Source organism: Mesoplodon bidens (assembly GCF_964165515.1).
Source record: "Mesoplodon bidens genome assembly, chromosome: 5".
NCBI classification, from domain to species: Eukaryota; Metazoa; Chordata; class Mammalia; order Artiodactyla; family Ziphiidae; genus Mesoplodon; species Mesoplodon bidens.
The window spans coordinates 122,328,678-122,400,766 of record NC_138161.1 but is presented as its reverse complement, the minus strand read 5'-3'; the positions used below and the strand labels follow the sequence as shown (position 1 = coordinate 122,400,766).

At 39.9% G+C, this 72,089-nt stretch overlaps 1 protein-coding gene and 1 long non-coding RNA gene across 2 annotated transcripts; one reads left to right on the top strand and one right to left on the bottom strand.

Moving 5' to 3' along the window:
- Positions 1-11,774: 11,774 nt before the first annotated feature.
- LOC308617285 lies at positions 11,775-41,660 on the top strand. Its single transcript, XR_014015854.1, has 3 exons — positions 11,775-11,858; positions 13,672-13,741; positions 41,047-41,660. It is a non-coding gene; the product is annotated as an uncharacterized lncRNA (long non-coding RNA).
- Positions 41,661-53,072: 11,412 nt separating this feature from the next.
- LOC308618077 (non-histone chromosomal protein HMG-14-like) lies at positions 53,073-54,193 on the bottom strand. Its single transcript, XM_081235470.1, has one exon. The coding sequence runs from the start codon at positions 54,078-54,080 to the stop codon at positions 53,781-53,783; it is 300 nt and encodes a 99-aa protein (XP_081091596.1). The 5' UTR covers positions 54,081-54,193; the 3' UTR covers positions 53,073-53,780.
- Between the last annotated feature and the right edge of the window lie 17,896 nt (positions 54,194-72,089).

The following is a 72,089-nucleotide window of genomic DNA, read 5'->3' as shown; positions in this document are numbered from 1 at the left end:
AATATTAAATAGTGAAGTTGTTTAATTAAGATTAGCTTGCAAACATGTTTTAGACCTAGATTAAAATGAATTTCTGGCTTATTTTGATGTTAACCTACACTATTTGGGGCTAACCTAAACCATTTATTTTTTGTCTTTCTTAAATCAAGTTTATAGCATACTCCTTTTTAAAAAAAAAACTTTTAATTCTATATTGGAGTATAGCCAATTAACAATGTTGTGATAGCTTCAAGTGCACAGCAAAGTGACTCAGCCAAACATATCCATGTATCCATTCTCCCCCAAACTCCACTCCCATCCAGGCTGCCACATAATATTGAGCAGAGTTCCCTGTGCTATACAGTAGGTCCTTGGTGGGTAACTGTTTTAAATATAGGAGTGTGTACATGTCAATCCCAAACTCCCTAACTATCCCTCCGCTCCACCCTCCCCCCAACCCTGGTAACCATAAGTTCATTCTACTCCTTTTTTTAAAAAATAACTTTCATTTGGAAATAATTTTAAGTGCACTGAAAAGTTTCAAGAATAAGAATAGTACAAAGAAGAGCTTTCCTTTACCCAGGTTCACCTATTGTTAACATTTTACCCCATTTGCTTTGTTACTTGTGCACCCTTTCTCTCTGTGTGTATGTGTATAATGTGTGTGTGCATGTATGTATAGACACAAGTACATATATTTTGTGATTCATTTGAGAGTCAGTTGCATATGCCATGGCCCCTTTACTGGGAAAAGCCCCAATACACAGTGAGTGTGTATTTCATCTGTATTCCCATCTTGTCTATGGACTCAGTTTTGACCCCTTGTCATTTCTCAGCTGGGCTCCCAGTCCGGAATCCTGTCTAGGAGAGGGTTTTGCATCTTGTTGTCATGTGTCTTTAATCTCCTTTCATCTGGGACATTTTCCTAGCCTTTTTTTGGCCTTTTATGACAAAAGTGTCTCATTTGGGGTTTGCCTAGTGTTTTCTAGTGATTAGATTCAGGTAATGCATTCCTGGCTGGAATATCACGGAAATGACTTTGGATACCATAGGGGTCCTCGCAGGCTCATGGTGTTGATCTGCTCACGTTAGTGGTGTTAATTTTCATCACTCAGTCAAGTGTTGTCCTATGTGTCCACTGTAGAGTTACTATTTTTTTCCTTACAACTAATAAGCAATCTGTGGGAAACACTTTAAGATCATGCAAGTGTTCTGTTCCTCATCAAACTGTCTCCTAGACTGAGCATCTGTTGATGATTCCTGCTTGAACTAATTTTCTCTACGATGGTTGCAAAACGTGCAAGACTCTAGTATTCCACAATTACCAGTTGGCACTTGACATTCTGCTGTAAATAGTATCTCCCCTTTCTCCCGCATTTCTTTATGTATTTATTAACGGTAATAACTTATCGATTCCTTTTTTCTCTCAATAGTTTATAATTTATTACTGTCTTTAAACATTCGGTGCTCAATTATCCCCGATTTGCCCAGTGGAAACCCTTCAAGCTGACTCCCATGTCTTTATGACTTGGCTTCACCATTTTTGTGAGCACTTCCTTATAAGATATTCCAAGTTCACCTTGAATCTATCCTTCCCCAGCCGCAGAACTGGCCATTTTCTCAGGAGCCCTGTTTCCTTTTAGTGAAGAATGGTATTAAAAACGAAGATCTGTGTGCCAGGTGTGTTCATTGCTACTGAGGTATCTTTGTTTCAAGACCCCTCAGCAGACAAAGCTAATAAATTTATGCATGTATGTGCACATATACAAACACATACTTACAGATATACATACACACATGCATGTGTATACATATGGGCATAAGTAGGCATAGACACATGCATAGTTTTAAAATTATGGGTTCACCAGTGTCTTGAAACCCAATCCATCTCCAAAGGATTCTTTCTCACCCTCTGCCATTTTGTAATTTGGATGTTGCTTCTTTCATAGTGAGAATCCTGGGTCCCAACAATGGTGACACGCTTATTCCTTTAGTGCTATAATTTATCCAAGATGCTTTCGGAATTACTTCGCCCATACCATTACAGTGAACAAAAAAAGAGTTGAGTTTTTGTGTGGAGTTTCCCTCCATTCCATTACCTTGCCCAAGACTGAAGGTATATATTTGTAGTCAAATACTCTGCTTATATGTTTCTAAGATTAGGTTTTTCCTTTTTTATTCCCTCGTCACTATGAACATGGTATTTACCTGAAGTATAATTGGATTCATTATGTTGGTATGCTTTCAACTTTATGTTTTAAAATTATTTTCCCTTCCCATCTTCGTTGGTTTAATTTTTGAATATCTAGAAGACTAACATGGTTCCAAAATTCAAAACTATACAGAAAGATATATTCAGAAGCATCACTCTCTCCTGTATCCTTTCCACCCACCTTGCCCCCTCCTACCCTTGTTTTTTTTTTTTTTTTTTTTTTTGTGGTATGCAGGCCTCTCACCGCTGTAGCCTCTCCCGTTGCGGAGCACAGGCTCCAGACGCACAGGCTCAGCGGCCATGGCTCACGGGCCCAGCCGCTCCGCGGCGTGTGGGATCTTCCCGGACCGGGGCACGAACCCGTGTCCCCTGCATCGGCAGGCAGACTCTCAACCACTGCGCCACCAGGGAAGCCCCCTACCCTTGTTTTGTTCTCTTATTCTTCCTGCGTTTCTTTTGGTAAAGGTAACAGATAAACATATGTTATTTTAATTCTCCTTCTTCTTTCCTTAAAGGGAACATTCTTTCTCTCTTTCTCCCTATCTACTTTGTTGCATTTTACTTTTTAAATCTTTTTTTTTTTTTTTTTTTGCTTAACAATATCTCCTGGAGATAAATTTGTATCAGCTGACAGAGATCATTCTCCTTTTCACAGCTTCATAGTACTCAATTGTGATAATAAACCCATCTTCTGTGCTTGGGCATTTATATAGCTTCTGATATTTTGCAACTGCAAATACTGTTGCAATGATTAACCATGTGCAGGTTCTTTTCATATTATTGAAAGTTTAATCTTCAGGGTAGATTCCTACAAGTGGAATTGCCTATGTAGTTTTGTTAACTATTGTCGAAGTTGCCTCTATAAGGGAATTTCCCTTCATTTTGCATTCCCACCAGCAATGTAGGAACATGCCTGTATCCCCAAAGCGTCACCAACCAACAGAATGTGTTGTCAAGGTTTTTAATGTTTACCAGTCTAATAGATGAGAAATGGTATCTCGCCTAGTTTTAATTTGCATTTCCTTTACTGTGAGTAGTAATGTACATCTTTCATATGTATAAGGGCTATTTTTATATCCTAAAAACTTTTGTCTGTTTATGCCTTTATTTTTATTTAGGATTTTTGGCCTTTTCCCTCTCAATTTTAAAGCATTATTTGTGTAGTAGGTTTATTAACTCCTTATCTGGTAATATTTTGCAGTTGTTTTTTCCCAGTTTACCATTTACCTTTTGACTTTATTTTAAATTGGCCATGCAAACATTCTTTATTTTTATAGTCAGATTTATCAAGCTTCTCTTTTACTGCGTCTAGATTTTTAGTCATAGAAGCCTTTCCCTACACTCAGCTTACAGAGGAATTCACTTGTTTTTGTTTAGTATTTGTATATTTTTACTTTTTTATATTAAGATCTCAGATTCATTTGGAGTATATGTTTGTTTTTGGTTTGAGGGTTCGATCCCTGGTCGGGGAACTAAGATCCAGCATGCCGCTGGGCAACTAAACCCGTGCGCGCCACAACTAGAGAGAGAAAACCCCCAGGCCACAACTGGAGAGAAGCCCGAATGCTGCAACAAAGAGACCACATGCAGTAACGAAAGATCCTGCATGCCTCAGCAAAGGTCCCATGTGCCGTAACTAAGACCTGATGCAGCCAAAAAAATAAGGAAAATAAATTAATTAAATAAATAAATATATTTTTAAAACCCCTAACTTTGCCCCAGTGACCTGAGATGTCACTTTGATCATATCCAGATTTCTGCATTTTGTTGGGCATATTTCTGGACTTCCCTGGAGCTCCCTGTGGTATACAATAGGTCCTTGTTGGTTATCTATCTTATATATAACTGTGTGTGTATGTTAATCCCAAGTTCCTAATTTATCCCTCCCCTGCCCCCATGTTTCCCCTTTGGTCACCATAAGTTTGTTTCTGAAATATGTGAGACCTTGTTGATATTTTTATTGGGACCCCATTACACTGATAAATTAACTTTCAACTGGTATATTGATGATGTTGAAATGTCCTAACCAAGAACAAGGGATGTTTTTGTATTTGCTCAAGTCTCCTTTTGGACAGCCGATTCTTTTTTTTTTTTTTTTTTTAACATCTTTATTGAAGTATAATTGCTTTACAATGGTGTGTTAGTTTCTGCTTTATATCAAAGTGAATCAGCTATGTGTATATATATATCCCCATATCTTGTCCCTCTCCCATCTCCCTCCCACCCTCCCATTCCCACCCCTCTAGGTGGTCACAAAGTACCCAGCTGATCTCCCTGTGCTATGTGGCTGCTGCCCACTAGCTATCTATTTCACATTTGGTAGTGTATATATGTCCAGGCCACTCTCTCACTTCGTCTCATTTTACCCTTCCCCTGCCCCGTGTCCTCAAGTCCATTCTCTACATCTGCGTCTTTATTCCTTCCCTGCCCCTAGTTTCTTCAGAACCATTTTTTTTTAGATTCCATATATATGTGTTAGCATATGGTATTTGTTTTTCCCTTTCTGACTTACTTCACTCTGTGTGACAGACTCTAGGCCCATCCACCTCACTACAAATAACTCAATTTTGTTTCTTTTTATGGCTGAGTAATATTCCATTGTGTATATGTGCCACATCTTCTTTATCCATTCATCTGTCGATGGACACTTATGTTGCTTCCATGTCCTGGCTATTGTAAATAGAGCTGCAATGAACATTGTGGTACATGACTCTTTTTGAATTATGGTTTTCTCAAGGTATATGCCCAGTAGCGGGATTGCTGGGTCATATTGTAGTTCTATTTTTAGATTTTTAAGGAACCTCCATACTGTTCTCCATAGTGGCTGTATCAATTTACATTTCCACCAACAGTGCAAGAGGGTTCCCTTTTCTCCACACCCTCTCCAGCATTTGTTGTTTGTAGATTTTCTGATGATGGCCATTCTGACTGGTGTGAGGTGATACCTCATTGTAGTTTTGATTTGCATTTCTCTAATGATTAGTGATGTTGAGCATCATTTCATGTGTTTGTTGGCAATCTGTATGTCTTCTCTGGAGAAATGTCTACTTAGGTCTTCTGCCCATTTTTGGATTGGGTTGTTTATTTTTTTGATATTGAGCTGCTTGTAAATTTTGGAGATTAATCCTTTGTCAGTTGCTTCATTTGCAAATATTTTCTCCCATTCTGAGGGTTGGACAGCCCATTCTTATTCAAAGTGAATAAGGCTGTTAAGTACCCTTTAATTTTTTTCTGGTATACTTCAATTTAAAATATATGAGGGACAGAAGAAGACATATAAATGACGGTGGGAAAGGGAAAATAATACTTCTGAAGAACTTCGAGGTGCCACAATGCTGTGCAAAGTGTTATTTAATTCTCAAAACAATCATGACGTTATTGATTTTGCTTTCTACCCGTTGGGGTTGCGGGGAGTACTCTTTCAAAGATCTTGTCTTGCTTCCCTAAGAAGAGTTAATGAATAGCAAGCGTGAGACTCAGATCCTATTCTGTGTGCCATCAATGCATATTACCTTAAGTTCTCTACCTGTTAAAAACCAGCATTGCATCATGATTATTGCATCAAGGTATACATTGTATACATTGTCTTATTTGATTTTTGAAGTACCTGTGAAATCAGTAAGGCTTGGACTATTATTCCAGTAATTGTGCAGATAAAGAAATTGAGGTTTGAAGGAGGTTAAATGTCTCTAGATTATGGTTGGTAAGTGTCAGAGTTGATTCTAGAGTGTATGACCACTAACCTTGTTCTTTCTAGGATACCACACCCAGCCTAAAAATTCAAAGCAAACCAATGATACCTCTTCCTACCAACCTTAGACATGGAAGATTTACACATAAATTCTTTGAGGTAGAATAGCAATAGCACTCCACATTTGCCCCACGGTGGGTGGAAGCCTTCCTTTGTTCATTGTGGGTTGGTGGGTAGCAGGCACTTCCCCTGTCACTTTTATTTCTGTTTCTATTGTCACTAGCTGTCTTACCAACAAAATATGAGAATTGGACTTGAATTAGTGGATCTCAACCTTTTCTATCCACTGGAATCATCATGAAGCTTCAAAAATACAGATATCTGGGTCGTCCCCCCAGAGATGATTATTTAATTGGTCTAGGGTATTGTTACCAATTGGTTGACTGGACCTGAGCTGGGGTCCTAGCCCAGCCCAAGACCCCTTGTCTTGGCCAGGGAGGTTTTATTTTTTTCTGATTGGATTCACACAGCCAATAACAAAACTGATGCTTAGACTGTAACGGCACAAGCTTTATTCAATGGCCAAGATTTCTTGTTCTGTAGTAGTTAAGAGCACAAACTCTGGAATTAGCTGCTTTTCCCTTACAATAGCTGGATCTTAGGTAAATTACTCAATCTCTTTAATCTGTAATTTCCTTATCTATGAAATAGGCACAGGTATGTGGCACATAACTTCATAAAGCTGATGGGCACAATTCATAGAGTTTTTGTAAAGAAAATATATGATAAATTATTAAAGCACTTAACACATAGGCATGCTCATAGTTAGTGCTCATAAATGTCAGCTATTATGTTCTCTCTGACTATCTGGTTTCTCCTTGAAATGCTGATTTTTGAAGGAAGGGGAGTGTATCCCAAATTAGAGAATAAATCATGAGATTTTATCTGGCCTATAGCATACCTAGAGCCAGGCTGTATTGGCAATGGGAGAGAAATATTTTTTGTTCCCCAGCTCTCTCCTTTCCTTTACCACCCACAGGATCTCGGCTCATTTTTATGCACCCCCATGTGCTTATTGCTTCTTGGCCATTGTTGGGAGGATGAGAGAAAAATATGGACTTTAAAAGTCTGGGATAGCTTTGAAATCACAGATTTTGTGTAACCAAACTCCTCTCCCTCCCTCCCTCCCTCCCTTCCTTTCTTCGTTCACATTAATTAAGAACCAGACTCATTTAGGACTCAGTAAACGTTTGTTGAATTAAGACATTCAACTTTGGGTTTACAGGAACTTAAAAAATTAAAAGATAGGGCTTGCATCTTGAGAAGCTCATCATTTTCAAATTTTGGGATGGGGCCACTCCTTGGATAGAGATTATAATTTCTCACTTAAGTCTGACAGTGATTCTTAGCCTTTGCTGTACATCAGAAATTACCTGGAGGGCTTGTTAAAACACAGATTACTGGGCCCACCTCCAATTTCTGTTTCAGTAGGTCTGGTGGGGGGCCCAAGCATTTGCATTTCTAGCAAGTTCCCAGGTTCCCACTTTCCCCCTCAACTGTCATCAGACAATATGGCACAACACAGGCAGCTTCCGGAAACTGTGTTGCTGGGTGGTGGTGGTGAAGCGTGTTGGGAGCACGTCTGAATGGTTCTTGTGTCTGTGAAGCCCCTGACTGAGCTAAGGGGGAACAGTGGAGATGAGTCAGATCTGTCCCCTTGTTCAGAACTACCATGCTCTTCTGGCTTCAATGGTGCAAAGAGCCATGACTGTATTTTGCATGAGAGCTCACCACAGCTGCATTTAATGGCAATGTCTCTAGCGTGTGACACATCATCATCTTCTTTCAATCTAAAGCAGTTGTTAATACATTTTTTTGGATGGGCCTGTTTCCACAGGTACTTGGAAGAAGACATTCCAGGTACTGTAGGGTAACAACTTACCACTTTTAGCCTCCTTTTGAAAATAAAATGCCCTCAGCAGACGTTAATTTGACAGTGGTGAAATAGGCAAAAACTTTAAGGACCAGTCCTTTATTAGAGGCCAAACCATTTACATGCAGACGACGTTAAGGTCGGTATCTCATGCCCAGACTGCTCTGAGTTCTACAGGTTTCCCTTTGAATTTTCCACATGCGCTTCAAACTCATCATGGTCTGCCCAGAACTCACCCTCTCTCTTCCCAAGCTTCCTGCTCTACCTCTACTTTCTATTTTGGTGACTTACATCACCATCTAACCAGCTTACCAAGCCAGAATCCTCCCACATCCTCCACTTTCTAGGTCATGCAGAATCTTAACACATTTGGTTGCTGTTTCTTTTTTCCATCTCTCAGCTGTTGCCTCTGCCAGGCCTTCACTTGTCTGATGCATCATGGTGACCTCCCATCTGGTCTCCTGCCCCTCGTTTCGTCCCAGGGTAAGTTCATCTCCACAAAGGTGTTAAAGGATTCTTAAAAATCCCATTGGATTTCAGCACTCCTTTCCTCCACATGGCTTTCAGGATGAAATTAAAATTTCTCAGCAGGAACAGGCCCTTCAAGAATTTGCCTTGGTTTGACTCTCTCCCTTGGAGCTCACTGCTTTCCATTTCATGTCATTTATGCTTGTCATAGAGAACCAACTGATGGTCAGTGAAGGCATTCTTGTATTTTGAATCTTAATACAAAAAACTTTTATTTTGAAATAATTTCAAACTTAGAGAAAAATTGCAAAACCAGTACAAAAAAATCCTATATATTCCTCACCAAGATTTCCCATTTGTTAACATTTTTAACATTTGTTTCATCATTCTTCCTATCATCCATCATCTATCTATCTACCTATCATCTACCTATCTATCTATCTTTTTTGTTTTGTTTTTTTTTGTTTGTTTGTTTTTGCTGTACGCGGGCCTCTCACTGTAGCAGCCTCTCCTGTTGCGGAGCACAGGCTCCGGACGCGCAGGCTCAGCGGCCACGGCCCACGGGCCCAGCCGCTCCGCGGCATGTAGGATCTTCCCGGACTGGGGCACGAACCCATGTCCCCTGCATCGGCAGGTGGACTCTCAACCATTGTGCCACCAGGGAAGCCCCTATCTTTTTTTTAATGCTTCAATCAGGATACCATTATTGAATAAAATACTATTGAGTCTGTTTCTCTTATGAATTTCAGTCAATGTATTTGTAAGCCACCACTTATAAATCAACATCTTTCCGGGACAAAATAAATGAAATGATACACAGATACACAGGTTATTCCAAATAATGTATTTGTGGAATTTTCATAAGACAAAAAAAAAAGCAACAACTCAAACCTCCACCCTAAACTATCATTAAGCCCACATAGACATGTATTTCTTGCACTAATATCATTAATAAGAAAGATCAAATGGTTCATAAACCCCCAGGTAGTATGATTAAAAATATTATATACAGGTTATCATAAAAGACTTTATTTAATTGAAGAAAAAAGATCTCTGACTCAGTATCTTTTTTGTTCTATATTTTCAGTTTTAACAATTTATCTTATCTACCTATCTACATAGTGTTATGTGTTTTCTGAACCATGTGAGAGTAAATCATAGACATTATGCCCTTTTTATCAAGTATGTATTTCCTAAGAACAAAGGCATTCACTTACACAAACACAGGGCAGTTATCAAACTCAAAAAATTTAACATCAATAAAATAGTATTACCCGGGCTTCCCTTGTGGTGCAGTGATTAAGAATCCATCTGCCAATGCAGGGGACACGGATTCGAACCTTGGCCCAGGAAGATCCTACATGCCACGGAGTAACAAAGCCTGTGTGCCACAACTACTAAGCCTGTGCTCTAGAGCCCGTGAGCCACAACTACCGAACCCGTGTGCCACAACTACTGAAGCCCGCGTGCCTAGAGCCTGTTCTCTGCAACAAGAGAAGCCACCACAGTGAGAAGCCTGCACACCTCAACAAAGAGTAGCCCCTGCTCACCACAACTAGAGAAAGCGCGCACGCAGCAATGAAGATCCAGCACAGCCAAAAATAAATAAATAAAAATTTTAAAAATTAAAAAAATAGTGTTACCTAATCTACAGCGCTTATTCAAATTTTGCCAATTTTTATAGCACATATTTGTTGTTCTCTGTGATCCCTCCTTGCATGTAATTGCCATTGTGCCTGGATCTCTAATGTGGACGGTCAGTTTTTTATGCCTTCGTGGCTTCTCCTACTCTCTTCTATCTGCCTAGAATATTCTTTCCCTCTACTTCATCCAACTAATTCTGACTTCTTCAGAACTAGCGCTTACAAGCATTTGGCCACACACATTTTAATCAGACTTCCCAATCTGATGTTCCCAAATCGCCTCTCCTGCTGCGCCATGTAAAAACTTTCCTTCTTGCATGAATCATACGGCTTTTCTTATTTGATTTGTAAGCCACTAAAGGGTGAGGATCAGGCTTTGTTTCCCTTTTTATCACCAGTACCCAGCAAAGTATTCAACACAAAGTTTGTGCTCTGTATGTGTATTTTTAATAGTTTAGTAGGTGCTACTCCATGAACGAGTTTTTAACATTTAGGGTCAGTACCCCTGAGAGCCAAAGAGCTTCTCAGATGATACAGGTGTGGGGAAATGGTCTGGTAAGAGTGTGAATTGCTTTCACCAACTGGGAAGGTAATCTGGCAGTATCTAACACAATTAAAAATTTAAAGAACTTTAATGTTCTTCATCTGGTTTTTGGGGGTACATCCTGGGATGAAAGAAGTCCCAGGACAAAAAGACATGAGTTCAAGGAAGTTTATTGAAGTGTCATCTATTGTCATGAAAATAATACTGGAAACAGTTGAAATGTTCATCAGTGGAAGAATAGTTGAATGCACAATGGAATATTCATATCATTAAAAAGAAATGAATATTGTGGCACATCCATATAATAAAATGGAATGAAGGCAGAGCAATTATTCTGAACCAAAGGAGCCAAACGCGAAAAGGGTCAAACTTTCTGCCTTGTTGGTAGGAAATTGTGAAACAGGCAAATGCAGACCGATGGTTGATCGGGATGGGGTTGGATTAAGAAAGGTTTGACTAGGAAGGGGCACAAGGACATGTTCTGTATCTTGGTTGGGAGGTTAGTTCCATGGGTGGTAAATGATCATGTCAAAACGGATTGAACTGTACACTTAAGGCCTATGTCTTAATAATATCATTAATAAGAAGGAAATATGCATAGGCTTGGAGCTAACTGCTCTGTTTTGGGGGCTATATCTTATTGTGAAAAATGTTCCTGTACATAAGGATATGCACACAGGGAAGTTTGTCGTAATAGTATTTACTACAGTAAAACAGCAAAAAGAACACCAAGCTTGAAAACATCCTAAATGTTCATCTCTAGAGAATTAGTTAAAGATATTTTGATAGATGTATCATAGAAGATGATGTAACTACTTAAAAGAATAAAGTCCAGTCTAAGGTATTGATCTGGAGGGATGTGCATGAGATATTTTTTAAGTGACTAAATACAAATTGTCGAACAGAGTGTGTAAATATTATTTTTATAAAAAGTAGGGAAATTGTTTCTTATAATTATAAATGTTTGTATAGCATATGGATAGAGGTGTGAAAGAATCCACACCAAACTTAACACAGAGAATCTAGTGAGTACATATTTCTACCGCTTGTTTTACTGCTATAATTTGAAAAAACACTAAAATGATTCAGTGACAAACATTCAAGCAAGGAAACAAGTAAATAAATCTGAAACAGAACTAGTTGGGAAATTACAGTTATTATTGGACTGAAGACTTAGTTCATATTTGGTTCAATTCCAATGGTCATTCCATCCCAGCTGTCCTTTGCCTTTTTTGTCCTTTGTCTAATTGTCTTTTGTTGACTAACACTGTTGTATGAATAATATGAATAAAGGATATCAAGAGCTGCTGAAAAAAAACCAGATGGAGAACATTACATTGTGGTCCCATGGAAGCAAAGCACATGGATGAATCAGCAGCTTAATACTGGTGAGCCACCAATTTAGCAAATGTGAGAACTTTTGGCAAATATGATTTCTGTTGTGGAAGTGAGTCAGAGATGTTTTCATGTGTCTTGTATTAATTTGACCAAACCTTTTTTTTTCTGAGGGAGGCACAGTTAGCATGTACACAGAATGGACAAAATGAAAACAAATTTGCTTGTGGTCAGGCTTGCCCTTCTGGCTAAACCAGTCCACAGGCCATCACACCCAAGCCTCTCTCTGTTTCTCTGGAGGCAGTGTGCTATAGGAGAAAGAGAATTAAAAAGAAAAGGATAAGAAAAAGCTCAGGCTTTAGGGCTGGAGAGCCAGGGGTTTGAATAATGGCTTCTCCACTTAAGAGCGAAACTATGGGCATGGATATAACTTCTCTGAGCTTCCCTTTCCTCATCAGAGAGGATTGTGAGGTTTGTTGTATTTAAAAAAACAGCACAAAGCCTGGCATGTATTAGGTTCTTGAGCATATTAATGAATTTCCTTTCTAGTCATGATGTCATATTTATCCATGCCCAGCAACATCCTGATATTTTTCTTTTGGCAATTCTGATCTTAGGAGTGAACGTAGCTCAGAACAAAGGGATGTTTGAGTCACATAGACAACTTGCCATATTTCACCTGCATTTGACATCACTACTTCTCAATAGATTTGCAACTTCCCCTCGTGAGGCTGGCTTTCCCCTGCCCTCATTTCCACCTTTTGGTCTTGAGCTGTGCAGTTTTAGCAGGATCGGATCCTTAAGTCTGCATTTGTGATAAAGGATCGGATCCTTAAGTCTGCATTTGTGATAAAGGAGACCGCAGCTTATACTAAAGTGGCTTTCTCTCTGTGTGTTGAGTCTGCCTGACTGATAACAGACCAGAAACAGCAAGTGGCCTTTGAAATTGAAACACTGACTGTAGTGGGGAAAATGAAAGGATCTTACGATTTTTGATCAAAGGATGATATCTTCCAACTTGGAAAAGGGGACTATTCTGCCTGCCAAGGCCTCTGATACTGTGTTACCTACTTACCCCAGGGAAGAAGATTCAATATCATAGCTATTATATTGCTCTATAGTTTTAAAATATATTTATAGAGATACATTTCCTCAGTCATTTTGCTTTCTTTTCCCAGCTCCTATCTTTCAATCTGGCCTCTAGGCAAACTGCCCTGTGATTCTTATCTACATGACATTGAAACAATTCTCTGGGTCCTTCCTTGGTCCTTGGCGAACATTCATTCACTACTAAAGAGATGGCAAACTTTAGATAAAGGAAAGGCATTAACTAGCAAGAAGGATGCCACATTGAACAGTGCATACTGAGTGGAATGATTTCTGGTGTCATTCCACAGGACATGGTTTCATGTTTTCAATAAAACTAGCTGAGGGAGAGGTGTAGGAGTGGAAAGGGCAAAGGCAGTGCCCCAGTGTCCAAGGTCAGTGAGTTTGCCAGGGGTGTCCGGAATGAGGAGAAAGGGGCCATAGGCGGTAGACTGGAGAGGAGATGGCACCTAACTGAGAACTGGGGACAGCATGACTGGAAATTAGGCAAAAGGTGGACAGAAGGGAGACAACCTGGGATGAATTCAAAATTAGGTCCAAAAATTGAACTTAATTAATTCAATTAATTAGAGCAAAGTCTATACTCTATCATAGGCAGACTAAAGCATTTTGCAGAGGAGATGTGAAGTCCTTGTTGATGTCAGATTGTGTCGGTTGCCAGTCAACTGATCATGAATGCTGACTCTGTTTGTACGCAGTGTATACACACACACAAAGGTACACACTCTTATAGGTTTTTGTTGTCTTATTTCCATATAGACCTGGCTTCTGATCGTCAGTTCTATGATTTGTTTCTCAACAACTACTCAAGATAGATCCCATACCACAGGTATTCTAGATTTTTCCCTCTTCTTAAATACTTAGCTCCATCCATATCCTCAATTCTTTGTCACTCCTCCTACCAATGGCTTTTTTGTCCTGCACTGTCCAGGTTGGTGGCTACTAGCCATGTGTGGCTATTGAGCACTTGAAATGTGGCTGGTCCAAATTAACATGTGCTATGAGTTTAAAATACATGGTAAATTTCAAAGACTTGGGAATCCCCTGGCAGTCCAGTGGTTGGGGCTCCATGCTTTCACTGCCGAGGGTGCAGGTTCAACCCCTGGTCAGGGAACTAAGATCCAGCAAACCACTTGGCTTGGCTAAATTAAAAAAAAATCTCAAAGACTTAGTATGCAAAAAGGAATGTGGGGCTTCCCTAGTAGCTCAGTGGTTGAGAACTCGTCTGCCAATGCAGGGGACACGGGTTTGAGCCCTGGTCCAGGAAGATCCCACGTACCGCCAAGCAATTAAGCCCGTGTGCCACAACTACTGAGCCTGCAATCTAGAGCCTGCGAGCCACAACTACTGAGCCCACATGCTGCAACTACTGAAGCCGGCACGCCTAGAGCCCATGCTCTGCAACGAAGAGAAGCCACTGCAATGAGAAGCCCGTGCACCACAACAAAGAGTGGCCCTGGCTGGCCGCAACCAGAGAAAGCCTGTGCACAGCAATAAAGACACAATGCAGCCAAAAATAAATAAATTTATTAAAAAAAAGGAATGTAAAATATCTCAGCAATTGATATAATATTGTTAAAAACATACAGTAACATTGATTATAGTATTGAAATTATAATATCTTGGATAAACTGAGTTTAATTAAAGCAGTTTTACCTATTTTTCTTTTTTATCTTTTAAAGGTTTATTGAAGTATAGTCGATTTACAGTGTTGTGTTAATTTCTACTGTACCACAAAGTGATTCAGTTATACATATACATATGTATATATTCTTTTTCTTATTCGTTTCCATTATGGTTTATCATAGGATATTGAATATAGTTCCCCATGCTATCCAGTAGGACTTTGCTGTTTATCCTTTTTATTTTTTAACTGTGGCAACTAGACAGTTGAAAGTCATATATGTGGCTTGCATTTATGGCTCACATTATAGTTCTACTAAACAGCACTTCTTTAGGACTTCTTACCTCTTCCTTTATGAAAAAAATTGGAACTGTCCAGAGTGAGTTTCCAGATGGCTTCCCCTTGTCTGATGGGGACCTGCCATCAGTCTATCTCTGTCCTTTCGTAGACAGCATTGTGTAGCGGTTAAGAGCACAGTGTGGAACCAGATTGCTCGGCCTCAAACTCTGGCTCTGTCGCTTGTTAACTGTCTGATTTGGGGTGAGTTACTATATCTTTCTGTGCCTCAGTTTCCTCATCTGTTAAGTAGAGTATTAACAGGAAGTACTTCATATGATTAGTATGAAGATAAATTGAGTCAATGTATGAAGCACTTGGGACTGTGTGTGGCTCAAAGAAAATACTGAATTGACATCAGCTACTTTATTCTTCCTCAAAGTTTCAGAGGAAGACAGCCTTTCACCCTCCACCTCATAGAGGATTTGAGTGTCATATTTATGTTCCCTTCTACCATCTTCATTTTCTCTCTCTTTCTCCTCTTCCAGCTTTATTTTTTAATTTAATTTTTATTTTATATTGGAGTATAGTTGATTTACAATATTGTGTTAGTTTCAGGTGTACAGAAAAGTGATTCAGTTATGCATACACATATATCCACTCTTTTTTAGATTCTTTTCCCATATAGGTATTACAGAGTATTGAGTAGAGTCCCCGGTTCTATACAGTAGGTCCTTGTTGGTTATCTTCCAGCTTTAAACAAGCACCACCAATCCTAGCTTAAAAATTCTTTTGTGTCTCCTTGACCTTGAGCTGACTTCTATATTTGCTCACCTTCTTATGCACTTCCTCTTTCAAATATCTTGCAAGGTGTTCTTCCTCAAGATGACATACCACATACATTCTGACCATGTGGTTCAGGACCCGGGTCTGGGGGACAGAAGGGATCAGGCTCATTTCTACAGGGCGGGGAGCAGGGAACCCAAACCCGAGGTCTGGAGCAAAGGTGGTGTCACAGAGAGGGAAACGATCGTCAAATCTGGTGGGGAGTAAGCAGATGGCAGAAAAACTCTTCTAGGGTATGTGACTGGATGTGAGGAAGAGGAACAAGTGTGTTCTGGCAGAGTCTCACCCCTGGGGCCCTGATAGGTAGAGCTAGGCATACTGCTTGAGGGTGGCTTTGCCTCACCTGTAGGTGTGGGGAGAACCAAAACCATGCCAGCTTATCAGTAGAATTACTAAAGCCAAAGTCAGCAGCCATTTCTTCTCTTCCTGGACATTTTGACAGTTAGCTACCATCCTCACTTTAGACTTCTCAGTTATTTCTTCTCTCATCTAGTCATACGGTGGGTGAGGGAGCCCCCAGGCATTCTGGGACCTCAGCAGGTTAGGCCAGTAGACAACCAGGGGAAGACTAACCCGTCAGGCAGAACTGAGTCTGTAGGAATCATCTGGATGCAGAACCTACCTACGTGAGTTGCTTTCACTCGAATAATCAAGGGAAACAATTGGTGTGGGAAGTGGAGACCTGCCTCGGAGAGGCGTTTGAATTTGATGCATGGCTAGGGATAAATCTGTAGACTAGACAACAGATTGAGTCCTGGGTGCAACTAGTAACAGAGACAAAAAATGAAGTGACCAGTGAAGAAGAATGAAAACCAAGAGGGAGCATGTTCTAGAGCCAAGTGAAGAAAGTGTTGTGATGAGGAAAGACTAATCCACTGGGTGCAGGTAAGGTGGGGATTGAGGCTAGATTGCTGTGGACCTTGAGCAGAGCAGTTTTAGTAGACAGGTTAGGGTAAAAGCTTGGCTGGAGCAGGTTAAAGAGAGAATGGAAGGAGAAGAATTGGACAGAGTGTGTATGGATCACCCTGTAAGGAGCCGAGCTGTAAAGAGAAGGAAAGAAATAGAGCAGTGGCTAGAAGGATAAGTAGACTTAAGACATGGTTTAAAAAAATGGGAGTGTCTGGAGTGCTGTGGGAAATCCAGAAGATAGAGAGGATAACATGTTGGAGCGGTGAACTTGAGGAGGTGAGAAGCATATGGCGGCTCACCTTCGCCAGAGCACCAGTAGTTCCTCTACAATAATGGGAGAGAACGCGGAACGTGGAGGCACAGATGCAGGAGGGCAACCAGATATGGTGGTGGGTGCGGGGCTTTAGAAGTTCTCTTCTGAATGTTCCATTTCTCTATGAAATAGGAAGCCAAGTCATCGACTGAGAGGGAGGATGACGGAGAAACGTCAGAGATTTTAAGAGTGACAATAAAGCAGGAAATAGTTGCTTGGGAGGGTGCAAGGTGGAATGGATGGGGGAAATACAATACAATCTATGGGCAGTATGAAGAGCCCATGTATTTCCCGGAAGATGAGTTGCCATGGCTGCCGAGCTGGATGCAAACGGTGTGGTGGTTTCCCCCACTGAGAGCCCAAGTTGAGGGAAGGACAGGAGAGTTGAGGGTGTGTGCAAGTGACTAAGAGGACAGACCAGGCTGGTTAACAAGGGAAGGGATTCCATGAGGTAGATGAGGTCCTGGTGAGGTCAATGTACCACTGAAACTGGACTAAAAGTGAGCTGGAAAGATAGGAAGAGGTGACCAGTGTGGGATGTGGAACCGGGATCACGTTGGAGATGAGTTATTGGCAATCTTGTAAGATCTAGCATAGGACCATGGAAGTGAGTGATCAAGCACAATAAGATCATTGAAGGAACTGAGAGATGAGGGTATTGAAAAGATGACATGTGTATGGAACTCCTGAAGCATCGTAACTGCAGTGCTGTGAAACAGAGCTAAGATCTTCAAGGAGCGGGTGGAGTCCCTTGGAGGGGTGTAGGTGACTATTATAGGGAGGGGAAATGGCTATTACAGTGTGATGAGACCTAAGGCTTGGAGTTCTCAAGAGGAAGCGGGGAGGATGGGCTGGGAGTGGCAGTGAGGACACCCGCTCCGACCTCAGGTCAGTGGCATAAGGGTCGCCCCCTAATCCTCCTGAAGCTAGAGGCTTTGGTGGTGACAACCTGGTTAATCAAACACTGAGAGAGGAGACAGGTTTTAGAATTTTGCTGCTGCTGAATCTCGAATTCTAGAGGGCCTTGTAGACCTGTTGTTAGAACTTAGGGAGTGGGGGAAGACAGCATCAGAAAATGGGGTGCACAGGTCTGTATGGGGACTAGAGTCCAAGGATGAAGGAATAATGGTGTGATAAAATTAACATCGATAGTCACAGTGAAGATAATACTGTAGTTTCAGGCTGTGAATTTAGAGGGGGGATATGGAGGGGGAGGCTTGCCAGGAATACCTAGGGTTCAGAAGCTCCCATCTGACCCTGTTGATGAAAGGAAGGGGCCAGTGGAGGACATTCTTACTCAAGTTTGTGGGGCTAGACCACTCTCTCCTTCAGAGGTGGGAACAGTGCCAGTGAGAATGGATGAGTGAGCAGTGGGACACAGGGATGATTACCTCAAGATGATACCCAGAAGGGCCAGAGAGAGGAGGACTCAGCATCAATCTAGCCTTCCTATAGGACACTGATTCTCAGACTTCAGCCCGCATCAGAATCGCCTGGTGCCCTTGTTAATTCCACGTTGCTAGGCCTTATCTGCAGAATTCTCAATTCAGTGGGTCTGGGCTAGGGTCAAGAATGTGTGTTTCTAACAACTCCGCAGGTGATGTTGATGTTGATGCTTCTGATCCCATTAGAAACTTCCCTGAAGCGTGGCTCAGCCCTAAGGGTGTTCTTAAGAAGGCTGCCCTATGGTAGGGGCAGCTGAAACCTCCAGAAGAGGTGGCTGATGATCTCTTCCCCCAGTCAAGTTCACGGCCCTCAAGGCCAGAGCACCTGAAAGCTATAGCCAGCCTTACTCTAAGGGAGCTGCAGCTCTAGCCCCTTGCCTGGCTAGATCTATTGTTTCCTAGCAGAGGCAGAGAAAATATAGACACCTGCTTACTCATTTAGAGGAGCTGGTATGAGTATGAGAGGGGTTACTCGGTCTGGTTAGGGGAGGGTTACAGCTTGGTGGTCATTTGGATATCTTAGGATTCCCCCTGGGCACACTGCAGAGCAGGCCTATGCCCAGAGGATAGCCCGGGGCATCTCTCTTTGGGTGTAAGGTTGCTAATACTCATCCTCTCTTAGCTGAATTAACTCAGGTGGTGCACAGAAAATAGTGAGCCAGCCTCCCCTGCTGAGAAGGTTCAGAGCAGCTGGACCACACCCAGACCTCCACCCTCCTCTCTTTTGCTGGTCCTCCCCTGCCCCCTGACACAGCTACCTCTAGATTCTTTCCCTGGTTCCTCTACTCGACCCTATATTCCTGCTCTAACTTTCACAGCTTCACACTTTTGTTCTCCCTGGCCCTATTCCTCCGTGCATGCGCTGTTCGGTTCTCCCATCCCAAACACTCAAATTCCCCGTGAACTTCTCAAGCTACTGCTTTCACTCGCCTCTTCCTGTTTCCATTCAGAATTGTCCCATGGGGAAGGCTTGCCATTTTCCTTTTTTTTTTTTTTTTTCAGCAGAGCAAACAATCTGGCTGTTTTGGCTTAAATCTATTTTTTTAATTATTATTTCATTTAAAAAAATTTTTAACATCTTTATTGGAGTATAATTGCTTTACAATGGTGTGTTAGTTTCTGCTGTATAACAAAGTGAATCAGTTATGTGTATACATATATCCCCATATCCCCTCCCTCTTACGTCTCCCTCCCACCCTCCCTATCCCACCCCTCTAGGTGGACACAAAGCACCGAGCTGATCTCCCTGTGCTATGTGGCTACTTCCCACTAGCTATCTATTTTACATTTGGTAGTGTATATGTGTCCATGCCGCTCTCTCACTTCATCCCAGCTTACCCTTCCCCCTCCCCGTGTCCTCAAGTCCATTCTCTACGTCTGCGTCTTTATTCCTGTCCTGCCCCTAGGTTCTTCAGAACCATTTCTTTTCTTTTTTTTTTCAGGAGAGCAAAGAATCTGGCTGTTTTTGCTGAAATCTATTTTTGGGAGACAGGCCTAACTCCTCCAGCAGTGAGGATGCCAAATGATGGCTTAGGATGGCTTTAGCCTCTCTGTAATTTCCCTCAGCCTCCAAAGCCACTCCACTTAAACAATTAAGTACAAAGAGTGAGTTTGCTATGCAATAATGCTGTAAGACAAATTCCATTGCCATTACTTATAACAGGATTGCATCCCTAAGCCCTTCTAGGGAACTGCTATTGACCTATCCCCTCAGGCCCATATGGACATTCCAGTCTCTAGATCTCGGATGGCCGGTGCACGTTGTAGGGACCAAGGCTCTGCAATACAATTGATGAGCTGCTGGAAACATCCCGCTGATTTCTGAGTCTTCTACAGCAAGCATTTCCTAAACTTTCCTGATGATAAGAATGATCTGGATCCCTAATAAAAAACAATCAAGTTTGATGCCTCTCCCATAATTTGGGTTCAGGAAGTCTGCGGGCAGGGCTCAGGAATCTTGCTTCTAACACTTATCCCAAGTGGAATTTTGAGACTATCTTATAGCATTTAGGACAGTGTCTGGCAAAACAACTGTCCTCAATAAATCTTTGCTGAATGGAATTTAATTTGTTCATTTCCATCATGCTAACTTTGCTTTACAAATGACGTGTGCTTTCATATTTTCAATGAACCTTATACCACCGTGACCCTTTCAAGCATGCTAGCCCTGCAAATTGTATCAACATGAGCACTGAGCATTGAGATTTAATGCTCATTTTTTATGGTAGACTTCACCTGTAGGTTTCTATGTTGGCTTTACTCAAAGTCTTTACCATTGACTCTAAGACAACTTTTTGTCTAACCATGCTGGGGAAACTCTGTTTCATTGATATAAATGGAATATTTCATCATTTATTGATAATGAACAGTGTGTTTTTTACCCTAGAAGCATACAATTTATTAAAAGTTGCTTTTATGAAGTTAGATTTAACTTCCTAAATCATTTTATGAAGCTAATTGAACATTAATACCAAAACCTAACAAAGAATCAAAACTCAAACACCATCACTTAATTTCTTTTATAGAAACAAATGCAGAATTATTAAATAAAATTCTAGCAAATAAAATACAGCATCATATTAAAAGAGCCATATATAATTAATCAATAACTTCCAGAAATTCAGAGAGGACCTGATAGGAGAAAGCATATCAATGTAATTAATCACATTAATAGTTGAAAGGAGAAAAAAATCAGATGCTGCAAAGGATCTGATGAAAATCAACATCTATTTTTTTGAAGACTCCTACTAAACTTGGGATAAGAGCTACATTTTTATCAACATCTTGGAATGCCTATTTCAAACACACAGTGTAATGGCTACCACCCAAGGAACCCCTGTCAAAGTCAGAGTCAAAAGAAGGATACTCACTGGCATGTCTCCTATTCAACATTCTTCTGGAATATTCAGCCAATGCCATTAGATTTGAAAAAGAAACAAGAAGCATAGGCCAGATTATTCTTTGATGGTGATTTGATTACTGAACCCAAAGAATCAACAAAAAATTTTAAAAATCAGAAAGAGAATCACAAAAAAATCAATAGTTTTCTATAAATAGATAATAACCAGATAGAAAATGTAATAATTCCAATCACAGTAATAAAACAGATATAAAATGCTTAGTTTAAAACATAATGAGTGTATAAAATTCATGTTAACTTTGTTACAGGAAAAGTTGAGTTGAAATATGAAAAAGTATATTATGGGTTTTGATCAAAAGACTCAATATTAGAATGTTAATTAGCCCTAAATTAATTTACAAATTTGATGTAATCCTCCTGAAATATTATTGGTAACTTTGGGGGAAAATGAATTCATTAGAAAGTTTACATGGAAAAATAAATGGATACAAGTATCCAAGAAATTATTGAGAAAGAATGTTTGTGTGTGTGTGTGTGTGTGTGTGTGTGTGATTGGGAGAGAGAGAGTAGCTAAGTGTGGATATGTAAGTATATTTCAGAGTTGCAATACTTAAAATAACAGGATGCTGATGAAGCATAGAGGGACAGATGATGAGAATAAAATGGAAAGATTCCAACAGACCCAATTCAGGTGGATCGTATAACATAATAGTGACATTTCAAATCTGTGGGGGAAAAATGATTTGCAGATAGTGCCCTGTGAGGTCCTGAAGGCTGTTCCTTTCTCCCCACCTCTGGTTCAATGGACACAGCACCACTTTTTATCTGTAATACACACAGTAGCTTTTCATGTAAGATTTTGTTTGGAGAAAGCATTCCACTGTTTCAAAAAGGAATTTTAAAAATCACAGTTAGGGCTTCCCTGGTGGCGCAGTGGTTGAGAATCTGCCTGCTAATGCAGGGGACACGGGTTCGAGCCCTGGTCTGGGAAGATCCCATATGCCGTGGAACAACTAGGCCCGTGAGCCACAACTACTGAGCCTGCGTGTCTGGAGCCTGTGCTCCGCAACAAGAGAGGCCGCGATAGTGAGAGGCCCGCGCACCACGATGAAGAGTGGCCCCCGCTTACCACAACTAGAGAAAGCCCTCACACAGAAACGAAGACCCAACACAGCAAAAATAAATAAATTAATTAATAAACTCCTACCCCCAACATCTAAAAAAAAAAAACTATAAAAAAAATCACAGTTATATAAGATACTTGGTCAAGTGTTAGTTATATGGGAAGGATTAAATTTAAAACTTATATTGCCAGCATAAATTCCTGGTGGATTATGGACTAAATGTAAAAAATTAAACTCACTAAAGAACGAAAGAAGATAACGCAAGTAAGTATTTATAGGATCTTGGGGGTGGGAAAAGCCATTCTAAGCATATAAACAAAGTAAAAGATTAGAAAATGTTCATAGGTTTAACTATTTAAAAATGAAAAAAAATCTGTAAGTCAAAAAGTATCAGAAAGATAATTAAAACTCAAGTTATAAACTGGATAAGAACACTTATATTACTTTAAAAGGATTAATAATCTAGATAGAATATCCTTATGTAAGGAAAAATTGAACAGCCCACTAAAAAAAATGGACAGGTTATTTGCAAAACAAGAGATTCATAAGACTGATAACTATGAAGAAATAGCATGACTGGTAGTTGGAAAAATGAATACCAATGGGTACTATTTTTGTTTTATCAATTTAGCAATTATTAGAAGTAATAAAACCAGTGTTATCAGTGACATTTATATTATGTTAAAGGAAATAAACTCTCATTTATGTTAAAGGAGGAAGGGCAAGTATAAGCTGGTGCAAATATTTTGGAAAGCAATCTGGCAACATGTAGCAAAAGTTTTAAATTTGTATATCCTTTAATATAGCAATGTTACTTTCAAGACTATAACTTAAGGAAATAGTCGTGGTTGTGCACATAGATATATGTGAAAGGAAATCTATTGAAGTATTGTGCACAATAAGGAAAAATTGGAAACAAACTATACAGCCAATAGTAGAGGATTAGTAAAACATATCATAATATATTCTTATAATGAAATACTGCATAATCAGTAAAAATAGTGCTGTAAAAAACTATTTAATCACATGCAAAATATACAACCTGTGTTTAGGGAAAAAGCAGTTTATAAAAGTATACTAAGATTTCCCAATTTTAAAAATACTTACATGTGACTTGAAAAAAGATTGAAAGAATGTCTACTCAGATGTTAATTTTGTCTAATTTTGAATGTTGAGGTTTGGGGTGTTTCTTTTTATTCTTTTTGGGATTTTCTATGTTTTCCAGAATTTCTACCAGAAACATTTGCTATAGTGTTAATCATAAAACAATTTTTGGAAATTACTTAGATTTGTCAGATTTTAGCATCTAATTAATCCCATAGTGATTTTGGATTGAAATTCCATCTCTGGTCTTATTGCTTTACTTTGTTGTGCTCTATTTTTACTATCTACATTTTCTTTCCTTTTTAAATTTTTATTTATTTATTTATTTATTTATTTATGGCTGCGTTGGGTTTTTGTTGCTGTGCACGGGCTTTCTCTAGTTGTGGTGAGCCGGGGCTGCTCTTGGCTGTGGTGCGTGGGCTTCTCATTGTGGTGGCTTCTCTTGTTGTGGAGCAAGGGCTCTAGGCTTGTGGGCTTCAGTAGTTGTGGCATGCGGGCTCAGTAGTTGTGGCTCGAGGGCTCTAGAGCGCAGGCTCAGTAGTTGTGGCACACGGGTTTCGTTGCTCCGTGGCATGTGGGATCTTCCCAGACCAGGGATCGAACCCATGTCCCCTGCATTTGCCGGAGGATTCTTAACTACTGCACCACCAGGAAAGTCCTACATTTTCTTCATAGAGGGAAGATGGCATTTTAATTTGTTGAGACAAATGTGGAGCAAATCATTTACATCTGTGTTTACAACTTTGCATTTTGCATGTTTTTGTGAAAACAAACAAAGTATTCCATTCTTTTTATTAGCTCCATAATTAGTTTCTGGATTATTCTGCCATGATAGCAGAAAACTTAAAAAGGTAATTAAGAAATTCTCAAGCACAGCAGAAGTTTTTACTGGAAAAGAGAACCTTCAATATGAAACTCAATGATCAAGAGAAACAGGGCCTTGAAGGCTATTTCTAAACCTTGACATATGAGAGGAGAGGGACTAATACACTGCATCACTCCAAATCTCTGATTTGTATAGTAAAAAAATCTGTACAGTAAAAAAAAAAAAATCATCTTCTTATCATTACCTTATTGTTTAGTGTAGCTATTGCACTGGAGATTTCCATATTATTTGTCCTTCAGATACTTGAGTTTGTCTCATGTTATCTTGTGAAGTCTACCTGTTGCACCATCTCAGGGAATCCAAAAGGCAGCACAATTGAATAATCCTGTACAATTTGGAGGGTTAATTTGATCAAAGGCAGGACTAGAGTTAGGAACCCGTCCTCACTAGTGGCTACATACAGTTGAAAGGTTGTGTAGCTTATGTTCGCTCAAATTCCCATATTCCCAAGTTTCTCTACTTTAACCTTGTCTAGCCAATAGGAATGTGCTTCTTCCTTGGTTCCTAACAGAAACTTATTGGGACTTAATCTTGCCCTAAATCTCATTGACAAATCTATTTTTGCTGAGTGGTGGACCTCCATACTCCCTGCTGTTAGCTGGAATCTGTTTCCAAACAAGATGGACCACAGAGTTTCATAAGACTGTCATCTGTTGACATTCCTGAGCCACTGAGATGTGAAAGTGTTAAGTAGGCTCCTTGGGTATCCACACCAACTGCATCAAATTCACGCTCTTTGGACGAAGTGAGAGAGCGGCATGGACATATATACACTAGCTACCAAACGTAAAATAGAAAGCTAGTGGGAAGCAGCCGCATAGCACAGGGAGATCAGCTTGGTGCTTTGTGACCCCCTAGAGGAGTGGGATAGGGAGGGTGGGAGGGAGGGAGACGCAAGAGGGAGGGGGATACGGGGATATATGTATATGTATAGCTGATTCACTTTGTTATAAAGCAGAAACTAACACAACATTGTAAAGCAGTTATACTCCAATAAAGTTGTTAAAAAAAATTCACACTCTTCTTAAGCAATCCTCAGTGTGGACTGCTGACCATCAGCTTCAGTGCCCAAGCCAGGCTGGGCCGTTCCCCTGCTCTGGTTCTGTCTGACTCCGGGAGCAACTTCCTCGTTCCCCAGTCCTCACTCCCCCATAACTGCCCCCCACCCCACTCCCATCAGCCTTTATCTAGAGCTGATTCTGCATGAATTATGGCCCCATTTTCCCTCCAGGATATGGAAGTGTGGTTTAAAAAGGAGCAATTGGTAAAGCTTTAGAGAGAAATGTCTATCTTGCTCTTTAAAATAAATTATGTAATATTTTGCTATGAGTAATAGAGATTAAATAAATCTGAGTAGCCTTTATCTTATTTGGAAAGGGGGGTGGTCAGACTGACCTCATAGTGTCTGGGATAAAGTCTTACTATTTTAGCTCCTTTGGAGGGCATAGGGGGAAATAGGTCATTTAGAGACAACTTTATTTCATAAAATAAAGAGTATGATAGTTAAATAATTGTTTTAGATAAACTCTACACACTTCCATGGACAAATAAATAGATAATGTCAGAGACATATTTATTGCAAAAATCTATCCTCATATTTTATTTAGTCAGAGGCATTTATAACCCCTGGAAAAATCTGCTAGCTTGAAACATTCATAAAATAACAAACAAATACCCTTGGGCAAAGAGTCTACCCACATAAATTGATTTCTAAAATAAAGATTCAATTTAGATTTAAAAGTCTTGCATGCACCCAGAGCTATCTATTCCATCTGTAATTTCCTTGTGGGGTTCTGGTGCCTGATTCTGTTGTCATCAGCTTTTTATTAGTTGCTTTCACATGGAAGAAGCAAAGCTTCCAATTAGCACAATTTTTTAATAAACGTGTTGGAAATCATTGCCACCATATATCATGTCTCTTACATTGGTCTAGTCTTCTCTTTACCAACATATTTGCTTTTACTGTTTGGGATCACCTAGTTAGCTTTAGCTTATGATACTCCTGAGATTAAAATTTTAAGATGGGAAAATCAATTTTTCCTATTCATTGGGAAATATAATTATAGCCTCAGATCTTGGTTAGATTAAAAATTTAAAATACCCAGGTATTATCAGACATTATTTTCAGCTTGGTAGTTAACCTTCCATACCGCTGAGGGTGCAGGTGATGCTGGGAGCATGCTCAGAAGAGCCGCATATCAGCTGCTCTCTCCTCTGTTGGCCTGTCCTTTCGTGAGAGCCACTGAGATTGAAATGCACATCCACCTTTGGGGGCAGCAGCGAGCTCATATGGGGCCACATTCCTTCCTTACCCCTCTGAGTTCAGGGAAATAATAATGACGTCCTCTTGAGCATCTATGCCATTTTTTTCCCTTTGACATCAGTCCTGGTGCAGATGAACTAGATGCTTTTCTTAGAGTCATGCATTTCCAGTTTATTAACATAACCTGGAAGGACAGCTGTCCTTTTGTCTGCCTGGCTGAGTCTAAGCCCTGCACAAACTTTTGGCCCCACCTGGCCTTTTTGCTGACTTCCACAGGAAATAGAATCATGCCAGGCCTATCCTGGGGTTTGGAATTTTGTGGAAGATAGGCAGGGTTTCTGGCAGAAGGCATATTACAAGGTATTTCATTTGTGAAGTTCTCATCACACTTTTCTCCTCCGGACTCTATCTTCTGTCAGCCTCATTGCCAAGAGGGGTCCTTGCTGTCCTTCACCCATCTCAGCTACTCCTTTACCTGACTCTATTCATGTATTTATCACTCAGCAGACAGTGAAAATGAACTCGAAGTCAGGATGTGTCCTTTGGATTCGTCTGTCCAGGTCTGGAAGAGTAACCAGTGCATTACAGTGAGCTCTCAATAAATATCTGAGGGACAAATAAATGAACAAAATGTACCCTTAATTGTGAAGATTTATTCTTTTCACTTTGCAAGGGAGAAGAGAGTTTCTTCTTTGGTTTTCTTTCCTTTTTTCCCCTATTATTACCAGTGTTTATGGTAGTAAGGTGAAATGGAAAAGTAAAGCCATTAAATCTTTTTGAGGAAGAGAATTTGTTCATTCCTTCAGCTGATAATTTTTTTTTACATCTTTATTGGAGTATAATTGCTTTACAATGGTGTCTTAGTTTCTGCTGTATAACAAAGTGAATCAGTTATACATATACATATATCTCCATATCTCCTCCCTCTTGCATCTCCCTCCCTCCCACCCTCCCTATCCCACCCCTCTAGGTGGTCACAAAGCACTGAGCTGATCTCCCTGTGCTATGTGGCTGCTTCCCACTAGCTATCTATTTTACGTTTGGTAGTGTATATATGTCCATGCCACTCTCTTGCTTTGTCACCAGCTGATAATTTTTGAGAGCCTACTATGTGTTGGCAACAACTCTCTCCTTGACCAAACTTTAATTAGTCTCTTCCAACCCTCTCCTTGACTAGGCCTCAACCTTGGTCCCCATTCTGTCTGTGGTCTGCTCGACCAAATCTTAGCAAAGACTCCTGCCAAGTCAACCCCCATACCCTTGATAGCTGACCACCCTGGCCTGCCTTCAGTAAGAATCCTATTAAGTCAGTTTAGCAAGATCCCCCAACCTTGATGTCTCCTCTTGGTAATTTTTCATCTTCTATCCCCGACCTTCTACATGCTCACTGGCTGTAAATCCCCAGCAGTCTTTGCTATATTTGGATTTGAGCTCCGTCTCTCTCTATTGCAAGACCCATATTGCAGTAGTCTCGAAAAACAAGTCTTCCTTACTGTTCTAACAAATGTCAGAATAAGGTTTTCTTTAACAGTGTCAGGCACAAAACAGATAAGTTACTAGTTTTCATGGAGCTTAAATTCTAGTTGTTATAGAGAAAAAGTATGCAAAAAACTCCAAACGCAGAAAAACAGCATAAAAACAAACAAACAATTTAAAAAATAACAAATATGTTAAGACTTCCCCTTATGTGGATCGAGGGCTTCCTTAGGCTGGGTGATCACAGAGGAACAATCCAAGGAGAAAACCTTTCAGCTGAGAGCTGGAAGACAAAACCATCACGCCGGATGGGCGAAAGGGCACTGCAAGGCATAGGGCAAGGCTGGTGCAACCAGCTGGAGGCTGCACCAAGGGGAAGGAGTCCTAGGGACATGGTGGAACACAGTGGGTGAGGAGGCCACTTCTTGGCCTCACCCTAGCACAAGGGTGAGGCCAAGAAGTGAAGCCAGGTTGTGATGGGCTTTGTAGGCTAGGTAAAGAGTTTGGAGTTTGTTTCATGTAACATTGTGACCTTGGGCTTGGAATATTTGAATGTCATCTGATTTTTTCACGTGCTATTGCTGTCATTGGTGGGTCTGAGAAATTGTCAAACAACACCCTATTCTTTACTGAAGCTTCTCTCTCTCTGGATTTATTATTTTGCATAAGATGACTGAAAAGTAGGGAATTATTCCTTGGGGATATCACTCTTTTCTTTGTTTCCTTTAATGCTTTGAGGTAAAGTAAAAAAAAAAAAAACTCCTAGAAACTAGCAATTATGCAGTTTGTGCTTGGTTGCTTTTAATTATTTCTTATACCATCAGCTCCTCTCTGGGACCCCTTACCTCCTGGAGGGTCTTTCATAATATAAAAGATAGTCTGCTTAATTGTTTTCTCTTTGCTTGGCTAGTCCTCACTGATATGAGGAAATGTTGAATGTTTTAAGCCACCCTCACTAAACTTCCCAACCTGGTCATTCAAAAACTGTAGTCTATAAGTCCATTTTCTCACACTCTTAATTCTTTCTAATTATTGTTCTAAAAGATTGTCTGCTTACTGCATTCTTTTTCAAAGAACATATTTAAGTTTGTGATGCCATCATCATTTGATACTTCATATTAATTCCCCCAAAATTTCAGAACCCTTATGATAGGCTTTTCACTTGAAGGGCTTACTATTGTACTACGTTTTTGTAAAATATCATGATTCTAATAGCCATATTCTCTCTGAGTCATAGGATGGTTATGTGTTTGTTTAAAAGGAACAGCCAAACAGCTCTCCAAAGCAGGACCATATTTTCCTTCCATCAGCAAAATCTGAAAGTTCTAGTGACACCACACCCTATTTCTAGGACAGGTTATAGAGCTGTCTGGGCAGCAAGCTTTCGGAAAGATTATTTCTACATTATGCCAGTGTGTTGACGCATAAGACTCTAAGTGGTCCTAAATTCTTCTTTTTAAAAATCATTCTTCAAGTCCACTCTTTTAAATAATACAGTTACAATAACCTGAGAAGGAACTTGTGTCTAATCATGTATGATGTGTTGGAAGAGGAGCAAAGAATTGTACTTTCTCTGTGGCCCAGCAATGTCTTGATGACTCCTTCTAGGGTAGAAGGGAAGAATCAAATTCATGTTCGGTTTTACTGTGATTTTTTCCCTCTGGCATTCATGCATAGGAATGAGGCTGGAAGAAGGTTAGAAGTAATACTATTTAGAATTACAATCAGTGCCAAGCTTTAGTCATCATTGTATTTAGGGCTGAAAGTACTCTGGAAGGTTGATTTAAATCACCTGATTTTACAGATGAGGAAAGCAAAACCCAGAGCAGAAAGTAACTTGTCAAGGTCATTCATTTCCTTAGTTAACCCAGCCAAGGGTAAAACTCAAATCCTGACTCATCTGCTCAGTGCTAGTTTTGATTCTGCTTAAGAAGATCCATTATCAGTTCTCTGAATAAGCCTGGTTGTTTTCTTCATAGTTCTTTGTGAAAAAAAGTGTTTTTGTTTAGAGGTACAGGTGGTGAAAGATATAAATTGTTCAAATAGATTCTTTAAAACTGTTGTAAAATAAAAAGACACTTGTAAAAGTGTTTCATAAAGTAATTGGGTCTGAAAGGTTTTGAATTTTTTTCCTTCTTCAAACTGTATGATGTCTTTATGCAGTTGCCATGGGAGAGCATGTTAGTTGCCAAAAATCTAAAACAGATCTTGGGTGTTAAGCAGGTAAGATTAAGTCAGAGCATTCAATTCTTGTTGAACAAAATATAACATCCATGTGAAGCACCATCTATGTGCTGGAATACTGCTATTTCCATTCTTTCCATGCAGCTGGGAAATTTAGACACGTTTATTGGTCTATTCAGATGAAAGAGTCGTTTGCCAATGTCCACATTTTTTGCAGCCCTAAAAGTGGTTCTTCCAAGAAGACTTAAAAAATCAATCCTTCAGGCTAGAACTTGTCAAGCAATGTTTACTTTCATATCAAGAAAGCCATTTGTGGTCTCTGAATAAACAAATACCATTTGATTTTATCACACTGTTGAGTGTGTGGTTCAATGCACTATAACCACAGAATTAGGAAGAGGATTGCAAGTGATTTTTTTCAACAGCTCATAGGCTTTGAAATAAAACCAATAAATACCTTAATGCTGCAAATAGTTTTCAAATCTTATCTAAAACAGTTCTAGAAATTAAGCCATGAACTATTATCCTACATAGAATGAACTCTTGTGTAATCTTCCTTTTATTAATTATCCATTCATCTTCAACTCCATTCAGTGTCTGGATCTTTGGCCTTTTCAAAACACGTAGTGAGGGAAACTAGCTTTCCCTGTGGGAATCTCCCATAGTTCCATCAGGGCAGGGTGCCTTTGCTCCCAAGGGGTGATGTGTTAGCCTTCACCATGGTATGTATATTCCTCTTCAATGCAAATCATAGACATTTTCCCCATGCTTAACAAACCAATAACTTAAACTGAATTTTACCTTGCATAAGTAACTATGAATAAGTACATTAGTAAGTAAACCTATTGAGACCATCACAAATTTGGTTCAGGTTTTCTCCAGGTCACTCTAGATCAGGGGTGAGGAAACCTTTTCTGGAAAGGACCAGATAGTAAATATTTCTGGCTCTGCTGGCCATATGGTCTCTGTCACAAGTACTCATCTCTGTTGTGCAAAAGCAGCCACAGACAATATGTAAACAAATGGGTATGGCTGCGTTCCAGCGAAACTCTATTTACAGAAACAGGTGGCACCCCGACAGGCTGTAGCTGGCTGACCCTGATCCAGCTGCCCAAGATTGTGCTGTAAACAGAAGCAGATTATAGACGAAGGACACAAGTCTCAAAAGTCCTTATGGCTTTTATTTTGGTACTTTTCTGCCTTTGTCCATAGAGTCAAGGTATTTCTATTTCATATTCTTATATAGGGATAGTGTTGTAAAAGTCCCTTCCATGTTTGTTTTAGGAAAGCATGGAACTTTAGAGGCAATCCTCTTCTGTCAGTGCTGTGTTCTTTAGAGCCTAGCATACTGCTTAGGATTAATAATGCTAAATAATAATCGTTTTTCATTTCACTGCCGTACCCTTTCCTTTACGGAGTCTCATTTGTCACCCTCAGAGGTGTTAAACCATGTAGTTTTTACAGTGTTCTATTACACATTGTCAGCAGCACCTTGCTGATTAAATCGCGCGCGAGAGAGACAGAGACAGACAGAGAGAGAGAGAGACAGAGACAGACAGAGAGAGAGACAGAGAGAGAGAGAGAGCGAAGTGTTAACTGCCAGGCTGTAAGTATTCCTGACAGATTGTTCCTACACAGGTTTGCTTTCTCTTGTATAAAGATTAAAAAATCTTGCCACAGCTGGTAAAAAACGAAGCACACATAGAACCACCGAGCATACACAACTCACAAAAGGCACTTCCCTAAAAGTCAGAATCCCGATGAGGGGGATAGATTATCCAAGGTAAGATATGACTTGGTAGTGATGATCACCTATTTCATAGCACTGGGAGAGGGATGGGAAATCCTTCTGTGGGTGTTTGTGTGGAGGGGAGTGTCTTCTAATATGCTTAAAGCTTTCTTTTATGAGTAACTCAAGAATTTCACGTTTATAACCTCATCTAGATAGATACGAGCTAGTAGTCCTATTTTTTGCATTTGCTCTGAAGATGAGCTTTTTTCTTTTTTTTTTGAATTTTCTTTTTTAAAAAATTTTTTTATTGAACTATAGTTGATAATTTATTGAACTAACTGCAATGTTGTGTTAGTTTCAGGTGTACAGCAAAGTGAATCAGTTATACATATACACATATCCATTCTTTTTCAGAATCTTTTCCCATATGGGTCATTACAGAGTATTGAGTCCAGTTCTCTGTGCTATACAGTAGGTCCTTGTTGATTATCTATTTTATATATAGTAGTGTGTGTATGTTAATCCCGGTATCCCGATTTATCACTTCCCCTCCCCTTTCCCCTTTGGTAACCATAAGTTTGTTTTCTAGGTCTGTGAGTCTGTTTCTGTTTTGTAAGTAAGTTCATTTGTATAATTTTTTATTAGATTCCACATATAAGTGATGTCATATGATATTTGTCTTTCTCTGTCTGACTTCACTTAGGAAGATCTTTTTTCACCACAAACCTAATTTTTCTTTTCCACTGTTCTTAGTGTGATGGTTATCGAATTATCTCTTTGCTGTCCTTCCAGATTCTTTGATTAAACTGGACTTGTGCCCAAAGCAGCAGGAGATGCTGTCCCATAAAGCCAGAACATTTTATAAGTACTGGCAGGGAAGGTTTATTACTTCATTCCCCAGACAGCACACAGAGCTGCTGGGGAGGTCCGGGGAGGAGAGCCACTGGAACTGCTCTTCTGGGAGAAGTGCTGATGGTCGTGGTGCTGAGTCAGTCCCAGGCGGAGGTGCCTCTATGGCTTCATGCCTTGGGTGGTGATGAGCAGCATGGGCAGTGGGCATCTTGGTGCAGTGAGTCAGGAAGAAGTTACTAGTTAAGAGATACACCCGTCCATCAGGCAAGACTGGGGCCCATCAGGGAGTCTCTGTGATTTGAATTCAGATAGGTGATTTTGATAGTCTTAATCCAAAATAATAGTGTGGCTGGTAAAGTGGCTTAATTTTTTTTTTATTGAAGTATAGTTGATTTACAATACTGTGTTACTTTCAAGTGTACAGCAAAGTGATATACAATATATATATTCTTTTTTTGATTCTTTTCCATTGTAGGTTATTATAAGATATTGAATATAGTTCCCTGTGCTATACAGTAGGACCTTGTTTATCTATTTTATATATAGTAATGTGTATCTGTTAATCCCAAACTCCTAATTTATCCCTCCCCCCACTTTCCCCTTTGGTAACCATGAGTTTGTTTTCCATGTCTGTAAAGATATTAAAATATAAGTAAATACCAGAAAAAAAAACACATTTGTGTCTGTTTTGCCACCCAGAATCAGCATGATGAAGAGTTTGTTATATTTGCTTCAAGTCCTTTTATGAATGAAAGAGCTAGCACTACAGATCACATGGAAGGTTTCTGCTTCTTATCTCTCATTCCTTTCCCTTGCTCACCCCAGAGGTAACCACGACATTTAAGTTAGTGGGTGTATCAGTCAGGGGCCACACTCGAGGTGGGTGAGGTGTGGAGCATGCAGTGAAAAGACGCTTACACAGGTGTGGGCAGAATGTAGGAAATCACCGTGGATATTAGGGTGCTGACACCCTAGACCTAAGGGGAAAAGGGGGAGCAGGTCTTGGACTCTGGAGGAAAGAGCTGTGCAGGGCAGCAGCCTTGAAAGGAACTGTGCCCTTTGGTTGAAGGATGTACCTGCCTGAGACAGTGCTCTGGATGAAGGAGTGAATGGACACCCCAGTTTCACCTTCCTCCTGCCCTCAAACTGCTTGTCTGCACACCCAGCCGGGAACCAGAGGCACCTTGTGGTCCATACAGACCAGCCTCCCAGGGCAAAGAGGCTATTGGGAAATGGATCAGAGAGGGTGAATGCAGCAAAGACACAGCACAGGGTGGATCCTGAACTATTACCTCTACTTGTCCCTATACAGAAAGGTATAATAAACAGTGTATTGCAGGAGCCCTTTTTCTCTGTAAAGGGCCAGACAGTAAACATTTTCGATTTTGTGGTCCACGTATAGTCTATGTCCTATATTCTTCTTTTTTAATTTTTACAAAGCTGTAAAAATATAAAAAAACCATCCTTAACTTGTGGGCTGTATAAAAACAGATCACGGGCTTGACTGAGTCCATGCGCTGTGGTTTGCTGACCCCTAGCATATATTATACGTTTTGTGTGTTTTAAAAAATTTTTGTGTGATTTATATGACACCCTATTTCTTTTCTAATGCTGTGTAACAAATGATCACAAACTTAATGGCTTACAAGAACACCCAATTTACTATCACATAGTTCTGTAGGTCAATTCCAGGTAGGCTCACAAATGATTACTTAGGTAGGAGCAATCGATAACTTGGTTAGTTTTTTCCACTGTCTTGGTTTTAATGGTGGAAATCTAGTAGAGAGATTTTTGTCCATGGGACTTGCCAAAGGTCCCAGATTATAGCCATTGGGCAACAGTTTACTGAATCCAGACACAAGGCTGAATTTAGCCATTGTCAAGAGTGAATGTGTTGCCAGACAGAGAAAACAAACTTCTGGTTACCGAAGGGGAAAGCGGTGGGGGAGGGATAAATTAGGAGGTTGGGATTAACAGATACACACTACTAAATATAAAACAGGTAACCAACAAAGACCTAATTTATAGCTCAGGGAACTATACTCAATGTCTTGTAATAATCTATAAGGGAAAAGATTCTGAAAAAGAAACTATCTATCTACCTATCTATCTAGATATATGTAACTGTGATATATATATATACATACATATATGTATAACTGAATCACTTTGCTGTACACCTGAAACTAACACAACATTGTAAACCATCTATACTTCAATAAAAAAAGAATATAATGAAACTAAAAAAAAAAGATAGTGTACTTAAGCCAAAAAAAAAAAAAAGAGTGAATGTGTTGCATTGATATGAGAAAGGATATCTTCTATTCAAACTAACTGACTTGGAACTGGTGCAGTGTGACCCTTGTGCTGGGTGACTTACTGCCAGTGATAGAAAGGTGTTTTGTCATCCTCTGAATATGCCTGAAGCAGATGATAACAGAGAAGCGGGAGGTGGGATGTCTTCTATTGGCTCTTAGGCTGACAGGGTACCTAGAAGTCAGTGAGGAAACACTGAGTGAAGCTCGATTAAACAGAGGAGGCATTTTTATCTCACATGGTAGGAAGTTCTAGTAGGATAAGTGAATTCAACAGCTTGACCCTGTTGTCAAGGACCAGGGCCTCTCTATCTCTTCATCCTGCCCTCCTCAGCGTTGGTTTTTCCTCAAGTTTGAGCAGAATGGCTGGAGGAGTTCCAGACATCATGTTCAGACAGAGAAATTTCAGGCATAAGGGACTGCCTTTCTTCTAGAAGAGAAGAAACTTTCTCCAGAACGCCCCTCCCTCAGTAGAATTCTTTTCATATCTCACTGGTCAGAATTGAGCTCTATGCCAGTTTCTGAACCAACCACTGCCAAAGGGAGTGATATCACCATCAGACCATAAAGTTTATTTCTAGAACTGGGGTCAGTTTTCCCCAAGGCACACAGCTGCTTGCGGAAAGACTCGGTATCTGAACAAAACCAGAGCCTTGTAGGAAAAAAAGCAGGGGGTGGGCGGAATGAAGGCTAGAGACCAAGAACAGTCACCTCTGTATCCTGACAGTTCACTCCTTTCCTAATATATGTAAAAATGTGCCCATAGCCCACTCTAAATATAAGTTTTGTACAATTATGTAAAAGCTGAGGTGCAATCATCTAGGTGATATAACTTTACGCTTTGAAGGTATTTAATTAAGCAGTTTCCACTTCAATTTTGCAGGCTTCTTTTCATATTTTAGAGTCAATAAATCTTTCATCAGGTCTCAAACATTTTAGAGGCCCTTGCAGAGCTGGTAGACTGTGGACTGCATGACTGTGGGACCACTTTATAGCTGGAAGTTGGGTAAAGAAGCCAGGACTTGTGTCATTCATAGGTGAAATACATGCTCACCTATCCATTTCAAGTACATGGAGCAGGGCTATTTTCTTGTCCAGGGAACCAAATCTTTTATTGCACAATTCACGATAAGCTCAAAATACAAAATTCTGAAGGTAACACTTCAAGTCTTATTAAAATCACACTGACAGCTTTTAAAAGTGGGAAGATGAGAACAAGAGCCATGGACACCACAGAAGGAGGTAAAGAGAGCCCGGGACACTAAGCTGGTTGTCCTGCAGTGGTAGGTCTTACACCTAATCCACTGCACTCACTAAATCCATACATATTTGCTGAGCACTGCTGTGTAGCAGCATACCTGAAGGGACTTGGCGAGGGATTTTAAAAACGTGTAATATAAGGTTACTTTTTCTAGGAGTCTGCCATCTTGGAAAGAAGGATTGGAGGTGGGGTTGAATTTATATTCATGGATTTAAAATATGATTTGGACTATTTAATGTCCAAAGTAAATGATAACTTTCTGATACAGGCCTATACCAAACTGTTTTTGTTTGCTGTTCTTAGAACCTTCAACTTTGCACAATAGTTAGCTTTTTTTCAGTTGTAATTTTTTTTGAAGCACAATTGATTTACAATGTTGTGTTAATTCTGCTATACAGCAAAGTGATTCAGTTTCATATATATATATATATACATTAAAAAATATTTTTTCCATTGTTGTTTATCATAGGATATTGAATACAGTTCCCTGTGCTATACAGTAGGACCTTGTTGTGTATCCATCCTGTATATAATAGCTTGCATCTGCTAATCCCAGACTCCCACTCCAGCCCTCCCCCACCCCCTCCCCCTTGGCAACCACCAGTCTCTTCTCTATGTCTGTGAGTCTGTTTCTGCTTTGTAGGTAGGTTCATTTGTGTTATATTTCAGATTGCATATATAAATGATATCATATGGTATTTATCTTTCTCTTTCTGACTTACTTCACTTAATATGATAATATCTAGTTGCATCCATGTTGCTGCAAATGGCATATATTCTTTTTTATGGCTTAGTAGTTTTACACTATATATATGTACCATATCTTCTTTATCCATTCATCTGTCCATGGACATTTAGATTGTTTCCGTGTCTTGGCTATTGCACAGTAGTTAACTTTTAGGTACACCTATAACTTCCTTACTGACATGTAAGCCCTTGGAGGGCAAGGATTATGCCTTTCATATCTTTCAGTGCTTAGAATAGTACCCTGTACAGAAATGTCATGAAGCCTATGTTAAGTGCATATAAACTTATATGGTACCTGGCTCCAAAACCAACCAACCAACCAAACACACAAACAAACCCAAACAAAACAACCCAAAAGAACTTAACACTTTTTATTGCTCCCTAACAGCAGACTTCTTAGGCAACTGAATGGACATTAAAGAACACTGGCTTTTTTTTTTTTTAAAATAACTTTCTAGCTGTTATAGTTTGAACATGTGGGTTTTTCTCTCCCAGAGTAGAGCCTTCGAGATCCGTAAGGTGAAATCTGCTGTTGCCTGTAAAGGAGGATGTGTTGTGGAATGAATTTAAGTGGATCTTCCATCTCTCCTCCCCAAGCTGTGCACGTGTCGGGTGCTTCCTCCATGTTCTTTTCTCTGGGCTTTGTATGTAAAAATCGTTACAGCAGTTAGCTCCTGCTGAGCTAGAATCAACATGAGCAGATTTTTACATATTTATTTAAAAGTGGGCTGTAATGTATTTTGGAGTCAGTATTGATTTCACTTGTCTTTGTGATGACATCTCTGACTGGTGCTGTTGTTGTGTTGCAATTGCACAGTAAAGTAATAGGTTCTGAGACGCTGTCAGTGCCGACTCTTTTCAGGTTGCAATTGCTTGGTAATAAGTCGATTGTATCTCTGCCTGATGTTTTAATACTCCTGTCTTCCAGATTGCTCTTACTGGAGAGGTGCTTACCCCAGTGTGTTGCTACACCTTAATAAAAACAAACAAAGCAGGAAAGTGTGTGGTTGCACACATTTCTTTGTGTGACACTTGTCTGGGCTGACACGGTGGCTCGGGCTGACTTTTGCAGGCCCTCTATGTTCCAGTTCTCTCTTGCTGCGTAACAAACCAGCCAGCATTTTAGTAACATAAAACCACAGCCATTTTATTATGTGTGTGGATTTTTAAAGGTGTTTCAGGGACTTACATAGGGCAGAGCAAAAATTGCTTGTCTCTACTCCATGAAGTCTGGGGCTTCTGCTACGAAGACTCAAATGACTGGGGGTGACATTAATAGCTGGGTGCTGAAATTATCCAGAGGCTTCTTCCATCACATGTCTAGCTCATGGGCTAAGATGGCCTGAAAACCAGGTTCTGCTGGGTCTGTCTCCTGGAGTGTGTGCCATGTGGCCTCTTCATGTGGCTTGGGCTTCCTCATAGCCTGGTGGTCTAGAGTACTTGCACTTCTTACTCTCCAGGGCTCCATGAATAAATGCTCCAGGGAACAAGATGGACGCTGCATGACTTTCTCTGACTTAGCCTCAGAAGTCACACGTGTTACTTCTGCTGCATTGTCGTGGTTACAAGTGAGCCACTAAAGCTAGCCCAGATTCAGTGGGAGGGAAGTTAGACTCTTATCTCTTGATGGGAGGAGTATCAAAGAACTTGTTGCCATCTTTAAAATCTTTACTATGAACGCTTTATCTAATTGTCAAATCTGGTTTCCATCATTTTGAATTAAAAAAAGAAGGATTTATTGGTTAAGGGAATTCCCTGGCAGTCCAGTGGTGAGGACTCAGCACTCTCACAGCCAAGGGCCTGGGTTTGATCCCTGGTCAGGGAACTAAAATCCCACAAGCCTCGTGGTGTGGCAAGAAAAAAAAAAAAGGCACGTTCATTAGCACCTATTAAAACATGGTGAGACATGATAAGGAGCAAAGTAAAAGAGAAAGAAAAACTTTTCTTACAAAGAAGTTTGCAATTTAATCAGAAAGGTTGTAGGCAAATATACAAAAACCTGAGTAACATATTTACACAGTAAAGTATCAAGGAGTGTAAATCAATATGCCCTAGAACTCTGCCATAATAGTTGTGGGATTTTTATAATATGCAAATATTTTAGATCTCATCTAAGTGAATATATCTAAGATAACTACTCATAGCAGCAAATATCACCTAAGCAACCCTTACGAAACACATAGACTCAAAAAAGTCTATGAAAGGAGGGAGTCAGAAGAATATAGAAGGTTAGAAGGGGAGGAACTTTAGAGATTATTTATTCTAACTTTTTCAATATGTGGCTGAAGAACTGAAGGCCCCAAATTTATAATCACAGGGAGTTCAGGAAGGGGAAAGAATACTGCCTTATTCAGCTAGGTCCTCTTAAGCCTGGAAAACATAAGTTCTACGGGTTTCAGTTAAATCTTAAATATGTCAGTCTGATTTTATCAATCAGCTTAAGCTGTTATGCCCTAGTAACAAATCACCCCCAAATTCAGTGACCAAGGCTTATTTCTTGCTGATGCTACAGGTCCAAGCTAGGTCAGGTGTGGCTTCCCTTGGTGATGCTTGTCATTCTGGGACCAGGCTCACAGAGCAGCCTCTATGTGAGACATTGCTGGTTGACAGATGGGTAAAGAGATCATGAGGAAGTAAATACTGGCTCTTAAAACATCTGCTTGGAAGTCATAGACTTAGTCTAACCTCAAAGGAGCAGAAAGTAGGATTTCTCTCCAGGGAAGGGCTTGCCTGCAGGGAGGGACAGTAAGTAGTTTGAAGAAGAATGCAGTTCATCACAGTGATTCTGGTAACAGCACTTAGTGAACAGTAGAGCTCCAGTGAAAGCAAGTGGCTCTTGATCTACCCAAAGCCAATCAGTCAATCAATGATGGAAATGAAGCTACAACTCAGATTGCTCAAAACCCAGCTCAGTGCTCTCTTCTCTGGAATGATTCACTGACAGCTTTCCTTCCATTTTTTCTGCTCAACATTCATTTTAGAATTGTCAATCAACATCGTCCCTGCGCCACATATAGGGACTATTTTCCTAAGGGTGAAGCTGATTCCTCTTCTCCTGCTTTTTCTCCTTCCTCTTGTGCTTTTCAGCAATAGTTGTTCTAAACAGTCACTGCAGCTTTTGTTTTGATTGATAATTTTATACGACATGCCAGAAAGCCATGCCAAATGTGTCTTTAAAAAAATTTTTTTTTTAATTTTTATTTTATATTATAGTTGATTTCCAATGTTGTATGAGTTTCAGGGGTACAGCAAGTGGTTCAGTAATACATATACATATATCTCTATTCATTTAGAAATTCTTTTCCCATTTAGGTTATTACAGAATATTGAGCAGAGTTCCCTGTGCTCTACAGTAGGGCCTTGTTGGTTATCTATTTTATATATAGTAGTGTGTACATGTCAATCTCAAACTCCCAATAAATCACCCATTTCAACCTTATGTGTTTTTTTTTGTTTTGTTTTGTTTTTTGCGGTACACGGGCCTCTCGTTGTCGTGGCCTCTCCCATTGCGGAGCGCAGGTTCCGGACGCGCAGGCTCAGCGGCCATGGCTCACGGGCCCATCCGCTCCTCAGCATGTGGGATCTTCCCGGACCGGGGCACGAACCCGTGTCCCCTGCATCAGCAGGCGGACTCTCAACCACTGCGCCATCGGGGAAGCCCGTCCAACCTTATGTGTTTTATTCGTGAAGATGAGACTTCCACTGCAAACTTTTTTTTCTTCCTGACAGAACTTGTCCCTTCAAGCCATGTAAATTCCATTACTAACTATATAAGTCTCCCATAATTTCCTTATTCATCTCTAAATTATGCTTAGAGGAGGCACGGTAGATAATATACACTTTTCAATGTTTTATGGAAGAGTTACATGCAGAGTACTTGTAGGCTGTTATGCTCAAGCTCTTCTTTGTCAATATAGGCATCCAAGCTCGAGGAGGAGAGGTGTGGCCAAGATGACAGAGTATGAAGAACTTGTCTCTCACAGGCACCAACATTACAACTATTTACAGAGAAACTATTGATGAGAAAAACCGGAAAACTTGCAGCCTTGTATTTGGAATATAAAATATATAACAAATGAACAAACATAACAAAAATGAAACAGACTTGTAGTTACAGAAAACAAACAGGTCGTTGTAGGAGGGCAGGGGGGTTGAGGGATGAGAGGTGAGAGAGATTAAGAGCAACACACTTCCAGTTACAGAATAAATGAGTCACAAGGGTGAACTGAACAGCATGGGGAATGTAGTCAGTAATATTGTAATAACTTTGTGTGGTGACAGAAGCTAACTAGGCTTGCGGTGATCACTTGGAATGTTTAGAAACATCAAATCACTATGCTGTGCACCTGTAACTAACATAGTATGGTAGGTCAATACTTCAAGTAAAAAAAAATAAAGGTAATTCAGAAAACAGAGCATTTGCAGTTTACTTAAAATCATCACCTGTCTTTAGACTAAGGATAATATTCAACTCTGCTAGTTTTTAATGCTAAATATATTTTCGTATTAGTGCTGGCCTAAAGAATCATGATTCTACCCTCTCAAAACAAAACACAAAAAACTATAAAAAATAAAACTTAAAGAAAATCACTTAGTGTCGGGGCTGATCTGCAGAATCAATCAGATTGTTTGGCAGACTAAAAGAGCCTTAGTGTTTTGATCCTCAGAGGTTTTTATTTTTTATTTTTGGAACCTTTGATGTAGTGTCACCAGCTGCTTCCGGATTTAACGTACTTTCACCAGGGAGCTTTGGAAGCCAGCCTCTCCTCCCCTCTTGCTTTAGTTTATGCAGATCGGAGGGGTAGAATTAACCTGCTCTTTCAGAGAGAGGGTATGTTTAGTTCTGTTTTTCAGTTATAGATGGTTGGACAAGTTGGAATATAGCTGGTATGCCACTAACCTGGTGGTGACCTTCAAGTAGGAATTTTTGTATATTTTACTAAACAAACATAAATCCCGTGAACCTTAGCATGGCCAAAAGCCAAACTGAGAAAACCTTTGAGATCGACATTAAAAAACCATTGCAACATTCACTTCATCTTGGTCAATGAATTATAAAAGTGAGGAGTTTTAACTTCAGTAACCAGCTCTCCCCCCACCCACTGACACATTCAAAAGTCAAGTTCATGCTAAGATGCCATAATTTTCACAAGGTAAGAAGCAAGGGACAGGGCTTCCCTGGTGGCGCAGTGGTTAAGAATCCACCTGCCAATGCAGGGGACACGGGTTCGAGCCCTGGTCCAGGAAGATGCCACATGCTGCGGAGCAACTAAGCCTGTGCACTACAACTATGGAGCCTGCGCTCTAGAGCCCACGAGCCACAACTACCGAACCCACGTGCCACAGCTACTGAAGCCTGGGCGCCTAGAGCCCATGCTCTGCAACAAGAGAAGCCACCGCGATGAGAAGCCTGCACACCATAAGGAAGAGTAGCCCCCGCTCACTGCAACTGGAGAAAGCCTGTGTGCAGCAACAAAGAACCAACGCAGCCAAAAATAAATGAATGAATGAATGAATGAATAAATAAATAGATAAATAAGCAAGGGACAAAGTAATAGGCTATTTCTTGGTTAAAACATAATAACATGGTCCATCTTGACCCATTCCATCATTAACTCATATCTCAGTTCAGATTTCAAAATGCTTTCTCAAATGATCATGCATTTGACATGAGGGAATAAAATCTGAAGTGAGAGCCTAAGCTTTTAGAGCAGGCAAAATCCATTGCAGCTGCAAGTTGACATCCAATAATATTCACAGGAGTTGTGAGCTGGCTAATTAACAATGCACTGCAGTAATCCACACCCAAGTGTGTATTCACCCAGAGGAATCGTATGCAGGAGGCTCAGAAACCATTACTGCAACCATTTCCCACTACCCTTGTAGGAAAAAGAAGACCAACATGTGCCACAGTTCTGGGAAACCATCCGGAGTACGTATTTATTTATTTATTTGTTTGTTTATTTATTTATTTTTTAACATCTTTATTGGAGTATAATTGCTTTACAATGGTGTGTTAGTTTCTGCATTATAACAAAGTGAATCAGTTATACATATACATATGTTCCCATATCTCTTCCCTCTTGCATCTCCCTCCCTCCCACCCTCCCTAGCCCACCCCTCTAGGTGGTCACAAACCACCGAGCTGATCTCCCTGTGCTATGTGGTTGCTTCCCACTAGCTATCTATTTTACGTTTGGTAGTGTATATATGTCCATGCCACTCTCTCACTTTGTCACAGCTTACCCTTCCCCCTCCCCATATCCTCAAGTCCATTCTCTAGTAGGTCTGCATCTTTATTCCTGTCTTACCCCTAGGTTCTTCATGACATTTTTTTTCTTAGATTCCATATATATGTGTTAGCATACGGTATTTGTCTTTCTCTTTCTGACTTACTTCACTCTGTATGATAGACTCTAGGTCCATCCACCTCACTACAAATAACTCAATTTCGTTTCTTTTTATGGCTGAGTAATATTCCATTATATATATGTGCCACATCTTCTTTATCCATTCATCCTATGATGGACACTTATGTTGCTTCCATCTCCTGGATATTGTAAATAGAGCTGCAATGAACATTGTTGTACATGACTCTTTTTGAATTATGGTTTTCTCAGGGTATATGCCCAGTAGTGGGATTGCTGGGTCATATGGTAGTTCTGTTTGTAGTTTTTTAAGGAACCTCCATACTGTTCTCCATAGTGGCTGTACCAATTCACATTCCCACCAGCAGTGCAAGAGTATTCCCTTTTCTCCACACCCTCTTCAGCATTTATTGTTTCTAAATTTTTTGATGATGGCCATTCTGAACTGGTGTGAGATGATATCTCATTGTAGTTTTGATTTGCATTTCTCTAATGATTAATGATATTGAGCATTCTTTCATGTGTTTGTTGGCAATCTGTATATCTTCTTTGGAGAAATGTCTATTTAAGTCTTCTGCCCATTTTTGGATTGGGTTCTTTGTTTTTTTGATATTGAGCTGCATGAGCTGCTTGTAGATTTTGGAGATTAATCCTTTGTCAGTTGCTTCATTTGCAAATATTTTCTCCCATTCTGAGGGTTGTCTTTTGGTCTTGTTTATGGTTTCCTTTGCTGTGCAAAAGCTTTGAAGTTTCATTAGGTCCCATTTGTTTATTTTTGTTTTTATTTCCATTTCTCTAGGAGGTGGGTCAAAAGGATCTTGCTGTGATTTATGTCATAGAGTGTTCTGCCTATGTTTTCCTCTAAGAGTTTTATAGTGTCTGGCCTTACATTTAGGTCTTTAATCCATTTTGAGTTTATTTTTGTGTATGGTGTTAGGGAGTGTTCTAATTTCATTCTTTTACATGTAGCTGTCCAGTTTTCCCAGCACCACTTATTGAAGAGGCTGTCCTTTCTCCACTGTACATTCCTGCCTCTTTTGTCAAAGATAAGGTGACCATATGTGCGTGGGTTTGTCTCTGGGCTTTCTATCCTGTTCCATACGTATTTATTTAAAAATTCTCAGAGAAAAATATAAAGGAACTTTTTGAATATTATAGCAAACGTTAATCTGATTACAAACTAGTGGGCATCTTTAGAATATCACTGGCATGTGTGAGAATTAATTTTAGATTTTATCTGAGAGCTCTAGAGTTATTTAGCTTCTGTTTTATATTATCTAGGAGGAAAAGAATGGAAATGGTAGCAATTTCAGTTCTTCCTTTTGTGCCTGTGAACCTGTGCTCTCCAGGCATGGAGACCACTGTCTTTCTGTTTCTTATATTCTTCACTCAGTTTACAGTCAGCTTTAATGTATAAGCCTGAGCTTATACTCAGATGATGGGGAATTAGGAGACAACCTCAAATTCTGCACTTCTGGATTGATTTTACATAGCACCCATCAAGAGAGGGCTTTACCTCTACCTGTATATAAAATTATATGTATACATTATATATATGTATATATATATATATATATATATATATATATATATATTTATTTATTTATTCAAGACATTTATTAAAAACTGGGCATTTTGAGTGCCCAAAGTAAAACCTCAGGAGCTTCCCCAAATTCTGAAACCATGGGATGGACTAGGAGATATTTTTTGAATGTGCTACTTCTCCAGATGTACCATAGCATATAGCAGTGGGGTTTCCTAGCAGTGAAATGGGACAAAATCCTGAGAAGCAGAATTTAAAGGAAAGGAAAAAGGAAAGAGGTGAGAGTGTGTGAACAGTTAGCTTTGGCTGTGTAACAAACAAACACACAATTTTCAGTGACTCAGTGATTGGCCAGGGCTGCTCTGCTGAGCTCAGATGCGCTGGTCTGGGCTTGGCCCCATTCAGGTCTGACCCAGGTGACTCTCAATCTTCTGGAGCCAGTGGGCTGCCCAGAACTTGTTCTTTTCACAGTGATGGCAGAAACTCAAGGCCTAACCCAACTGCACCAGCCTGCTAACATCCCACTGGTCGAAGCAAGTCTCACTCACTCATGGCACTGTGCAAAGCCAAGGAGGTGGGTATATAGTTCTCCCATAAGTAGGGAGAAAGGAGTGAATATTTGCTGAAAAATAATCTAATCTTCCACGAATGATCTGCATGAAATCTTGAATGTATTGCTCTTTTATCTTGTGGTAAGAGGCTGGCTTGACACCTTAATTGTTTGGATGAGGCCAGAGAGATAGGGAAAGACTTGTAGGTCATGTTAATAATAATAATATAACAATAATAGCAGTGATGTATAACATTTATAAAGTCAGGATGCTGTAGGCCAAGCTAACAATAAGTAGTAACAATAGAAGCAGCATATGTACTTACTATGCCTTAGACATTGTTGTAAACACTTTACAAAAATTAACACATTTAATCCTCACAGCAACCCTAGGAAGTAGATGTTATTGTTATCTCAATTTTTAGATGAGGAAAATGGGGCACATAGAAATGAGGTGGCTTGCCTAGGGTTAGTGAACTCCAGGAGGTGGTGAGTAGAGATTTAAATCCAGGGGGTCTGTCTCCAAAGTCTGGGTTCATAACCTTTCCCCTCCTTCTGTGATTTTATGAGCTGTGGGCTGACACAATCTAATTTACATTTTGAAAGGTTCTCGACTTTTTTCGGCAGTAAGAATGGAGGAGAGCATGGAAGAGATGCTACCTGTTAGAATGGTGTTTCTCAAAGTGTGGTCCTCTGCTGCTCCTCTGACTGTTCCCCATACATGACAAAGTCAATATAGAAATGGACAGGAAACATTTAGAAACTCTTAGAGCAAATTCAACATTGTTTCAAGACCAAAGGGCATGATCATTTTCCTAGCTTTTATTGAATGTTACAAAAGTATGGGTTCATAATGGATTGCACATTCAACACAAAACAGAACAAAACAGAAATAAAAATGAAAAAAACTTCTCCTTCATCGCTGTTTGGAAAACAAGGGAAGAGGATGAATGCCTTAATCCAGGCTTGTGTTCAGTGATCATGCCTTCAACCAGGATGGTGCTTGTGGAGATAAAGAGAAGTAGATGAACAGGGTAAAAATGTGAAGGGTGGGTCAGTTCTAATTATCGATATCTAGCAGAGATTAAGAGGGAGGTCAGATTTAGTCAGGGCCTTGTGCTGTGCGCAGCAGCGGTTTTAAGGAAAAATCATAAAGGAATACAATTCTGTTTGAAACCCAGGAAATAGGAACTTAGAGGGAACTTTTGGTGATTTTCAGGGCAGGTGCAGTGTTTGTTTACCGTTTTAAGATGATCAACTCGGTTTGCCTGGGACTTTCCCAGTTTGAGCACTGGGACCACATCCTAAAAGTCCCCTCAAGTCCCAGGCAAACCAGGATGGTTGGTCAACCTCAATTTTATATCATACATTTTATTTTATATTATACTAGTTATACTCATGATTATGCATGTTTTTTCCCACTTTGCCATGAGCCCATCTGGTGAGGCTCTCCATTCTTGGAATAATGGTATGAGGGAGGGTGACATAGATGCTCAGACAAAATGGAAGATTTGAGTAAGTTCTTATTGGAAGAGGTTTCAAAAGTGAAGAACAAATAACAAACAGGAATAAAAGGAAATGCTAATTATTCAGATAACTCCTAGAATTTTTTTCTGCAACCTGGAAGTTTTCACAAATTCTTGAGTTTGCTGATTTTAATTTTCCATAGGGTAGAGGAAGCAACAAAGGAAATGAATATATCCGGGTCACTAGGGAGAATTTGTTGGGGGTATGGGAGTGCCAGACACTTAAAGAGGATGTCACAGTGTCATCTTAGAGTGAGTGCAAGTAAAGAGACAGAACGTGATGACCGGGACCCATGATCTCCCATCAGCTTTTTAGAGAATCAATTGTGATGATTCCACAACCATAAGAGGCAAAAGGAAATCCAGGTCAAGGAAGACAGTAGATTTTTAAAAAAATGAAATGCGTAATTGGTAAACCAATCATGCTTTAGAGGGGAAATGGGGCAGGCACCTGCTGATGCAGATGTGAGTTTCACTTAGGAAACTCATTCTGAGTCCTTCTTAATGGTGGCAGGAAGAGTATTTGAAACTTCCACCCCACCAGTGAGTGGTGTCTTGTGGACTGTGCACTAATTAGCTAATGTGCTTCAGTCCCAGGTGCCATCTTAATTGTCCATTCTGCCATACAGATCCAGTCTTCATGAGAGGCCACTCTCTTGGCTTTTGAATGTGACATTTCTACTTTCTCTTGCACCATATCCTCATTCTTGTCTTAGGGGACTGCCTTCTTTTGGGCCACCAGATGTGTTTCCTAAATGCCATAAGCATATTGAGGGTCTGCTTGAAAGGATCACACTGAAGCATGATCTCATCACCTTTTCTCAAGGGCCAAGAGTGAACCTGGGACTAAGACCACACCTCTACCTAGCCTTATAACCCCATCATTTGGGAGTTTCACTCCTTGAGACTTTGCCCCACCTTGGTCATGTACTCCCATCACTGGGGGTGAAGACCGTGCTCCATCTGGGTTTGAGTATTCACCTGCTAAACAAAATCTCTGGGCTTAGAAACTCTTGAATACTGACACCAGTTCTAATCAATACCCTTTGGATATTCAATATTGGATTACTAGTTACACCCCTTCAAGAGCCAGCCCTACTACTGGACCAGGTCTCCTGCTACAGAACTGGTTTCTTCTCTTTCCCACTGTACGTGAGTTTGAAGGATACTTCATGACCTACCTCACTCTGGTAATGACAGCTGGACCTTACAAAATGCAAAGGACAATGATCAGCTATGTAGCTACCAAACAAAGGAGGAAGAGGACAGCTTCTAGGGCATATTGTACAATATTAACAGAAAACAGAGAAAGCAGGACTTTTTAGTTCCATGTATACTTCTGGCTTCCTTATTAAGAATGATTGTTAAATGTAGTTAAGAGAGAACTGATGCCTAGGACAGATGGTGAGTAATAAGAGGGCACCTAGGTATTTAAAAAGAAATTGTCATCGGTTCAAGTAAATTATGCCAGGATACCGACAGAATTTTCATATGGGACTATTTAATCAGTTTTTTCTTTTTATTAACATAAATATTTATTATACGAGTAATACATTAATGTAACATCATATACTAATGTATTGTATATTGTATGACATCAAACTTCATCTGTCAGCTGTCTTTTTCAGACGAAAAATAACTTAAAACTCATTTCTTTTTCATATATATATAAAATACGTATGAGACATATGATTATGTGTATATGAAATACATATGTATATATAACCATTCTTTTAAATTGCTGCATGCTATTATAATATTATGAGTATATCACAATGTATTCATCCCCTTAACTATTTAGATGGTTTCTGATGTTCTGATGTAAGCAAATGATGAGTGAATAATTCCTTCTGCACATATGTGATGATCTCCCTGAGGTAGGTTAGGTACCAGCAGTGTAACTCTTGAGTACGTGGGACTATTTAATCATTTTTTTCTTTTTTCCTTTTCTTAGAGCAAATGGAAAAAAAATTTTCTTTTCTTTTCTTTTTAATTTTTATTTTATATTGGAGAATAGTTGATTAATCATGTTGTGTTAGTTTCAGGTGTACAGCAAAGTGATTCAGTTATACATATACATATATCCATTCTTTTTCAAATTATTTTCCTATTTAGGTTATTACAGAGTATTGAGCAGCATTCCCTGTGTTATACAGTAGGTCCTTGTCAGTTATCTATTTTAAAAATAACGCTGTGTTCATTTCAATCCCATACTCCCAATCTATCATTAATCTTGATGGATAATCTTTGAAGACTCTGAGAGAGATAGGACATAGTCAATCATACCATTCTCCAAAAAGGGAAAATACAGATTTAAAAAGCTAAAGATGTAAACTTAAATCCTTTCTAACAACAACAAAAAATTTTGTTCATTTGGCTAACAGTCTTCTATATTATCTTGACTTTTTCATGGCTTACCAATTGCCCAATTTTAATCATCTTCTGTGGGTTTTCCTCCTTTCCCCAAACTTTTTAATGCTGCAGTGCCCACGACTCCACCTTTTGATCTATTTTCATCCTTTTTGAGCTCATTGCATCCCATGGCTTTAAAAACTATCTATATGTGAACAACTTTCAATATATCTCTAGCCTGGATCTCTTCTCCAAACTCCAGACTTGTATTTCCAATCTGTCCAAAACGGAACTTCTGATCTTCCACCCCTCCCCACCTTCTTCCTCCACCTCCTACTTTTCTTGTCACAGTTGATGTCTCAGGCCAAAAACCTTGGCATGACTCCTCTTTTTCATAACCACATGCAGTCCATCAGCAAAGACTGTTGCCCTTCAAAATAAATGCAGAATCTGACTACTTCTCACTACCACCATTTCTTACTGCTTCTACCCTGGTCCAAGTCACCATCTCTTACTTAGATTGCCACAATAACGACCTAACAGATCTTACTTCTCCCCTTTAGACACAGCAGCCAAAGTTATTCTCTTAAAAAATAAATCAGATTATATCACACTTCTGTTCAAATAGAAATGCAACAGCTTTTCCTTTCTTCCAAAGTATGAATCAAAGTCCTTATGTTGACTCACATTATAGCTCTGATCTCATCTCCTAGTCTTTTCCTCAAATCATTCACTCTGCTGCAGCCACCTCGATTTTCTTGTTCCTTGAACATGCCATTTGCCTGTTGTTTTAGTGTTTTTTCACTGGTTGTTTCCTCTGCACAAATGCCCCTTTCCTAGAAATTTGCATGGCTCATTCCCTACCTCTTCCAAGTCTCTGCTCAGATGTCACGTTCTTAACGAGGACCTAGTCAATCTATTTAAAATTTTACTCCTCACTTCAATGCCCTTTATCCAATTCTACTTTTTCTCTTTTTCATAGGATTTATCATCTTCTATTATAATGCAAAATATATGGGTATATTATATTTAATAAATATATTTTCTCCTTCTGCTATAAAAGTTCCACTAGAAGAGGAATCTGTCTATTTTTTTTTAAAAGAAGATGTTGGGGGTAGGAGTTTATTAATTAATTTATTTATTTTTGCTGTGTTGGGTCTTTGTTTCTGTGAGAGGGCTTTCTCTAGTTGTGGCGAGTGGGGGCCACTTTTCATCGCGGTGCGTAGGCCTCTCACTGTCGCGGCCTCTCCCATTGCACAGCACAGGCTCCGGACGCGCAGGCTCAGCGACTATGGCTCACGGGCCCAGCTGCTCCACGGCATGTGGGATCTTCCCAGACTGGGGCACGAACCTGTGTCCCCTGCATCGGCAGGCGGACTCTCAACCACTGCGCCAACAGGGAAGCCCTCCTGCTGCTTCTTATCCATTGAATAGTTTTATCCTCACCTCTGGAGACTTAGAAGTTGATAAAGTTATCAGAAGGCATGTGTGGAGAGATGGATAATATACAAGGTTGCAGAATTAGGGACTCAAGATCATGTCAGTGGGCTCCAATAGTGGACCAAAACAAATAAGATAAAACCTAACAAGGATTATTTAAAGTCTAGCATTTGGGGGTCAAAAATCAATTGTACAAGTGCAGAATGAGGGTAATCAGGCTTGACAGCAAATTATGTGAAAAAGACTTAAGGGTTTTAGTTGATTATAAGCGAACAGTGTTTTCCTCATAAAAACAAACCCCAAAAGTATCAGGTGCAATCTTGGGTCATGTTTGTATAAATAATAGTCCTAGATGTATGGTAATGGAACATAATAGTCTCAGGATACTCTGCACCATGAAGAGGATAGGGAAAGTATTTTGGTGTTGTCTTAAGCATTTTATTTAATTGAGACCGTCACATTTTAAGAGGAGCATTGACAACTAGGCAAAATGTTGAGGATACCAGAAACTTTCATTCTTTCAATTCATTCAAATTCATTCTTTCAAACTACGTTTATTAAATACTGGCAGTGTTCCTGGCACTGTCCTGGGTGCTAGGGATATATTACTGAACAAGCACACCCAAATCCATGCTATCTAGAGTTATTAAAGTTAGTAAAGTTATAACTTACTTTTAAAAAGATTTTATATATATATAATATATATATATATAATATATATTTACTGTATCATAAAACTGAAACATTTTATGATGGTTGCTTATCATACAAATTTTGAGAAGTACAGGAAATTGAAAAGAAGTGGCAAAAGATCGTTCATAATTCCACTATTCATTGGTACTCACATTTTTTTCACACTGCTTTTACTCTATGCAGTTCTTCAGGAGCCCAGAAAAAGTGGGGAGGTGAGCATGAGTGGTTTGTGTGGGCCAGATCTGGAAAGAGGTTTATCACTTTCATCCATAGTAGACTGGTCAGAACTGGCACACAGTGCTGTAAAGGATGCTGGGAAATGGAGTCTAGCTTTGTTCCAGAATTTTTTTAAAAAAAGGTATTTTCTGTATGTATAGCTGGTTCACTTTGTTATAAAACAGAAACTAACACACCATTGTGAAGCAATTATACTCCAAAAAAAAAAAAGACAGAGGAGCATTGATTGTGAATAAAGAACATGCTATGTTGAAAAGAAAAAAAATACAATGTAAAGAAAGCTTAGTATTACTTCTTATTTGACAATGATTTCCATATAATTTAATAAAGCAAATAAGCCTAATTTAAAAAAAAAAGGTATTTTCTACTATAATCACGACCATTTGTTGAGTCCTTGGCATTGTAGTCGGCTTTGTTTTGGTCATGATTCAGTGTAGCTGCTATTGAAACATCATTCTTTATTTAAAATTATTTTTTGGATCAGAACTAGTTAGGTTACGTCTCTCTCTTTTTATAGTTGCCATTTTCTCGTTACAGCTTTTATGCTGAGTTTTGTTTGGGCTATTTTTTCACTCCTGGGTTAGCTGAGTACTTCACTTCCACATTTCCTTCACATTATCCCAACTTGGGTTGTTTTCAGAAACTGTATTTCACTAGGTGCAGCCTAGTGGAAGGCGGCGCCGCTGTCTGGACCCTTGAGATTGCTTTGACCTTGGAGGAGGAAGAGAGGAATCTGCCCTTCTCTCTAGCCCAAATGTCTTCCTTTTCAATCTCACCCGTTGTTTCTCGGAGTCTTCAATTGTGCTGTACTAATGTCTTCTTCTGTCACACACAATTGCAACTGGTCACTTTCAAAGAGCAACGGCTTTATCCTCTTCTACGGCTCTGTTTTCATTGTGATCTTTCCATGTGCTGATCTTTTAGTTTTTCCAGACAGTCTTGTTTAACTGGATCCCTTCATGCTTTATAAAGGGGATGACAGGATCTCTCTACTGAAACTTTAAACTTTGGGGATTTCCCAAAGCTTGCAAAATATCATTTAATGAAGGCTAACTGCAACACCCCAACTCAAAGAGAACGTTAAAAAAAAAATCCTTTCAGTGATAGATATAAGAGATCTTTCTTTTTTTTCATAATTGAGATTTTATTGGTTGTTTTGAGGATCAGTACACAGACATTTCAATTTGTACACAATTCTCAACATACGTACCAAAAACCTAAAAAAATCATGTAGTTGTGATTCTTTTCTCAACAGTTATTCCAGTGACTTTCCAGCTTAAAATTTGGGGGCAAATTTTCCTTCACAGGATATCAAGTACCAATATCTTCAAATATTGATATGCTGTTACATCGTAAGTCCCACTAATTCACAATTTAATATCATATACACTACATACTCAAATTGTCAATCGTTCACAGCACATTAACAGTTACTAGAAGAACTGGACTACCACGACCAAAGATGTTACAGAGTGCACAAAATTCTGCCCAGGAGAGCCAAGATCAAGGGGTGAGTGGTTTGCTTTAGGAAACAATTCTACCAAAAACAACGTGGGAAGAGAAGTAATTTAAAGTGTTTAAGACATTAAATGCACAGCTGACTCCAAACTGCCATTAAGTATGCTTTGTATTACAGGATATAAAAGCTACCCTCCATCTGTGGAATGTTAAGCTGACACCCAAGACAATCAAAGCCTCCCATATTCAATATCCCACTATTTTCTGGTTGTACCAAAAAATAAACAACCAGCAAATGATTTCACCTCTTAAAAAAAAGCATTTACACTTAAAAAATGGGATGAGGTGGGATTCCTTCCTTTTTAAAAATGTTTCTAGAGCTACTGAAAAACTTGCATTTACAAAATAGTTGATAAAAATATTCCTCTGGATTGTACAAGAAGGGAGACAGGGACCACTGATAGGACCAGGTGTGTGATATTAATCAGACGGCTTCTTTCTCTCCTGCTTCATCAGAAGCTGTGCTCTCCTCATTTTTAGTTTCTCCATTTTCTGCAGGTAAGTCTTCTTTAGTCTCTTGGTTAGCCACTTCAGCCTGTTTTCCCTTTGCTCCCCTTTTCCCTTTTGTTTGCACTTTTTTGTCGGAAGATTTATCCTTTCCTGCCGCCTTTTTTGGCTTCGTTTCCACTTTGGCAGGAGCCGGTTTAGCTGACAACCTCGCCGATCTCCTCTTGGGCTCCTCCTTCGCCGCCCCCTCGGCGGAGCTGACCTTCCTCTTGGGCATCGTGGCGGCGGGGCGGGCGCGTGCCGGGTGCCTGCAGGCCGCGGCGCGCCGAGAGCCTTCACGAAGCTGGGCTGCCTGGCCGCTACCGCTCCTCCCGCCGCCCGAGCTGCTGGGACCCCATAAGAGATCTTTCTTGTTTCCAAAATATTTTTGCAGCTTAATAACCTAACAGGTTGTTTTTACCAAAGGAGTGACAATTGGGTATTTGGCCAATTTGGGTATTGGGTATTCTATATGAAAATTTTGAGTATAATCTCTATGATATATCTGCATTTGTGTTCATTTTAATCCATATACTAGAGACAGTTGCTGGATTACACCCACCAGAAGTGGCTAGCCAGCATTGAATCAAGAGCCCACCCTCCAGAGATAGCTACTCTGAGTATTTTACCTATGTTGATTTCTGATCAATACCACAGGCTTTGTTAATGAATACATGGTTAGAAACTGACTTTCCTTGGTGAAATTAGTGGTCAAGATATAGGGATTGTCTAGAAGACAGTCCCCATCCTTGCGTGAAGAGGGCAAGGCTGAAATTCAGCTAGGACACATTTTTTATGCCTATACTAGTTGTTTATAGTCAGCATCCTTTCTGATTGGGTAATCTGTGCTATTTTTGATATTGAATATGTGAGCATTGTATCTTAAACAAGGTATAAGAATGAGAGAGCCCAGCAATCTGTACCCTTAAGGATGGCAACAGAGTCATTTCATTTAGTTATAGGATTATATAGTGCTCAACCAAAACAGCTGAATGCGGCGGCCCTGAAAAATGCTCCGGATGTGATTTCTGAGCGGTCCTATTTCCGGCTACTAGTTGGAAAGAGTTTTGGTTGTCTAACTTTGAGAATTAGAGGAGTTCTGGTGTTCGAATTTTGGCATATTGGCTTGGGAAAGACTTTCCTGCAAGGTGCTCTCACACCTTCTAAAAGACAGAGGGCTGGGATTTCATCAAGTTTAAAGAACAGAATAAACGATTGTCTTGGGACTGCCTGCTAATTAAATGGCAGGGTTCTGTCAGACATTTGCCTTCTTTGTTACCTTGTAGGGAGATTTTAGGATGACCTGGAACTGTCTCCTCTCTCTGATTAGGGGCTCTCCACCTGCAGTCTATGGACCCTGAGAAAACCATAATTCAAAAAGAGACATGTACCACAATGTTCATTGCAGCACTTTTATTTATTTATTGTTTTTTTTTTTTTTTTTTTTTTTGCGGTACACGTGCCTCTCACTGTTGGGGCCTCTCCCGTTGCGGAGCACAGGCTCCGGACACGCAGGCTCAGCGGCCATGGCTCACGGGCCCAGCGGCTCCGCGGCATGTGGGATCTTCCCGGACCGGGGCACGAACCCGTATCCCCTGCATCGGCAGGCGGACTCTCAACCACTGTGCCACCAGGGAAGCCCTATGGACCTTTTGTATAGGTAGAATTCAAGGAGTCCATGGTCTTAGATATGAAAACGAATTCCATTTTCATCTTCACTAACTCTAACTGAAATATAGAATTTCCACCAGTTATGAGTATATATATATATATATTCTTTTTCAGATTCTTTTCCATTACAGGCTATTACAAAATATTGAGTAGAGTTCCCTGTGCTATACAGTAAGTCCTTGTTGGTTATCTATTTTACATATAGTAGTATGTATATGTTAATCCCAAGCTCCTAATTTATCCCTCCCCCCATCTTCCCCTTTGTAACCATAAATTTGTTTTCTATGTCTGTGAGTCTATTTCTGTTTTGCAAATAAGTTCATTTGTATCATTTTTTTAGTCCACATATAAGTGACATCATGTGGTATTTGTCTTTCTCTGTTTTCATGATAGATTTAAACACCATCATGTAAATGTATTAATTTAGAGATTATTGAGAAGGTGTCACTTTTGGAAAATGTGCTGAGAAGGAGCAAGTGCACCCCTTATCTGTCCCCTTTCTGTCTATTCTACTTCTGGGTTAGACCTTCTGAGAAGTCAATAAAGTCTATGGGCCTATAGAAAATGACTTTCAAAATGTTTTACAGAAGAGTTTTCTATTTTACAGAATAGTTTCTCATTAAAAATATGAATTTATCTTGTACCTTTTTATAGTAGTCATTATTGTCAATACTAGGTAAGAAGTTAGGTATTTGGGGATAATAACAAAAGCAGAAAGAAAATTTCTTTCCTTTGTTTTAAAACTATATATAGATTAATGGCTTTCAAAATTTTTTGACTGTGACCTACAGAGATGCATTTTACATCCTGACCCAATGTATACACACACACACACACACACACACAATTGAAACAAAAGCTTCAGGAATCAATATTTAACTTTACTACATTTCTATACTATTCCATTCCATTTTTTAATTTAAGAAAATGCTAGCCTTAACTGACTGAATTGATTTTGTTTGTTTGTTTGTTTGTTTTAACATCTTTATTGGAGTATAATTGCTTTACAGTGGTGTGTTAATTTCTGCTTTATAACAAGGTGAGTCAGCTATACATATACATATATCACCATATCTCTTCCCTCTTGCGGCTCCCTTTACAACTCACTAATATGTCAGAATCTGAAGTTTGGTAAAAAAATATTGGCCTAGGTCAGGTTGGTTTTTTTGATTTACAAACACAGTTCAGAAATGACACACTACATTTTCTCTTCCTCTCTCCATAGCACTTATTTATGAAACAAGTTGAGTGACGGGGTCAGCTGGAGGACCAAACATTAAGAACTTCCTAAGTGCTAATAACATTATGTTTGTTTTGTTATCTCTTCTACTCCTCTAACCAATCCCCATGAGTACAAAGATCTCAGCTTCATAAAGGCTGAAATGTTCTCTCTTTTTTCTTTTTCATTTCTGTATCCCCAGCACTTAAAAGAATGACTGGTATACATCAGGCACTCAATAACTACTTGTTACATTGATCTTATTATCTCAAGAAATTCTGAAGCTCAGAGGGATTTATGACTCACTCAATGTCTCAGGGACTGAAGGAGGTGCATCCGGGCTTAAAAATATCTTCCCAGTTCCCAAGTCATGGTGTGTGTGGTGAGACAGGCTGGGACCTGGGACCTGAGACCCTTTGCTGCAGGGCTTGCCCCTGGACAAATGTCTCCTCGGGCAACAAAATACAGAGAAACTATAAGGGACTAAAAATAGCTGCGTGCATGCACAGTTGGGGCAAATTATGGACAACCAGATACAAAAAGACCAAAAAAGCCCAATTGCCACTTCTGAAGAGCTGGGAGCAGAAGAAGGGTACTACACATGCCCCCTGCACTCAACACCACCTAAGGGGTGGGCAAACCACCCCTCCAGTCCAACCCCTGAACCTATCCCTACCCTCACCCCATAGAAGAAAACAGCTCATCCCACCTTGGTGAGTGAGTGAGGGAACCTGTTACTTGTTCTCACTCCCTGCTACTGCAGCAGGGGCCCCAATAAAGCCTTGCCTGGATTTCCTGTATGGCTTCTGATCAGTTTCTATTGATTAAGGAAGCCAAGAACCCTGGCCAGTAACAGTGGGTTAACACACTCTTTTCAAATAAGATCTGCTCCTGAATGCTTGGGCTATGGTTTTATATTCTTGATTATTCTTTCATGCTGAGGGAGTCAAAACTGAGATCATATGAATATTTTGGTCACAAATCATACATTTTGACTAAAAACTTTTCCCCATCACCACCCATAACAAATGCAACTAGCCACTTGGCAGACTGGCTTCTGCTGTTATCATGCCGCTGACTTTGCTGGAACTGGGGACCCACTGGGTAAACACAATCTGACTCATCCAAGGGGTAAGTCTGAAGACGGGGCACACCCTTGTGGCTCTTTGACAAGTTCTAACCCGATGGCACGAAGTACCTGGGATAAGGTCACTGTTTATGCTTTAAGAAGGCAGAGACCTTCTTTACATCTAGATCACAGCTTTCCAAATAAAATCATTCTGGCCAAGAGAAACACTGCATCTTCTTTCTGCTATTTCTCAAAAATCTTTGGCAATAGGCTTTCTCAGATAAAGGTGGCACAGCTGCAGTCTGGAGTAGAGTGACTGTCCTGCTGCCTAGCGATGGGTGCTTCCCCACACCGGCAACCGGGGGACCAACACGACCAAGACATTCAACAACTAATCATGGGTTTCCAGGAAGGAGACAAAGCAGCTTAGCAACTCCCCAAACAGAATTGCGTCTAGCCACATGAAAAGAATTTGATTAATGGCTTCGGAGAGTTTGGTGGTAACCATTGACACCCAAGCGTAGAATACATGTATCGAGATGTGAGGTTGGCAAGTTGTCTCAGACTGAGCCTGGGGTTGAGCCTCAGAGAAGGACACTCAGGGTATAGTGCCTGGAGTCTTACGCCTTTATTCTTTTTATTTTATTTTTTTGCATGCAAGCCATTTATTGGGGTGAGCTCTTAAAATCAATACCTATTGAGGGAATGAGGAGACAGGCTTGGGCAGGGAGGGCAGTTGAACTGCAATGCGGTCAGTCACAACAAGGACCTCAGTTAATCCTGTGGGGAACTCCAGCTGGGATGAACCTTCAGAGATATCTTGAATTGGGTTGAGGATGGTGGGTCTTTTCATTGTGACAGCAACAGATTTTTGTTTTTTTATTTTTATTTTTTATTTTTTTTTGCGGTACGCGGGCCTCTCACTGCTGTGGCCTCTCCCACTGTGGAGCACAGGCTTCGGACGTGCAGGCCCAGTGGCCATGGCTCACGGGCCCAGCCGCTCCACAGCATGTGGGATCTTCCCGGATCGGGGCATGAACCCACGTTCCCTGCATCGGCAGGCAGACTCTCAACCACTGCGCCACCAGGGAAGCCCAGCAACAGATTTTTAGATGTCATTTCCACTTTAGACTAGTTTCTCATTAATTTACCTGCATCTTAAGAAAAGGTATGTGGTTGGAGAACAGTATGGAGGTTCCTTAAAAAGCTAAAAACAGAATTACCATATGACCCAGCAATCCAACTCCTGGGCATATATTCAGAGAAAACAATACTTTGAAAAGATACATGCACCCCCGTGTTCACAGCAGCACTATTTAAAATAGCCAGGACATGGAAGCAACCTAAATGTCCATCCACAGAGGAATGGATGAAGAAATGTGGTACATATATACAATGGAATATTACTCAGCTGTAAAAATGAACAAAATTGTACCATTTTCTGAGATGTGGAGAGACCTAGAGATTATCATACTTAGTGAAGTAAGTCAGAAAAAGCAAAAGAAATATCATATATTAATGCATATTTGTGGAATCTTGAAAAATGGTACAGATGAACTTATGGGCAAAGCAGAAATAGAGACACAGATGTAGAGAACAAACGTATGGATGCCAAGGGGGGATAAGTGTTGGGATAGATTGGGAGATTGAGATTGACACATATACACTGTTGATACTGTGTAATAAAATGTATGACTAATGAGAACCTACTGTGAAGCACAGGGAACTCTACTCAATGCTCTGCGGTGACCTAAATGGGAAGGAAATCCAAAAAAGAGGGGATATATGTATACATATAGCTGATTTGCTTTGTTGTACAGCAGAAACTAACACAACATTATAAAGCAACTATACTCCAATAAAAAAAAAAAAGAAAAGGTATGTGGTGCTGGGATGTGCCACCCAGATCTCCCACTCCAGGACTACAACATTCATTCTCCCCGTTGCCTGGGGTGTTGGCTGCCTACATGTCTCAGCCAGTACCTCTCTGGGACTTATACTTGGCTAAAGAAAGATGCCTCCGAAGGTCATAACCCCTTCTGGAGCAGCTCACATCTAAAAGTCTGTTGCTGTCTTATGCCTTTAAGTGTGGATTCCCACTGACTTAATTCCCCTGTGGTCAGTAAACTGGAATGTATGTTGTAATGTACGGTTTTGGACATTGAAGCCATCAAAATCAGAATGTTTATGTTCACGGGTCAGTGCATCTCATTCTTAGGAAGATCTTTGGGAAAAATTAATAACTAAAATCTGATGAACACAAAATCCACCTGAAAGGAATTGAGTCTCCTAAAGATATATTTTCATCGAGAGGTGCTGCTACCGAGTCATTCTTTTCCATTACAGGGTTTTACCTGTGCTAGAGATCCGAGGCATTGGATGGACTTAGTCCAGTCTTTTCTGACGGCGTAAGGTTTCATCTCTAGTTTTATGTCTGGTTTAGTAAAAAGAATGTCTCAAGAGATACTTTCAATTTACAGATCCAGCTTCTGAGCCATTCCAATTTGCCTGCTTGTTCCAGGCACTGCTTCTGGACCTCCTAGACCTTACTATTTTGGGAGATACCACCTAGACTCTTGGACAACTATCCAATTCGATGCCTTGACTGGATCTCTCAGTGTCTAATCTCTGCCTCTGTTTCTTTGGTATTCTTTTTTCCCATTAACAGCCCCAAAGCACTTTATAGCAATCCTTCTGTTTTATTTCCCATAATTGGGCTTTTACCAATTGTCCCTATTTGGTGATGGTTTGCGCTTGGAGTTGGAGTTGCTAACACAGAAATCTATGTTAGCATTTTCTTCCTTTAAGAGTACTGCAGGCATACTGATAAATAGAGGGGAGCAAACATTTCTCAAACATCTACCATGTGTCAGGCTGGAGCCTCCAAGGGAATTGACTGAAACAAAAAATTGCTCAAAAATAAATATTTTCAATCATAGCAGTTTGTCCCATTGTTAATTTCGTGCACCATGATGATAGTGTTGCTATTTCTAATGTGATCTTAAATATTTGTTTCTATTTATCAGAGAGTATCAGGGTTTTTGAACTGTTTTTATGAAAGCTGTGATACTTACAAGGTGGTACAGTGTTTCTGTTCATTTCTCACGTATTTGGAGTTTATTTTTGACCAGTTACGACTGCTTAGCTTGTTTGACAATCTTTCATGAACTCAAGTTTTGTCTCCAGCTCCAAGTTTTCCAGAAACAAACTCCTGAAAATGGGTGCTTCCAACCACTAGTTCATATAACAGTAAATTTTGTGTGTGCTAATGTGGTTTTACAATTGAAAATCTCAATTTTGGAGAGATATTCCTTCATTTTCTCTGTCATCTTGCTTTTTAAGATCCAAAGTTCATTTTTACCTAATGTTGGCAACTTATTTAGATAAACTTTCACCATTTTGATTGCATATTTCTTTCATATATAACAGCTTTAATAACGAAAGCTTTATAGAAAAAGCAGGTTTGAAGGAAAAATATTTGGATGCATATACCTGAAAACAGCATTAGATTTTTAATGTTATTTTAACAATCATAGATTAAGTGTTTCAATACTGATAGGCATTGTTGAGTTCTTTATCCTAAGCATACTCTGTTGGTCTATCAGCCTGCTATAACAGAATGCCACAGACCCAGTTGCTTATAAACAACAAACATTTATTTCTCACAGTGCTGGATGCTGAGAAGTCCAAGGTCAAGGTGCCGGTAGATTTAGTGTCTGGTGAGAGCCCTCTTCCTAGCCCATAGACAGCTGTCTTTTTTCTGTGTCCTCACGTGGCAGATGGAAGGGGTCTCTTCCATAAGGGTCCCACCCTCATGACCTAATCACCTGCCAAAGTCTCCATCTCCAAATATAATCACTTTGGGGGTTAGGATTTAATGTGAAATTTGGTACACAAACATTCAGTCTATTACATACACTAGTACTGCCTTTGACTTGTTATTACTATTTTTGTTTGAGCAATCCATTATATAGGCAAAGTTGCCATCACTAAGTTATCATTGCCAGTTTAAAATTTTTAAAGAAAGCAATTATCTATCTCTATGCTTGCTGTTTTACACACTTTATCTTACCACTACCAAATATAGTAGGAGTTATTGTGTCCATTTCACAGGTGAGAAAACTGAGGCTCAGAGAAGCAAAGTAACTTTTCAAAGGTCTCTGAAACAAATCAAGACTCGAAACAAGAGTGAGACTGAGTTCGTTGGAATTTAAATATCTTTCTTCAAATCTCTTAAAAAGCACAGCAGCCTGCTTCATTTTGACAGGTTTTCACAACAATAATTTTCAAAGATGCCATTTTTTTATTTTAAACTTTTAATTTTATATTGGAGTATAGTTGATTAACAATATTGTGTTAGTTTCAGGTGTACAACAAAGTGATTTAGTTATACATATACAGGTATCTATTCGTTTTCAAATTCTTTTCCCAATTCTTTTCCTAATTCTTTTCCCAATGTAACTACCAATTAGGTGGTTACATAATATTGAGCAGAGTTATCTGTGCTATACAGTCATTTAGATAGACTGTATATAGTTGCTACCTAAATAATTAAAGGCTACTTCAGGGGACCTATAGGAAGCAGTTGCTTTCAGAATCAGATTCCAGTCTTCTTGGCATTTACAGCGGCCATGCACACCAGCTAACTTCTCCCTATTCTCTGTAGGCAACAGGTGCTGGGAATTCATGCCCCCATCCCCGGCCCTCAACCAGTGATGGCTAAGAGTTAGTGGATAGATACACCAGTTCCCTCACCCCTGGGTGGGATAACTCTGGGATGCCTGCTCTATTCTGTCTCCCAGAGCTCCCCAGTGGCATTAAAGTTCAGTTTCCCACAGTGATAATTTGCATGATAACACATTGTGTGTTGGCTGCTATAGACCAAATGTCTGTGTGCCCCATCTAAATTCATATATTTTAATCTAATGTACAACTTAATGGTGTTAGGAAGTGGGCCCAGGCTGAAACTCCTGGCTCTGGTATTTACAAAGATGGTGTTCCATTTGCCAGGCCAGTTGTCTGTTCCTTGCTTTTGCCTCCTGTACCTCTATTTTGCTCGGCTTCACACTTGAATTCCCCATTCACTGATCTGACTTTTTTTTTTTTTGATGGCAATGCATTTGGGGCACCCACCTACTCTCTTGACATTCCATGTAATAGTTATCTATTGTTGCATAACAAATTACCACCAAAACTTAGTAGCTTATAGCAACAAATATTTATTACCTTACAGTTTCTGTAGGTCAAGAATCTGGTTGTGGCTTAACTGTGTGTCATCTCATGAGGTGACAGTCAGTGTGTCGGCCAGGACTCTGGTCTCATCTGAAGGTTTTTTATTTCTAATTAATTAATTTATTTTTGGCTGCTTTGGGTCTTTGTTGCAGTGTGGAGGCTTCTCACTGTGGTGGTTTCTCTTATTGCTGAGCGTGGGCTCTAGAGCGCAGGCTCAGTAGTTGTGGCGCACAGGCTGAGTTGCTCCCCAGCATGTGGGATCTTCCCGGACCAGGGCTGAAACCCGTGTCCCCTGCATTGGCAGGTGGATTCTTAACCACTGTGCCACCAGGGAAGTCCCTCATCTGAAGGTTTGATCAAGGGGGATCTGCTTCCAAACTCACTCATGTGGTTGTTGGTTCCTCGCCGTATGGACTTTGGCATAACTGACTACCTCATGGCATGAGGTATTAGTATGCTCAGGCTGCCACAACAAAATACCACAGACCAGGTGGCTTAAACAATAGATATATATATAATCTCACTTTTCTGGGAGGCTGGAAGTCCATAATCAAGGTGCTAGCAATTTCTGTTCTTGGTGAGAGCTCTCTTTTTCCCTTGTAGAAAGCCTCCTTCCTCCTGTGCCCTCACGTGGCCTTTTCTCTGTGCATGGAAGAGTTGGGGGGTGGGGAGAGAGAGATTTCTGGTGTCTCTTTTTCTTCTTATAAGGACACCAGCCCTTATGAGTTCATTGAGCCTTAAGTATCTCTCTAAAGGTCATATCTCCAAATATCATCACATTGAGACTTAGGGCTTCAATGTGAACTTTGGGAGAGACACAATTCAGTCCATAAGTCATGGCAAGATCCAGGAGAGAGTGAGAAGAAAGAATGCATAATGAAAGCTATAGCCTTTTTATATCCTAATTTTGAATATGCTATCTCAACTCTTCTGTCATAGTTTATGTGTTAGAAGCGAGTCAGTAAGTTTAGCCCACACCCAAGGAAGAAAATTAAAACAAGGGTGTCAGTATTAGAAGGTGAAGATCATTGGGGTTATACAGGAAAAACTTTCCTGGGTGTCTTCCTTTGCTTATACACATAACCACATAATACTTCTGATATCAGACATGATTTTTTTTTCCTCTCACACCAAGTAATTCTCTGTGACATCAGCTGGATGTCCTACAATTTAATTAAATTCTGATACTAACCAGAGTTAGGGCAACCCTGTAGGTTAAGGGCTAATCCCACAAGACTGCCCCCACTTTAAATGCCAATAGTAAGTTGTAAGTCCCCAGCTTACTCCCAATTTCTTTCTAGTTTGGCTACAAATCAGAGGGTCCCAAAACCCCCTCCTTGGATTGAATCATTTGTTAGAACAGCTCAAAGAACTCAGGGAAACACTTACTTACATTTACCAGTTTATTATATAATAAAGGATATGATAAAGGATACAGATGAACAGCCAGATGAAGAGATACATGCAGGGAATCCTGGAAGGGTTCTGAGTACAGGAACTCCTGTCCCTGTGGAGATGGGGGTGCATCATCCATCCACCACATGTAGATCTCTTCACCAGCCTGGAACTTCTCTGAACCCCATACTTCAGGGATTTTTATGGAGGTTTCATCATGTAGGCGTGATCTATTATTAACTCAATTTCCAGCCCCTCATGTTCAACACAAGTCTAGTGGTTATGCAGGGTAACTCCATGGTCTGTTACAAGCACCCATCTCAGTAGGCTGCTGTGAGAATTAAGTAGTTACACACCTGTAGCATCCTTACGTTTATAATTTCCTAGGGCTAGCATCAATGGGGATCTACTAGTTACTAACAGATATAATTCTATGATTCGTAGAGAAAGGCATTGATGAGACAATAAGTTAGAGAAGACCAGTACCACAAAGGGTTCCACTGGGTGGATTTTTTTATTTTGGATTCTAGTTTTTTTACAACTTTATTGGAGTATAATTGCTTCACAATGGTGTATTAGTTTCTGCTTTATAACAAAGTGAATCAGTTATACATATACATCTTTCCCATATCCCTTCCCTCTTGTGTCTCCCTCTCTCCCACCCTCCCTATCCCACCCCTCCAGGTGGTCACAAAGCACCGAGCTGGTCTCCCTGTGCTATGTGGCTGCTTCCCACTAGCTATCTACCTTATGGTTGGTAGTGTATATAAGTCCGTGCCTCTCTCTGGCTTTGTCACAGCTTACCCTTCCCCCTCCCCATATTCTCAAGTCCATTCTCAAATAGGTCTGTGTCTTTATTCCTGTTTTACCCCTAGGTTCTTCATGACATTTTTTTTCTTAAATTCCATATATATGTGTTAGCATACAGTATTTGTCTTTCTCTTTCTGACTTACTTCACTCTGAATGACAGACTCTAGGTCTATCCAACTCATTACAAATAGCTCAATTTCATTTCTTTTTATGGCTGAGTAATATTCCATTATATATATGTGCCACATATTCTTTATCCATTCATCTGCCGATGGACACCCAGGTTGTTTCCATCTCTGGGCTATTGTAAATAGAGCTGCAATGAACAATTTGGTAAATGACTCTTTTTGAATTATGGTTTTCTCAGGGTATATGCCCAGTAGAGGGATTGCCGGGTCATATGGTAGTTCTATTTGTAGTTATTTAAGGAACCTCCATACTGTTCTCCATAGTGGCTGTACCAATTCACATTCCCACCAGCAGTGCAAGAGTGTTCCCTTTTCTCAACACCCTCTCCAGCATTTATTGTTTCTAGATTTTTTGATGATGGCCATTCTGACTGGTGTGAGATGATATTGCATTGTAGTTTTGATTTGCATTTCTCTAATGATTAATGATGCTGAGCATTCTTTCATGTGTCTGTTGGCAATCTGTATACCTTCTTTGGAGAAATGTCTATTTAGGTCTTCTGCCCATTTTTTGGATTGGGTTGTTTGTTTTTTTGCTTTTGAGCTGCATGAGCTGCTTATAAATTTTGGAGATTAATCCTTTGTCAGTTGCTTCATTTGCAAATATTTTCTCCCATTCTGAGGGTTGTCTTTCCATCTTGTGTATGGTTTCCCTTGCTGTGCAAAAGCTTTTAAGTTTCATTAGGTCCCATTTGTTTATTTTTGTTTTTATTTCCATTCCTCTAGGAGGTGGGTCAAAAAGGATCTTGCTGTGATTTATGTCATAGAGTGTTCTGCCTATGCTTTCCTCTAAGAGTTTGATAGTTTCTGGCCTTGCATTTAGGTCTTTAATCCATTTTGAGCTTATTTTTGTGTATGGTGTTAGGGAGTGTTCTAATCTTGTACTTTTACATGTAGCTGTCCAGTTTTCTCAGCACCACTTATTGAAGAGGCTGTCCTTTCTCCACTGTATATTCCTGCCTCCATTATCAAAGATAAGGTGACTATATGTGCGTGGGTTTATCTCTGGGTTTTCTACCCTTTTCCATTGATCTATCTTCCTGTTTCTGGGCCAGTACCATACTGTCTTGATTACTGTAGCTTTGTAGTATAGTCTGAAGTCAAGGAGCCTGATTCCTCCACCTCCATTTTTCGTTCTCAAGATTGCTTTGGCTATTCGGGGTCTTTTGTGTTTCCATACAAATTGTAAAATTTTTTGTTCTAGTTCTGTAAAGAATGCCAGTGGTAATTTGATAGGGATTGCATTGAATCTGTAGATTGCTTTGAGTAGTAGAGTCATTTTCACGATGTTGATTCTTCCAATCCAAGAACATGGTACATCTCTCCATCTATTTGTATCATCTTTAATTTCTTTCATCAGTGTCTTATAATTTTCTGCATACAGGTCTTTTGTCTCCTTAGGTAGGTTTATTCCTAGATATTTTATTCTTTTTGTTGCAGTGGTAAGTGGGAGTGTTTTCTTGATTTCACTTTCAGATTTTTCATCATTAGTGTATAGGAATGCCAGAGATTTCTGTGCATTAATTTTGTATCCTGCTACTTTACCAAATTCATTGATTAGCTCTAATAGTTTTCTGGTAGCATCTTTAGGATTCTCTATGTATAGTATCATGTCATCTGCAAACAGTGACAGCTTTACTTCTTCTTTTCCAATTTGGATTCCTTTTATTTCCTTTTCTTTTCTGACTGCTGTGGCTAAAACTTCCAAAACTATGTTGAATAAGAGTGGTGAGAGTGGGCAACCTTTTCTTGTTCCTGATCTTAATGGAAATGCTTTCAGTTTTTCACCATTGAGGACGATGTTGGCTGTGGGTTTGTCATATATGGCCTTTATTATGTTGAGGAAAGTTCCCTCTATGCCTACTTTCTGCAGGGTTTTTATCATAAATGGGTGTTGAATTTTGTCGAAAGCTTTCTCTGCATCTATTGAGATGATCATATGGTGTTTCTCCTTCAATTTGTTAATATGGTGTATCACGTTGACTGATTTGTGTATACTGAAGAATCCTTGCATTCCTGGAATAAACCCCACTTGATCAGGTGTATGATCCTTTTAATGTGCTGTTGGATTCTGTTTGCTAGTATTTTCTTGAGGATTTTTGCATCTATGTTCATCAATGATATTGGCCTGTAGTTTTCTTTCTTTGTGACATCCTTGTCTGGCTTTGGTATCAAGGTGATGGTGGCCTCGTAGAATGAGTTTGGGAGTGTTTCTCCCTCTGCTATATTTTGGAAGAGTTTCAGAAGGATAGGTGTTAGCTCTTCTCTAAATGTTTGATAGAATTTGTCTGTGAAGCCATCTGGTCCTGGGCTTTTGTTTGTTGGAAGATTTTTAATCACAGTTTCAATTTCAGTGCTTGTGATTGTTCTATTCCTATTTTCTATTTCTTCCTGATTCAGTCTTGGCAGATTGTGCATTTCTAAGAATTTGTTCATTTCTTCCAGGTTGTCCATTTTATTGGCATAGAGTTTCTTGTAGTAATCTCTCATGATCTTTTGTATTTCTGCATTGTCACTTGTTACTTCTCCTTTTTCATTTCTAATTCTATTGATTTGAGTCTTCTCCTTTTTTTTCTTGATGAGTCTGGCTGATCGTTTATCAATTTTGTTTATCTTCTCAAAGAACAAGCTTTTAGTTTTATTGATCTTTGCTATCATTTCCTTCATTTCTTTTTCATTTATTTCTGATCTGATTTTTATGATTTCTTTCCTTCTGCTAACTTTGGGGTTTTTTTGTTCTTCTTTCTCTAATTGCTTTAGGTGCAAGGTCAGGTTGTTTATTCGAGATGTTTCCTGTTTCTTAAGGTGGGATTGTATTGCTATAAACTTCCCTCTTAGAACTGCTTTTGCTGCATCCCATAGGTTTTGGGTCGTCGTGTCTCCATTGTCATTTGTTACTAGGTATATTTTTATTTCCTCTTTGATTTCTTCAGTGATCATCGTTATTAAGTAGTGTATTGTTTAGCCTCCATGTGTTTGTATTTTTTACAGATCTTTTCCTGTAATTGATATCTAGTCTCATAGCATTGTGGTCAGAAAAGATACTTGATACAATTTCAATTTTCTTAAATTTACCAAGGCTTGATTTGTGACCCAAGATATGACCTATCCTGGAGAATGTTCCATGAGCACTTGAGAAGAATGTGTATTCTGTTGTTTTTGGATGGAATGTCCTATAAATATCAATTAAGTCCATCTTGTTTAATGTATCATTTAAAGCTTGTGTTTCCTTATTTATTTTCATTTTGGATGATCTGTCCATTGGTGAAAGTGGGGTGTTCAAGTCCCTTACTATGAATGTGTTACTGTCGATTTCCCCTTTTATGGCTGTTGGTATTTGCCTTAAGTATTGAGGTGCTCCTATGTTGGGTGCATAAATATTTACAATTGTTATATCTTCTTCTTGGATCGATCCCTTGATCATTATGTAGTATCCTTCTTTGTCTCTTGTAATAGTCTTTATTTTAAAGTCTATTTTGTCTGATATGAGAATTGCTACTCCAGCTTTCTTTTGATGTCCATTTGCATGGAATATCTTTTTCCATCCCCTTACTTTCAGTCTGTATGTGTCTCTAGGTCTGAAGTGGGTCTCTTGTAGACAGCATATATATGGGTCTTGTTTTTGTATCCATTCAGCCAATCTGTGTCTTTTGGTGGGAGCATTTAGTCCATTTACATTTAAGGTAATTATCGATATGTATATTCCTATTCCCATTTTGTTAATTGTTTTGGGTTTGTTATTGTAGGTCTTTTCCTTCTGTTGTGTTTCTTGCCTAGAGAATTTCCTTTAGCATTTGTTGTAAAGCTGGTTTGGTGGTGCTGAACTCTCTCAGCTTTTGCTTGTCTGTGAAGGTTTTAATTTCTCCATCAAATCTGAATGAGATCCTTGCTGGGTAGAGTAATCTTGGTTGCAGGTTTTTCGCCTTCATCACTTTAAATATGTCCTGCCAGTCCCTTCTGGCTTGCAGAGTTTCTGCTGCAAGATCAGCTGTTAACCTTATGGGGATTCACTTGTGTGTTATTTGTTGTTTTCGCCTTGCTGCTTTTAATATGTTTTCTTTGTATTTAATTTTTGACAGTTTGATTAATATGTGTCTTGGTGTATTTCTCCTTGGATTTATTCTATATGGGACACTCTGTGCCTCTTGGACTTGATTAACTATTTCCTTTCCCCTATTAGGGAAGTTTTCAAATATAATCTCTTCAAATATTTTCTCAGTCTCTTACTTTTTCTCTTCTTCTTCTGGGACCCCTATAATTCGAATGTTGGTGGGTTTAATGTTGTCCCAGAGGTCTCTGAGACTGTCCTCAATTCTTTTCATTCTTTTTTTGTTTATTCTGCTCTGCAGTAGTTATTTCCACTATTTTATCTTCTACATCACTTATCCATTCTTCTGCCTCAGTTATTCTGCTATTGGTCCCATCTAGAGTATTTTTAATTTCATTTATTGTGTTGTACATCGTTGCTTGTTTCATCTTTAGTTCTTCTAGGTCCTTGTTAAATGTTTCTTGCATTTTTTCTGTTCTATTTCCAAGATTTTGTATCATCTTTACTATCATTATTCTGAATTCTTTTTCAGGTAGACTGCCTATTTCCTCTTCATTTGTTAGGTCTGGTGGGTTTTTATCTTGCTCCTTCTCCTGCTGTGTGTTTTTCTGTCTTCTCATTTTGCTTATGTTACTGTGTTTGGGGTCTCCTTTTTGCAGGCTGCAGGTTCGTAGTTCCCATTGTTTTTGGTGTCTGCCCCCAGTGGCTAAGTTTGGTTCAGTGGGTTGTGTAGGCTTCCTAGTGGAGGGGACTAGTGCCTGTGTTCTGGTGGATGATGCTGGATCTTGTCTTTCTGGTGGGCAGGTCCACGTCTGGTGGTGTGTTTTGGGGTGTCTGTGGACTTATTATGATTTTAGGCAGCCTCTCTGCTAATGGGTGGGCTTGTATTCCTGTCTTGCTAGTTTTTTGGCATAGGGTGTCCAACACTGTAGCTTGCTGGTCATTGAGTGAAGCTGGGTGTTGGTGTTGAGATGGAGATCTCTGGGAGATTTTCACTGTTTGATATTATGTGGAGCTGGGAGGTCTCTTGTGGACCCATGTCCTGAAGTTGGCTCTCCCACCTCAGTGGCACAGCACTGACTCCTGGTTGCAGCACCAAGAGCCTTTCATCCACACGGCTCAGAATAAAAGGGAGAAAAGTAGAAAGAAAGAATTAGTAGAAGTAGAAAGAAAGAAAGAAAGAAAGAAAAGAGGGAGGGAGGCAGGGAGGAAGGAGGGAAGGAAGGACAAAAAGAAAGAAAGAAGATAAAGTAAAATAAAATAAAGTATGATAAAATATAGTAAAGTTATTAAAATAAAAAATAATTATTAAGAACAAACAAACCAACAAAAAAAACGGACGGATAGAACCCTGGGACAAATGGTGGAAGCAAAGCTATACAGAGAAAATCTCACACAGAAGCATACACATACACACTCACAAAAAGAGGAAAAGGGGAAAAAATCATAAATCTTGCTCTCAAAGTCCACCTCCTCAATTTGGGATGATTCGTTGTCTAAAGGAGGGAAGGAAGGAAAGAAAGAAAGAAGGAAGCTAAAGTAAAATAAAGTAAAGTAAGATAATACAAAATAGTTATTAAAATAAAATTAATTATGAAGAAAAAAATTAAAAAGAAGAAAAACGGACGGATAGAACCCTAGGACATATGGTGGAAGCAAAGCTGTACAGACAAAATCTCACACAGAAGCATACATATACACACTCACAAAAAGAGGAAAAGGGGAAAAAAATCATATATCTTGCTCTTCAAGTCCACCTCCTCAATTTGGGATGATTCGTTGTCTATTCATGTATTCCACAGATGCAGGGTACATCAAGTTGATTGTGAAGCTTTAATCCGCTGCTTCTGAGGCTGCTGGGAGAGATTTCCCTTTCTCTTCTTTGTTCTCACAGCTCCCGGGTCTCAGCTTTGGATTTGGCCCCGCCTCTGCGTGTAGGTCGCCGGAGGGCGTCTGTTCTTCGCTCAGACAGAATGGAGTTAAAGGAGCAGCCGCTTAGGGTACTCTGGCTCACTTAGGCCGGGGGTGGGGGGCAGGGAGGGGCACGGAGGCGGGGCGAGCCTGCAGCGTCAGACGCCGGCGTCGTGACGTTGCACCAGCCGGAGGCGGGCCGTGCGCTCTCCCGGGAAAGCTGTCCCTGGATCCCGGGACGCTGGCAGTGGCGGGCTGCACAGGCTCCCCGGAAGCGGGGCATGGACAGTGACCTGCGCTCGCTCACAGGCCTCTTGGCGGCGGCAGCAACAGCCCCAGCGTCCCACGCCCGTCTCTGGGGTCTGCGCTTTTAGCCGCGGCTCGCCCCCGTCTCTGGACCTCTGTCTCTGGAGCTCTGTCTCTGGAGCTCCTTTAAGCAGCGCTCTTAATCCCCTCCTCTTGCGCACCAGGAAACAAAGAGGGAAGAAAAAGTCTCTTGCCTCTTCGGCAGGTCCAGACTTTCCCCCGGACTCCCTCCTGGCCAGCCGTGGTGCACTAACCCCCTGCAGGCTGTGTTCACGCTGCCAACCCCAGTCCTCTCCCTGCGCTCCGACCGAAGCCCAAGCCTCAGCTGCCAGCCCCGCCCACCCCGGCGGGCGAGCAGACAAGCCTCTCGGGCTGGTGAGTGCTGGTCGGCACCGAT

Bases quoted from the DNA above. Each gene is read 5' to 3' on its own strand.
- LOC308618077 (XM_081235470.1), bottom strand. From the start codon at position 54,080: ATGCCCAAGAGGAAGGTCAGCTCCGCCGAGGGGGCGGCGAAGGAGGAG.